The 60,948-nt window shown below is 36.1% G+C and overlaps 4 protein-coding genes and 1 pseudogene across 5 annotated transcripts; 2 read left to right on the top strand and 3 right to left on the bottom strand.

The window, feature by feature from the left end:
- Positions 1–636: 636 nt before the first annotated feature.
- Positions 637–14,978, bottom strand: LOC105042051 (uncharacterized). Of its 2 annotated transcripts, XM_010919157.3 has the most exons (8): positions 14,758–14,978; positions 13,956–14,285; positions 10,317–10,514; positions 9,810–10,082; positions 9,318–9,420; positions 5,515–5,633; positions 1,952–2,128; positions 637–1,583 (listed from the first exon to the last, which is right to left on the bottom strand). In XM_010919157.3, the coding sequence occupies exons 2-8, from the start codon at positions 14,256–14,258 to the stop codon at positions 774–776; spliced, it is 1,983 nt and encodes a 660-aa protein (XP_010917459.1). In that variant the 5' UTR covers positions 14,259–14,285; positions 14,758–14,978; the 3' UTR covers positions 637–773. The 2 variants fall into 2 exon arrangements, with proteins under 2 accessions (XP_010917459.1, XP_073110059.1); XM_073253958.1 differs by lacking the exon at positions 14,758–14,978 and having other exon boundaries at positions 13,960–14,219.
- Positions 14,979–17,774: 2,796 nt separating this feature from the next.
- Positions 17,775–33,581, bottom strand: LOC105042052 (polyadenylate-binding protein-interacting protein 7). Its single transcript, XM_010919158.4, has 6 exons — positions 33,275–33,581; positions 26,788–27,645; positions 23,591–23,987; positions 23,392–23,462; positions 21,930–22,054; positions 17,775–18,258 (listed from the first exon to the last, which is right to left on the bottom strand). Exons 2-6 carry the CDS (start codon positions 27,565–27,567, stop codon positions 17,964–17,966), a joined length of 1,668 nt encoding a protein of 555 aa, XP_010917460.1. The 5' UTR covers positions 27,568–27,645; positions 33,275–33,581; the 3' UTR covers positions 17,775–17,963.
- An 8,558-nt stretch (positions 33,582–42,139) lies between these two features.
- Positions 42,140–45,305, top strand: LOC105037079 (cytokinin riboside 5'-monophosphate phosphoribohydrolase LOG7-like). Its single transcript, XM_019847753.2, has 3 exons — positions 42,140–42,318; positions 43,523–43,526; positions 44,622–45,305. The coding sequence occupies exons 1-3, from the start codon at positions 42,140–42,142 to the stop codon at positions 45,303–45,305; spliced, it is 867 nt and encodes a 288-aa protein (XP_019703312.2).
- A 1,106-nt stretch (positions 45,306–46,411) lies between these two features.
- Positions 46,412–48,398, top strand: LOC105042077 (cytokinin riboside 5'-monophosphate phosphoribohydrolase LOG-like; annotated as a pseudogene).
- A 4,996-nt stretch (positions 48,399–53,394) lies between these two features.
- Positions 53,395–54,658, bottom strand: LOC105042053 (uncharacterized). Its single transcript, XM_010919159.4, has one exon. The coding sequence runs from the start codon at positions 54,189–54,191 to the stop codon at positions 53,703–53,705; it is 489 nt and encodes a 162-aa protein (XP_010917461.1). The 5' UTR covers positions 54,192–54,658; the 3' UTR covers positions 53,395–53,702.
- Positions 54,659–60,948: the final 6,290 nt, after the last annotated feature.

Genomic DNA, 60,948 nt, shown 5'->3' with positions numbered 1-60,948 from the left:
TTTCATGCAAGCTATCAAATTGAGCCTGTAATGACGTTCAAGCTATGCCTTGGCATAACACCATGAGCGAACACCGTGCATCCCTACACTAACGGTCAAAAGAACAGTAAAATTCGTTATTGCAATTTCAGAGCCCTCCCATTATGCTCAAATATATCTGAGATTTAATGACCAATACCTATTATCTTCTTACCTTAACTTTTGGAAATGCCTGGCTCTTTGATGAATCGTACACATTTCCAGTCCATCAACATAACATGCAGTGTAATTGGTTAACATGATTCCATCAGAGTCATCATTCCTCATGACTCTAACAGCAGTGGCTGATTCGTTATTTAATTGAATTGTCATTCAAATCAAAACCTCATGCCAGAACGAGCTTGAACCTTTTGACATGCTCTTAACCTCCTGTGCAGCAACGAAACAGCATATCACAGTACTTGTCAGTGCTCGTAGAAGGAAAAGATGGACCTAGCCACTAGTTCTTGCCTTGTATTAAATGAGTATTTCATTTCCCTCAATTTCAGTTGTCTATTCTCTGTATAATTGGATACAGATTACAGAAAATGGAAGCAAAATGGAAAGACAAGAAAGAAAGAAAAGGTGGAAAAAGAGAGGTTACAAGGCGCAATCAAATTCATCAACACTAGGGAAAAATTAAATCAGCACTATACAAAGGTTCAATAAAAGAAACCTACAGCCCGTATGATTCACCACAGCAACAGGTTGCATTCGCCAAGAGCCAGTTCAAGTCACTTGAATGAATTCATTGACTACAAAGCAACTTCATCATGAAGGGATCCATCTGTAGAGATTTCTTTCTCAAGTTCGCTGATCACAAGCTCAATATTCCTTTTGTAACTTGGCATGTAATGGTCGTTGATCATTGTCTGCGAGAGCCTCAATTTACCATATAATGTCCTTGGTGTCAAGAAAATCCCAATCTTAGGCTCTGGTTCTGTGCTTTCATCGTCATCATCGGCATTTACATCTTGGTCTGTTGTCTCATCAGGAAGGATGGTCACTATGTGCATGATTTTTCCTGGGGGGTAGAACCTATGAACCTCCTTCGTTTCGGTGAGCACACCCTCTGATGTGCTCTCGGCTACCTCAGCAGCAGCAGCATTCTCCTCCTGTATTTCTTTGTCCATTTCAGCTTCTCCATTCTCCCTCGGCCTGTACAACTCATTCTCAAGTTGCTGCCACAGCTCAACCTCAGTCATGCTGTCCTCCTTCCTACCATGACTCATGAGATCTTCACCATCACTATCATTGTTATCATCCTCCACATCAGCAGCATGGGATGTTTCACAGGTATGAGAGCACCCTATTTCTGAAGTCCATCCTACACCCTCCGAGGTGATGACCTCTGTGGTTTCCACAGTGGTGGTCCCAGTTAATGTCACCAGAGGTTCAATAGTTTCAGTTGAAGTGGAGGATTCTCTACCGCTTTCTTCTAATCTTAAACCTGAGACAGAGGGTTTGTTGCGACGACGGGGCCCAATACATGACCATGATGATAGGCGGAGTGGTTGTCGAGTCCATGCAGCCTGAGCCACGTTCCGAGCTCTCCTCATCACAACCTGGACAAAACATAAAAAAGCTGGATCATGATTCATAAAGGGGCAACAATCCACTGGCAGGAAGCTAACATGGCCAAAATGGTACTATTCTTGAACATGGACACTAACTTCCCATAAGCTACGTTTGTTCTTTTGTTTGATCATGCAATACCAACTGGAATCATCCACATTAGACGAGGTAATCTGAATTTGGATCAACTACTGTTGAACATTTTCAAACCAACAATTCCATTCTTTGTCGCAAGCATAAATGTCAAAAACATGAAAAAAATTGCATAATACTTTAAAAAGGTAAAAGATAGATGGTCCATCGGTCTCACAGACTAAAGAACAAGGCAATAACAGATTAAGAAGCTGATGAAGCAAACCTGTGTGCCACTAGAAACGGGGCGTAGGATAGCACCAGCCCCAGCTACTCTTGCTTTAGCACTGGCAATTGATGGAAGTCTAGACCCAAGGGCAGTAGCAGAACGATAAACTGTACTCAGTATTCTTGTCTGCTCAATTTGACTTCGAAGGTCGTTCAGCCAAGCTGATGCTGTCACCTGTCCAACATAAATATCTTGAATGAACAAAATTAATGACCAAAAGAATTTCCAGATAACACCACTGATTGTTAAAACATAGTTGATAAAATATAGAGATCTGATTGACAGGACAAGAATGGAAAAGGGATCAAACTTGATCTTGGATTATCATATTTTATTACCCCTGCTACTCTTTAGGTTCTAAAACCCCATGATATCACTGCAGTAGCCACACATTCTGATATTTGGACTGATATATGATAACAAGTTTTCTTGTTTGAATTAGTGTAGTTAATCAAAACAAAACAAAAACATGTCACTTAGATTTTCTACATCCACAAATGAGCATTTCAGAAAATTTTTAGTCAAACCAAAATGAATAATCAAAGTTGTGCGTATCAGGATTTAGTCTGCCAGATCCTGCTAATGAATCCAAAAGCATGCAAATTATTATTATAGACATTGTAGAACATATGATAACAGAAAGAAATCTTGTGTAGTAGCAGATTTGAGCAAAAGGGAATGGATGAGATGGGTATGCAGAAGCATGGACCAATGGTTAAGGGACGGTGGCACAGGTGTGCTGGCCGGTGCATAGCACATGCCGTGCCAGTGCAAATACCATTTTTGTGCCAAGATGAAAACATAAAAATAAAATAAAAAATAAAAACAAAAAAGCACTTTTCAATGAAGAGATATTCAAAAAAGATTTATACATGCTGTACCAGCTGCTGATACTAGCCTGGTGTTATATGTGCCAGTCAGCACAGCAAAAACGTGGACCCATCGCAAGGATGGTTGTCACACTAGCAATGGTAGACTCAGGACACACTATGAAAGCCAGCTCTAGGACCCTATGTTTTCACTAGGAATTCTCTAAATGCTCAGAACTACAATGAGATTCATTGGGCATGTTTTGCACAAAAGATGCAAGCACTAGTTGACGAATATAATATCACAACAAACACAATTTCAATTATGAAAAGGATGCCAAAAGTATTTAGATTCAAAAATTAGTCAGACAAAGAAAAAAACACAAACTGCAATCTTTATAGGAATATGGGTCAAATCAAGTAGTTAGCATTTCAAATTTTAGGGCATGATATTCTCCCAAGGAAAGCATATTTCACTAGTTGTATGTAGCCTATAGGGAAATAAGAGACACATTAGAATCTCTTCGAATGCTTAATGTAAAGCTAAGCAAATCACACGCACCACACCCAACCGACAAGCCCGATTTTGGGCAGGTGCAGGCACTTCTGGCTTGGCAGGCCAGGCTTGGGCTCAAACATTGAGGCCTGACCAGAATTTGGGCCTGGCCTGAGCAATATCAAAATCAAATACACTCAGCTTAACCCAGCCAGATCTTTTAATTGATATATTTTTATTTCCTCTGTTCTAATCTCATTGGGGAGATGTACAAGGTTCGCAACCATTACTCTCCCTTCTCTTGATTTCTCCCTCCTCCCCTTTCTCTCTCAGCACTGCAAGCGGACAGAGCAGGCCCTCCAGGTACATCCACTCCAACCCCACCTCTCTATTCCCGCCCCTCTGACAGAACCATCATGAGGTGTGACCCTATCTTTTCTACCAATGCCACTAGTGCAGCAAACCTAGGGAATGGACATTAAGCTGAACTAGGTCGTGCTCAGGCTAGAGATATAATGTTGCTGCCCGAATTGTAGGGGGCTAGGTTAAATCCAGATGGATGGAATGGAGGTCACTGCATGACCCATTTTTTTGTACGGACAAACCTACTTCCTTAGTTGACTCAGTTTGTTTAAATGCATCTTTAGCACTTGCACATAATTGTGGTCTTTACTTTAAACTCACTAAAATTACCAGCCAAAAATGTACCATCATTCTTATTCAAGCATATAACAAATATGATTTCACCTCAAACCTATTTTAAGTCACATCAAGATACCTATCAGAGGATGATGTCATACAAACCCATGAAAAGTTTGACCGTGAACAACAACCAATCCTCAGAACTATACTCAGGACCTAGCACTGGACCATCTCACTAACGGCCCCTTGCAACAATTAGTAATTGGTAGAGTTTGGTTGTAAGCAAGGACTAGACAAAGTAATGGATTCTCTAGCTAGTCACCTACAGAACATCACCCAATCTGTAAATGAGATCATAGAGAAACTTTAATATGATGAACCTCTGGCCTTTTTTCAATGCAAAGCTTCATAAACGTTAATATGCACTTCAGATTGTATACTTGGTCAATGTTTGATCAAATCTTCCATTATTTTGAGGTACCTAATACGCTACCTCCTCACTCTCAAGGTTAAACCCATGAAATTGAAGGACATCATCCTGGATTACACAGCTATGTTGGCATACATGTCCATGGGTGGACTACGCGCAGATGTGCAATCATAAATTATAATACACACAAGATGTAAAAAGAGGACTTTATGCCCATTGCAAAATCAATGATCCAAGTTGGAAGGAAAAAAAATCAAAACCATCAAATATGATCTATAAGGTACACAATACCTGTTTGTAAAATATCAAATGTTTTTATAATACACACGAAATGTACAGAGAGGATTTCGCAGATATTGCAAAATCAATGATCCAAGTTGGAAAAAAAATCTAAACTATTAAATGTAATCTATAAAGTCTAAAATGCCTGTGTACAAAATATCATATGTTTTAAAGACCCCTAGCCCATAGATCAAGTCATCCCACATATAATTCTAATGGCCCAACACATAGTGTTAATTTTGGTGCACCATGCACAGCTCTAGGGATCTCCAAAACATATGATATTTTAGGCATTTTAGACCTTGGAGATCACATTCATTGTTTAGACTTTTGTACATTGTGTTGGTTTTGGTGCACCTTAACCAAAAACATATTATTTTTTGTACAATTCATCTAACTGATTTTTTTTACTAGGTGTAAATTCTTGACTTTACCCAGAAATATGCATGTATGTAAGCATTATAAAATATTCTTCCAAGTCCTAATGCAACCCTTAATGATTCTGCCCAAAAGTAATTAACATGCAATTACACAAAATCCTCTTTCTCACTTGTAACTAATGTGTGCAGCAGAACCCTCCATGTCCAATAGACTCTTTGTTAAATAAATATGTTTAAACAGGTTAAAATAAATGCATTGTTTTAAATTCTTTCAAAACATATCAAATTGCAAAACAACAAATTGACCTACCACTCCTCATTTTAAAAAGCTTATTTGTTTTATTTCATTCTGTTTATGTTTTAAATTTTGGTGCTGGATTATGGGCCATGTCCTGAAAGTCGCAAATGTCCTTGTTGACTAGATAGGCCAGCTGCCACATAGTGAAAGAAAATCTATTCTTTTCTTATTAAAAAAAATCATAGATTAATTAGACTAAAAAACATTTATATTCAATTATTACCTCAGTTCGCAGATCGTCTACTGAAGCAGCTGAAAATGTTGGCACCAAATCAGCAGCATTAATAACTGAAGTAATAAAATGTGTGCCGGACTCTGCCAACTCCCATGTCATACAAGCAGCTGCATGTGCAATAAAAGTAATTAGTTGTTAAGATCATAGTCACAAATTCAGAGTTCTTGAAAATTTGGCTAGAGGAGAAAATTTGGATGTCAAAAAAACCCAGCAAATTTGTCAAAAATTCGGGAGAGTAGAGCTAACCAAAACTAGGGAACAGAACAGAAAAAAAAAAAAAAAACCACCAGTGGTAGTATATGGCATGAATAATATGTAACACAAAGATTTCTCAAATTAGCCTTGAATAACTTGCGAATAAATCATAGAACTTGTGCATAATTTGTGGATGATTGAATGGTTCTGGTTTCATTTGTTTGCGGAATATAACATGGAGAATCATTTGGCCAAGGGGAAAACCAAGAATTAGTCTAGAATGTTTCAAACTTGGATAATATTGTCACCATGATTAAGATGATATTAAAAAAAAGTATTTTTCAAAATTATGCTACTGTTCTGGGATTAGCATGATATGGTGCATATACTTCACCAAAATGCTAGTGATCTCTTTGTTATAGTAGGCCACTATAAGCAAGCAGTCAAACTGCCCCTACATGGTCTGAAAGTCGCATCTTGAAGAGCTCAAACTATATCAAATGATCAATCGCACAAGGCAGTTTCTTGGTAATATGAAAGTAAATACAGACACAAACTTTGCATTCTGATAGACTGAATTATTATGATACTTAGATATGCATATCCGAATGCCAATCCTATGACCACAAATGTAAGTTACAAGTTCTACAAATAGCAAAGAACTAGTGCCACACAAAGAAATTACATCGTCATCTATGAAAGATGTAGTAACTGGAGACAGTTTCTTAAGAGGAAAACTAAGATTTGGACCCTCCTAGTTTCATGCACAATCTGTCCTACTTTTCTTCCAAGCACACTGGTACTGGTGATGACAATAACCATCATTTAAGTGTGAAACTGAGCCTCAGAGAGGAGGATCAGAAACATCAAACATTAACAGTCAGCATATGGAATCTAGCCAGCCTTGTCCAACAGTTGTACCATAGTGATTGACAACAATATCAGAGATAATATCAAAAAGAATAAATGACATCCCCAAATTTTATATTCTGCAAGCTTACAGGAATATTATTAATGATGGTGACAAGAGGGCAGAAAGTTGATAATGCCAATACAAGTTTGGTCCCGAACAACATGTGATTAAATTTGTCAAGACCAAATAGGAAGGTTGACTTTATATGGAACAACACACACCCTCGATGTGATAGATGTCATTATCAGTTACCCCTTGACTTGATAGGAGGACTTCTTAAGGGACAAGGAGAGAAATACAGAGAGATGCAAAATTACATTTAAATACAGTTAAAACAATTCTTCTCAAAAAGATGACTATGTTCTCTAAAGTTACTTAAATTGATGAAGTCCCTGAACTCACCTTAAAGTTGCTTTCTTTTATTCTCCTTGTGTTTCTCATACGACTTCATGTGTCTAGGGCCTGTAGCCCTCAACGTTTATTAACTACAGGGAGCTAATATGAGAGAAGGATACGCATTCTCCCTACTTTGGAGGATGATGAGGAATTTCTCCCCTAGAAGACTGAGAACCAACAGATTCACCATGTGCAAAGGGCACAACTAGGTGGAAGGATAAGGGCTTGAGTTGTCTTGAGCCGAATAGAGGCATACAATCTAAAGGATGAAAGAATGTGGATTGCATATAACTCATTTGATAAATGGCAAACCTTCATGAGAGACGGAAAAACATGTGACATCCACAAGAGAGCAGTTGTCTTATATTCTATGCAAAAAAGTAAACAGAAAGCACATAAAACAAAAATGATAATGCACAAAACATGAGATAGAGAGGGACAGAAGAAAAAAGAGAAACAAGAGTAGTTAGTTTTCTCCTTTTCTCTTACAAGATATGCTTCAAGCTAGCTATTGTACTTGCTGAGAAAGGGCTCTTTGCCTGCCATCTAGATAGGATTTACATTAACAAGTTTGCTCTTCTTAGGCGTCTCTTTAGCCCTTTAAATTCTCCAGTTTAATATGTAGAGGTCTTGACCTTGTTATACTAAAATGAAAGTTTTCTTCTTAACCTTGGCCTGAGATAAAACTAGAGGCACCACCTTTACAAGGGAATCTCTTGCCTCCTACTTCTCGATAGAAAACAAAAACCAAAACAGGCTTAGATATTTAGTAGCACCAATTCTCAAGGCAAAGGTTTCATCCACCTTGGACTTGTAACTACAGGCCCAATACTGCACCCTCTAATTTAAAGCAGGGCATAGAATATGGTTTTGTCAGCCAACTTAATGGACCAAATTCAGTCTTACCCAGATATTTGTTACTAGCACCAAGAGTCCAGGTGTTCCAATGTGTTTGATACCGACTTCCAAAAGATCTAACATGGTGACAATTCCATCCAATACAAATACATGAAACCATTAAGAAGTAAAAACATCAAATCAAATTGACAACTAGTTAGTTGGCTTGCCCCTATGCAAATTACAGTTATCAAAGAGAGATGTGTCACTTTGGTGCTTAAATAATTTTAGTACTAGAAAAATAAGTGCAAACTTATGCATCATCATATGCATAAAAAACTCTTTACAGGACATTCTGTGACAACTATTGAAATAGGGATGGTCCATTGTGTGGGTACCAAGTACCATCATGATATGCTCAGGCATCCAGTGTTGTAAATCCACAGATCTTAAAAATGAAGTGGCTAGGTAACAAATTCGTGACATAACCATGGTTTCAGATGCCAACACTATCAAACCATCAAACAGAAACTACTGTCATCTCAATGTAACCAGATACAAAACTTTAAACAGGCATAGCATCTCCATGAGCATAAGAAAATGTAGTGCTGATCTGACACTGAATTTGATTTGTTGGTTCGACCGTATGTAAGTGGTCAACTAATCCCAGCCCATATGATGTACTCATATTGATGCCTATTTGAATGCACCTTCGCACATATACTCCATCAAATTATCACATATGACTCATTTATCATTCAACAGGTTTTTAAAGCACATAAAATGTAAAGAGCTAATTTTATGGTGATTGTCACTGAAACACCTGTTATGGCAAATATATAAATTCTGGAAAGAAATGTAAGTTTCTTCCTAGTGACTGTTTTATGTAATTCTCTACAACCATATTGTCCATCAAAATAGAAAAAAATGATGTAATAAAAAGAATTGACTCATTGAATCAGTTGTTATCATGCTTATGGTGGGCAAAAGGGAAATGAATATATGTCATAGTAGCAATAGGTTTCTTTTTGTCATTTTTTTAGTTAAATTATAATTGTAAGATGCTTCAACTACTTACATCCGTTAATTATAATTCTTTGAAGTCAAATAATGCAACTAAAGAGATGGAACAAGGACACCATGGTTAATTCAGGTTCAAAGAATTATCAAGGAAGAAAGCTGAGAGGCAAATACATAAATAATTTAAAAAAAATGCCCAATGATCTCCATAAGGACTGTACTTAAAAATTAGAAAAACAAAATAAAATACAAATCCCCTGCAAATTAGTCATGTTCAGATTACAGCCATAGCCATCCATCATGTAATAATAAAAATACTGAAGGTTTCATAATGTTAACCCTCATAGCTGAAATAAAGCTTTTAAGTTATAGAATTAACGATTCGGGAAATGTAAACTGAACAAAATGTTGAAAGAGCCTCAGGACAAACCTGGAGCAAATGTAACACAAGTAGTGGTGGCAAACTCCTGCTGCTCCCGCAAAACATATGTTAAAATGGCTGCTGTGCCTCCACCAAGTGAGTGCCCAATTATCTAAGCAGATTTTGATAAAAACATATCAGTGAAAAAACAATAAGGTACAACAGTATCCCCAGTAACAGATCTATTAATCAAAATATTATAGAATGATATTACTTCAGATTTGTGGAACAATTCAAAAATGAGAGCATTTGCTGACTCATAAAAATAGTAAGGTAGGTAAGAATTGCTACGGATAATGGGAAAGAAAAATATAGTAAATAAAAAAAATGAAATGGCATATATGATTGCATGCTTAACAAGTTTTCTGTGCCAGACTCTGAACCACTACTTCAGATATTTAACATCAAATTAAATTAACGATCTCCTCAAAGATGTCATGCTACAGAGGAAAATACAAATTAGAGAAGCAGGGACAGCAGAAACTCTAGATCATAGCTTACTTTTAGTTTGTAATCTGGATATTCATGTAGTGCTTGCACAAGGCAAGGAGTTGCAAGTTTCGCAATCCACCGGGCAGCTGCAACCATTCCACAGTGTGCATAGCCTAAAACTACATCACTGACACCACCTTGATGTACAACAGTATGATGGAATGGTACCACCGCACCAGTTGCAGCTGTCAAAGTATCTCTGATGCTATGGGTTCCCCTAATCAACAGCAGAATACATTTTGTACTTTTGTCAACTAAAATTGTAAATGCAGGCTTCAATATCTGCAAAAATATAAAACAAAACTAACTATAAATATAAAGTCAGGAGTAGTTACTTCTTAAACATATATAGATACATATGTACATACATATGTACATACATGCAAACAAACATACATACAGACATACAAATATACATATATATTTCATTCTTAAAAAATGACAATTCATTGCATTGACTAGCAGGGAAAAAAATAACTTTCCAAACTCTAAAAGTAAGAGATGGTCATCACTCACTCCTGCTTTAGGTTCCTGGAATAGAACATCTTCTTGAGAGTAACCAGTGGCCTCCAAGAATATTGGGAATGGCTTTTTTGAAAAATGCCAGCAAAGAGTCAACAAATTTAAAAGATATTTTAGTTCAGCAATAATTGATGTTCCTTGAAGCTGTATACTCTCCTTTCCAGCGTATATACTAGCTACATGTAAGCTTCCCTGCAAGATATATATACATAAGAAAAAGGTTGAGATGTAAAAATGTTCACAAAGCCTGGTTATAAAATACAGCATAAGCTGCATATTGTTTTACAAACAATGAAGAATATTTTGCTTGCAAAAAGAACATGAGAAACACTCCAAAACCATAAATTCAGTTTTCTGTTTAGCATGGGGATAAGCATGGTTGCGGCCACATAAGTGCACCTGGATACTTTAATCTAGAGAATGGCATTTACAAAGAACCTATCAATGACCTACTTCGGACTTTCTTTAGTGCATCGTCTTGAGCTTCTTGAGAACAAAAGCCAAATATTGTAAGGATTTGCAAATATATCAGGTCAGAAGCAAAAGCACCACCCAGATAGTGCACTTCTTATGCTCATAAAGTCTATATTATCCAACCTCAAACTTGTAAAATGTCCTTACCAAATGTGCACCACAATAAAGAATTTGAAATGCAACTTCATTTCATAACTATATGGCTAGTGCTACAAAGCACTATCTGGTGCAAATTATATTCCCACTGTTAATAGGAGTCATGGGCATGGCATATCAAAATTTTTTTAAAAAAAATGCATATCTTTTTGCCAACTGGCCATAAAAACATTGCGGAATATATTTGGTCAAAATTTAGCACAAGTAGCATCTGGTGCAAGCCACATTTGCTAGTTACAAACAATGGGCTTATATATAGGAAAACTTGATGAAGGAACAAGTATTTTTCTTGTCAAATGGCTGCAAAATTTGGCATGTATTCTGTGCAAGTTATTTCAGAGGATAACAAGGAGTAACGAGGAGCAGAGAGCAACTAATCTTTGCAAATATAAGTTCAATATGTGTCACTTCTACTTTGTGAAAAGAATCTAAAAAATTAGAAGAAAGGTTATGTTCAATATTATAAACAGAATAGACATGTTATGGAGTGCCTAATCACTGTTGTATCTCTTCAAGGTCTTCCCCGTCTATGAAGTTTCAAGTTAATCTGTTTGAGAACAGGTGCTTCTTGCAGGCATATACTCAACCAAAGGATGGTACAGCGAACCCTTTTTCGAATTAACATCGTGCAAAAGAATAGCTCCCCAATTTGCTTTTCCTCTTTCGATGTCTTATCCTCCTACCGAACATAACAGATGAACTTTTCACAGATATCTAAGAAATCATAGAACTCTACAATGGTATCCCCATTAATGACAACATGCAGTCCCGGGTACAAAAGGACTTGTGAGGTGAGACTCCGACAATGGATGCATGTGACTAGAAAGATTGTTGACATATATCCTTGTGGAATGTGTTTATGCCAAACAATTATTAGCACAAATATTAGCCTTATGGTTAAAAACATTGATAAGACTGCCAAACAATCCCTCAGCCAATGTAATGTGACCTATGATGTTGGCTGTCATTTCAGCGACAGAATCAGAACTTGATAGATCTTGATAACTTTACAGATCTGTTTGCTCTTGGATAGGATAGATGTGGAGATTCAAAGGCTAATTTTGGAACTGAAGAAGGTTATAGAGGGATTACATTTCATCTCATAAAGTACTTTCTGCTTTTTCAAAACCCAATTTATCAGTAAAAGTCAGTGCACTAATTGGTGTCATGTCAGGCCTTCGATTCTTGACTTCCTTTCGTAGAACCACCTGGAGGCAACAGTTGAAAAGAGACTAGACAATTCATTTTTATGGGAACTACAAAGACTGCATAGGTCCTTCCAATATTTAGGATCTCATATGAATATTTTCTTATCCTTTAAAATATTTGGTTTCAAGAAATTAGTGAATTAAGATAACTTAAGGTAAAGGTGATTCAAGTGAAATCATCACTTGAACAGATAAGGAAATAGAACTATCAGAACTTTTTTCCTTTTAAGAAACACTGAACATTCTCCATGGCAGGGGAATTTCTCCTTCTTCATGCATGGAGGATGCTTAAGTTCTTGCGAACTGATTATACCTTCAATAGGTACCCTCTTTTCCCACCGATCAGGAAGAAGCCTCCTGCTTCCTTTTCTCTTTCAAGTTTCAAGATAACATTATCACTTCCCTTTTCTCATAAGTCAAAACAGAATGTATAGAAAACAGGACTCGGACCTCCTGAGCCTTAGCCTGATAAATAAGCTACAAAACAAGCCTAAAGTAACCTTCCTTTCTTTAATTAACAAAAAAAAAAAAAGAAAAGAAAACAGGAAAAAAAGCATGACAAACATGGAAAAAGAAAAATATATAAGCTATGATGTTATTCAGAATATATATAAAGTTAATTTTCATAATAACTTTCTAATAGTTTGCTGCTACCACAGATACCTAGCATACTCTCAATTTGTGCATTGATCTTTCATTCGAAACAACACATAATTATTCATAAATATATTATATGCTATCAGATAAAAGTCCAATAGGAGTGTTTTATAGAGCTGAGATAAGTTCTGAATACAACAAGCCAAACCTGTGCAAACCAAAGCTAAACTTCACTCAGCTTGCTTACAACCCTAAATAAAAGGAGTGCTCCATAAATTCCTTTTTTTTTCCTCAAAAAAAGGAATTTAATCAAGTAAATAATCATTTTGGCATTCTTTCGTATTGGTAAGCCAGAATCCAAGTATAACAGTTCATATTTCAAACTATAAAAAGAAAGAAAGAAAATAACACAAAAATCAGAGGAACATTTGGTTAAAGATATTGAATGGCCACCAAGAATACCTTGGTATATCAAAATGCATCTAAGTGAAAGTGAATGTTCAATGTAACCTATAAACACCTCGCACAGAGACAGAATATAGATCAAGTCCTCTTCTCTAACAATTTCACGTTCCATGAGATTTTAAAAAAAAAAATTGTGAACTTTTGGTCCAGAATCTTTTATAGCTATTTTATTCTCTTAACTTAATGCTAACTGAGCAATAACCACCAAAATGCTTTATCTCAACTGACTGGTTTGAACTTTTCTATCCTCCTTTTCTATGCACTCCTCATGGGAATAGTTATTCTATCAATGAAAGCCTCAATAATTTTTTTCCTCAAAATTCAATTAATAAATTACTAGGATGTCAAGAACCACCTATATCCATTTCCATAGCAGCATGTCCTGTCTTTGTCTCATAAGTAATATCCTTTAAGTCAGTTCTATATCAGACTATCCTATTTAAGAAGTCATAAACATCACATAACATGCTTCAGTCACTTTCATGCCCCATGTAATGTACATGGCTTATTTGTTATCTTAAATTTGTAATCAATCAGCAGAGTACACAAACAAAATTTTCCTATACAGCTTCTAATTTAATTTCTTCAAATAAAATAAGGGCAACAACTGTGAAGCAAAATGCTGAAGTAGCATCATCTGTCTCAGATTAAATTCCATTTAATCGCATAGAACAGTTCATGAGTTCTCGATGAACTTTCTTTGAACAACACAAACAGATGCATTAATGATTACCTGCCTCTTTAAGAGAAAACTGATGCCAAAAGCCAGATCTCCTATGGGCCATTTACCCAAAGTCTCAGAGTAAGTGAACCTAAGTGTCTCTGACAAGGTTGATATAGTCTCCAACCACGTTGCAGGGGCCCGTGTCGGCCTCTGAGACAAACGATTCCTTTTGAGGAGAGTAGATTTGGACCCATCACCATCATTTTCACATTCACCATCATCTTGAGACCGTTCAGCCTGTAATCTCCGACTCAATGTATAGTAAAGAAGAGCAGCAGCACCGGCTGCAGTTGCCATGGTCGCCGTCGCCATCTTGTTCAGGAATCAGTACAAGGTGATCTACAAGCCATCATTTCAGCATAACAATTAGTGGAAAAAAGAAGCAAAATAGATCTTTATCCACCAAATCTAACAAATTCTCTTATGAAGGACAATATTTGATGACAAATTGATTTCTCGGGGCAAGGACGATGGAACTCTATATTTTCACATAATTTGGAAAACTAATAGTAAAGGAATGGAGAAACCACTTTCATCCAAAGAACAAACAAAAAAATCCAGATTACGACTCATTTATCAAAAACAAAAATCTGTCTTGATCACCAGACACAATTCTCAACCGTATCAAACGAAGATCTCCATAATCACACAATTCCACCGAAAAATACTCCGACACGAAAAATTATCAACAAAAACCCTGACCTTGAAAACTCTCAAGGATCGAACCCGGCCAAACCCTAAAAAAGAGTCTGACATTCACACGTCGACAGAAACCCTAAAAAAAAAAGTAGGGACGAGGTTCTACACGTACCTGAGATCAACTTTGGCGGCACTCAAAGGATTGCGAGATCGACGGGAAGAAGAAAGAAAGAAAGAATCGGTGAGAGGATTTATATAGTTATATATATGTTTTTTTTCTTCCTTCTAAAATCGCTAGAGAGGTTCTTTTCGTAATCCTTGCTTTCCTTTTTCCGGGCAGCGGCTCCGGGTTCCTTCCACGAGAACGCTCGCGTCGTTCAACGCGGGTCGCGGAGCCTACTAGACCGGGCGAGAACGAGAACCGGCGGTCAACGGGAAACGGAAGCCGCTCTGGCGGTGGGTTTAAATTTGCTGGAGCCTGGACGGTTCGGAAGCCGGTTCGGGCAGATGTCACATACATCTACACTCTATCTCAACAGAACCGACGGTTCAATTACATTAAAAATATGATTTTTTTTAAGAAAATATTATTAAAATAATATTAATTAATAAATAATTCCAGTAACAATGCGTGAGACAGTTGGAACGAATAACTCAACCAAATAAAGAAATTAGCTCGATTAACAAAGACGAGTTCAACAATAATTATCCAAAAGACCAATAATTATTTACACTAGTATTGCGCACGTTTTATGCACATATATCCTTTTTCTCCAAAAGAAGGGGAAAGAGAACTATAAAAGAGAAAGGGAGAGTATCATGTGCAAAGCTCTTTTCTCGGGATGCTGTGATGACACGGACTCACGGACATTTATTTTTGAACACAAAACTTTCACCTATGGTAATTATCTAGATGATGGAATTCAGCTTCATACTCTCAAGATTTTTCATTGTATATAGTTGCTATCCACTAAGGATAAAGATTCGATTCATCCGTGGTATTGTCCATTCTAATTATAGATCTCACGATTTTGCTTTAATCCATAGACTCACTATTTTTCCTTTAAAAAAATCTCATATGAAAAAAAATTTTCTCCTTATAAGGCGAATCTTCTTGACTTACAATCGATGTGGGACTATTGGTGTCCAGCCCCACAGTCCGCATCGAATCAAGACGACTCGATCCTATTAAGTGCATTGTCGACAAAGACTCGACCCGTCACGTGAGGTATTGTCCGCTCTGACTCATAGGCCTCATGTTTTATCCTTTAAAAGATGTCTCACGTGCAAAAGATTTTTTCTTCTTATAAGCACGAATTTTTCTAGACTCACAATCGATGCGGGACTGTTGGTGCCCTCCATATTATTAGAACCACAACAATAATGAATATAGTTAATCAAAAATTATCTTATTAGCTAGGACAAATAAATTTACGAAATACTATAATCTTATTAATATTTTTTTAGAAATAATACGCTCATATTTATGTGCTTTAGGAGAAAGTAAATTGCACAAGTTAATAGTTTTATGAGGTTTCTTAGGCCTTCAGCTAGCCTTTGAAAACAATGATATCGATTTTGTCACTAAAGGCATACCAATTGGGAGTATAACTTGCTTGATTCAAAGGAATATATACTTTGTACCATATTTACTGAGAGCCGCATGGACAATAATGGATGCAAATATTGGCATTAGCTGCACAACTATAGTCATTGTCCAACAAAGTTAAACTTATAAAACGTCAGACTCCATTTTATAGGGAGTATGGAAAAAAGGACACAGAAAGAAAACAATCTTAACATTATGTTTTCATGATACCATCACAACCCTTTTTCATACGTAAAAGAGTTTTTGTCATCAATAAAAATCGGTAGGATACAAGGATGGTCATTGTAAAGCTGGGTCCGATGAACTTTTGGTTGCAAGAAGTGAAACCCGCAGTTCAGAATGGGGAGTAAAGATATGTTCATGACCGAAATTTAAATTGAAATCAAAATAATTGAAATGAAAATTGAAATGATAATTTTATTCAATACATTTGATTCATGAGTAAAATTAAAATTAGAATAAAATTTGAACATTTAGATGGAAGTTCAAATTGGATTTTTGAGATTATGATCTTCTTTTTTTTAAATTAGAATAAAAATAAAATTTTCTCCAACCAAATAAGATTCTCTTGTGGCCATAGCGCAACTTCCTCCAGCTAAATATACCATAAATGATATATATTTATGATTTATAATTACAAGTTTGACCACCAAGCGCAAGTGTTTCCACCCAACTGAGACCAGCGAGGGATACCGCTGATGAGGTTGGTGATCCAAACATACTGCCGTTTCTTACCCAAAAGAAAAAAAATTCCTCACGTGCATATCCACTTTGGCTGTTCTGCCATCAACGTCATACCAAGCGCGTGATGGGGAGACAGCACCTCACCCAGCTTAATTTCGATGAGGTCCAAGCACCCTACGTTTCGCGATTCCAGCAGAAAATCCAAACCATTTTGCCGTGTCCCAACTACCATTTAGCTTAGAAAAAGAAAAAGAAAAAAAAAAAAAAAAAAGGAAGAGAGAGAGAGATTGAGATTGCAAATCATAATTCCACACAAGCCTTACACTTGTGATGACAAACCCATGCGGTTAGTTAAACCATATAATTTGGTAGTAATATGTCCATTAGTGTGATTTGATAGTATATTAGACAATGCAATTCTTCACCAGCCATTTGAAGTCACTATGATGCCAGAAATATTTGGATCTTAAACGAAGTCAGAGAGTTTTACAGCTTACTGCTGACTTACAATGAAATGCCTCATCACTGAAGCAAAAATTCACCAATAATGATCAGCACTCTCAATATTGGTCACATCCTGACGCGATGCTCCTAAGAAGCTACTCGATATCATTTATTTCAGATTAATATCCATTGGCATCAAATAGTCAAAATCCATTACCAATTTGATTGTCCTATACTCCGAACCAATCGAAAAGAAAAGCGGACACTCAAATTGCAAAAAGTGATGACAAAAAATGCAGAGATTCTGATTCACAGAAATTTCCTACTTATTAATGTTTGATTTCACCAAAGTCAGGTGGTAACATGCTTCTGATCAGGAATATCATCTGGGTCCAATGCATGACATGTCTTTCAGGAAAGCATTGAGGTAAAAAGAATGACACCACAAAGGATTGCTGGAAAAGAGAATTTCACTGAAATCAGCCAAAAAATTTACAAAATGTGAATTGAATGCTACTCCTGACAATATTACACTGCTCTTTTCTTGCCAGACTTTGATGCTCTTCCTCCTCCCATATACATAGATACAAAAATGGTGTGTCTGGTTATTACCCCATTTTTCTTTTGTATACGGTACAGTGTCAATATATCACAACCCGGAGAAGGCCCGGTTGCGGCTGGGTATAGTGAAGGCCTTCTTCTATAAGGTACTGTTCAACAGCAACCGGCAACCTTGCCGGAGTTCGTGATCCCTTGGTATGGTGGCCTGTCCCGACACATATCATGACCTGAAGCTGTTGCCCAGCAGACCTTGCAGTACTCCTCAGGATGTTCAGTTCTTCCTTTAAAATATGAATGGCCTCACTCACATGAAGGCCATGCAAGTCGATCATACAATCTTGAGCTTGGCCCTGGAGCTGAGGAGCAACTGGATTTCTGCAATAACAAAGTGAAACAAGGAACAGAAGTCATCAGAATACACAAAAATGTTCTACCTTGAGAAAAATGATGTTTCAACCAACAACAGCATATAAACCTCATATTGATATGTAAGAATACATAAATCTTAATGGGATTCTCATTTAATGTGGTTGAATATGATATATCGTAACTATAAGCCAACAATAATCAACAGAAATACCTCATGTCTGCTGCAACTACAGTGAAACATATCTTTTAGGAGCACCCAGATCTTTCTCAAGCACAGTATATAAACCTTATGCAGATAGATGAACTTGGAATAATGCATTAGAATTGATCCAAAACACAGCCAACCAATCAAATACCAAATGAATATTAATCATCACTTTCAGCTTTGCTTAGTTGATGCATAAATCTGTATGTTCTCGTATATAAATCATGGCAGGCTTCTGTGACAGATTTGAGGCAAGAATTACCAAATGATATGTCAAAAACCTAATCCTCACATTAGAACTTTAACAATCTTTAGCTCGGTAATGTCATCATGAAAATCACTGCCTGCCAAGGGAGATAGTAGCTTAAACGCTGGCCTATGTTTCTCCCTCCAATGCACCTCAGTTTTGAATTACTGAGACCGAATATCCTGCCTCTGCTGCAACACTATAATAGACCGTCTCTTCCCAACGGGGGACTCCAATATTTCCTACAAAGGGCCCACAATATTTGTTGCATACTGTGATACACCGGCCCAAGAGCTAGGATTGAGCCCAAACCCAAAAAGAAAAGAAGTGCACGCATTGTGCACATGCAAGGAAGGAAGCAGACTCTCGATGAGAGTCATCTTCCTCCTTGATTTAGAGTGGGAGTCCGACACTCCAGAAATCTCAACGCCAACTGCCCCATATAAAATCGATTTCTTGGCTTCCCTTCAACACCCCACAAGTTTTGATATCAAGATTAAAGGATTGCTCTTCCTTGTTTAGATCTCAAGTGCCGACCATGTTTTGTCATTGTGCCCATCGGAGTCATAGCCATGACTCGCCGGAAATGAGGTATTGAGCCCGCCCACCCTTTTCTTTCCCTTGCCTATCCTTCTCCTTTCACTATTGAACCGCCATCGGTCAGATCACGTTGAGAAGCACTGGATATTTGTTGAAAATCTCAATTCCCTATTTTTTTCACTATTTTTGAGTGATTTTTTGACCATGATACCTCTTTCCGATTGTCCTCGTCATCGCCACATGTTGCTGGACCCTTGCTTCCGACCATCAGCCACTAACCACCGCCTCTTGCCATCCTTTTCTTCATTTTCTTCCTTTGATTTGGGGAAGATGTAGCCCCTTGTTTTCTCCAAAACCGCCAAGAGAGAAAGAAAAGAATGGCAAAGAAAGAAAGAAGAAAAAAAAGAAAGAAAAAAGAAAAAAATAGTTTCTCTCTTCCCTCTCTCCTCTCTCTACTTTCTCTCTCTATGACTTTCTTTAGAAAGTTTCACTTTCTCTCTCTAGATTGTTTCTCTCTTCATGAATTCTTCTCTCTAGGATTGATCTAATAAAGAGTTTACTTTCAATGATTTTGATTCGACCCTAATGAAGGGGTTCTGATCCATGATCGCCAGACAACATGTCGGAACCCACCTTGACCAAATGGGGTACCCCTAGATTTAATCACCCATGATTTATATTAAACCATCTGCACTTAATTCATTTATAATTTGACTTAAAAACCTTGATCAGACTGATCGGGATGCCGGATAGTATCGTTTGGTCAGTTTTGTTCCACCATCTTAATTTCTCTCTCCTCTGACACTCTCTTTACTTGATCTATGAACCCAATGAAGGATCCCAAGTCCCGTTGCTTTGAATCCGAGTTGATTCTAGTAGGGGATTGATCCTTGTTCTATGAACCCAATGAAGGATCCTAAGTTCTGTCGCTCTATTAGTCAAACAACATGCCCACATCATCCAAGCCTTTGTCAGCATCACAAGATTTGATCCTCGTTAATCTCTATTAAATCCTTATATTTTAAATGAGCTCGATTAAATGAAACTATTTGATCAAATTGATCTCTGGCTGCCAATCGGAGTATCAACCTCCACTTTGAATTTTATCGAACATTAATAGATTTGATCACCATTGATCTTTATTGAACCATCTGTTTCCTATTCGAATCATGATCAGATAAAATTACCTTAATTGGACTGACTGAGATGTTAGACGTTACTATTTTGCCAGCCTTATGAAATTTTTGGAACTTAAGATTTTTATTCTTAAATATTTATGGTTAAATTTTGATAAAAGAATATATTTTGAATAATAGGTTATGATACCATTTGTTATTTTTGCAAAGTAATAGACAATCTTTTCGAGATATTTCATAATTTATTTTGAAAAAAATAATTAGTCTTTGATATATGTGTGATTTATGAAATTGTATTTTGAATGGAAAGTGATTTGAAAATTTGAGAGTTCTGAAATATAATGATTTATTGATTTATTATCGAATATACATATGTTGAATGAAATTATGATATATGTAATCTTGCAAAAGTGCTTTAATACGCATCGAATTTGAGCTCTCAACCTATGTTCTCTGAATCTTGCCAATGGGGGTTATGCATTGACTCTCTGCCAATAGAGGTTATGCATTGATTCTCTGGATCCTACCAATAAGGTTATGCATTGGCACTTTGATTGAACTCACTATCTGTTCTGACCCCGCCATAGGATATAAGTGTGGACATAGTTAAGGCTATTGGTTTATATGTTGTTTGATTCGAGTTGGATTTATGATTATATATACATATGTACATTTGAAAGTATTTGATTTACAAAATTTAGTATGGAATATATTCTTATATTTATTTATAACAATTATTTTTGAATAGTAAATCTTATGACAATATCTGAAATGTCTAATTGAGATATTCATTATTTACTGAACTATCAAGCTCATTATCTCTCCTTTATTTTCATATTGTAATACTTAGTTATAATCATGAGTGTTACTTTTGGCACCATCAACATCATTGAACTTAGATTTGTTATTGTTACTTTAAATTTCTAGTAGAGATTTATTTAATGCAAGACTTAAATTTGGATATCTTTTGGATTGGTTAATAAATTAAATTTTAATTTTTAATAATTTAAATTAATTTCATTGTGATGCATTGATATTTGTTTGGAATGTCTTGCATACTTGTGGAAGAGTTTTTCCATGAATATGCGACGGTTGCCATAATCCTTGGCTCGTGATCTCAGATTGGGGGTGTGACACATACAAACTCAACCTCATCCAATAAAGACATGAGCCCCAACTAGTTCGCTCACCAAGAAAATCCTCATAAGTCAGCAATTACAATTAACCATGAGCCTTAAAAGGTCTAATTCAAAATTTCAAAAACCAACAAAATGAATTTATTATCATGCATGTGTAAATTATCCCCGGAAGCCTAGTCCAAAAACTTGTCTCAGCTCTATAAACCAATGCTTCATACTCTCACAAACCAAACATGAAGAAAAGAAGACATACTACGAGATTAGAAGGCCTAAAATGTTAGATTCTTACTGCTATCACTTTTAAATGAAAAAAAATATGCAGATTCGAGTGCTCATGTAATTTGAAAGAATAAGAATCCATGACACATTGCTGCCATACAAGACCAATTAAAAGCCAAGAAACAATGAACCTCTGACGAAAGATTGCTTCCCTAGCTTTGGCATGAGCTGCTTTCATCTGCATGTTGTATAACTGCCCCTTTACACTTAGTTCCTTTGCCAGAGCCTTGTTACCAATCAGAAAAGCCTGCCTTGCCTGTTAGGAATCAATTGCAACAGGTAATGCTTTTGAAACAGAATAAAGTAGATATGTATAATCAAATAAACTAGGATCTAAAAGCTTCAAAAATTAGAAAAAGGAGCCAGCCTAACAAAAATACAACAATCTTTATAACCAGTCGACAAATTTAAAACAAATGTTGGCTGCGATGTGGTCCAGACATGTAATTCCATCATAATCAATGATGAAGGAGACAATACAGGCCACTGCCATTATTTAAAAACTGTAACCACTGTCAATATTTTGAAACAGTGATACGAGCAGACTCCAAATCTGATGACAATGATCTACATAAGGTCTGGTACGCTTCAGAAATAAAGCACATTGTTTTTTGACCCAACAAAGATGACAAATCACCAAAAACATTATGAAGGGCAGGTTATTAAACATGTGGATTTCCTCCATCATCAAACCTTGTTACTTGTCCTTGTACCATTCACTATAACATTTCTGATGCACTTGATGGTCAGAATAATTTATAAGTGTGTACAACGCCACTGAAACCACAATTAAATAATTTTTTTTTACAGAAATAGAGTTATTCATCTTTAAAATCAGATAAGAGGTGATTTGACAGTTTATTTTGTAATAAAAGAAACTCTACCACCATCCATGAACTATCATAAATAGAAGAATAGCTATGCACAAGCAAATATTTACATTTTGATCCATGAGTATTTGTTACCGGCCCCTAAGGATCCTTCTTACCCACTCATTCATAAATAATGTGATGTGCTCAGTCACTGAAGCATCTTTGAACTATTTTCGCATGCCTATCCAGTTCTTTCAAGGCTTCCCAGGTCCATTTTAACCATTAAGTTCAAAACCTTTACCATTTCCCTTAGTTTAAAAACAATGATGGATATGGCAATATGCTGAATTCTCATTCTTTTGGGTGAACATAACAAGAAAGAAAAATGCTGTCATGTATTAATAATGAGTATTGCCACTGACTATAGGAAATGTTACATTTATCCCCGTTACGATTTAGATGCTTTCAGAGCATTCGGTTATAGATATGCTGGAAATCCAAAAAGAAGTCAACATCATATTTTTACAATAAAAAAGGCTGAACCATTTCCAAGTAGCATAAGCATGAAAATTGTAATTTTACCACCATAACTACAGAAGATATGAAAAGGAAACCACAGAGAACAAATTTGCACAAAAGGAAGTGGACATTATGTTGATGCAACACTACCAATACACTCAAGTTTATTGCTGAAGATATACATTTGACCATGCCAACTGATATATATGCATGAGCTGAACCTGGATGGTCATGCAAACGAACTACACCCATAAGAATTTACCTGTTCAAAGCATGCATTTCGAAGGCGTGCAAAATCACGAGCTTCTTCCCTTAATTCTGAATACATATTTGCTACCAGAGACAGATACATGTTATATAATAAGACAGATATTTGTTATATGATAAGAAATATATAGCTCAATTCAGAGAAAAAGAAAACAAATATTAATGAATAAAAGATAAAACCACAAGTGTATTACCCACTGCTTCCCCAGTCTCAAGCCAAACTGGAGCTGCCCGAGCTGCACCAGCATTATGCAACTTATCTCCAAAAGCTGATTTTCTATTACCATTGTATTGGCTTGTTGGAAGTTGCGGACCTCTACTTGAGCCAACGCTGCCATCTGCAGAACCACTTCTTTCATACTTCCAACGACCAGAATCCTGGGAAATGAATTTTCGAACAGCTGAAGCAAAATCTATGGTGCTGCTAGATATACTGGAAGGAGATCTATATGAGTTTGGAGTTTGTTGAAGCCCCTCTTCTTTGTACTTTGACTCTGCCATGGGAAGTGCAGGAAAATCCTGCATGCTAAGGCTCGGAGCTGATGAAGACTTTGAATTCAGCTTCTGACCAAAATTACAATCAACTTGCATCTACAAGCACAAGTAGAATAATGTTACAAGAAACCCTTGTATAAAGATAGATCTGAATCATCACATAACTATGATTGAGAAAGTGCAAACTTACACCTATCTGCACGGACAAAATTCCAAGTTTGAATAGAAATAATAATTCCCATGCAGATTTACTAGAACATGCAGTCTCCTAATATTGACACCTACAATGTGCTTTAAGAAAACGATAATCACATTAATTATCTCACTCCACTTGAATAGTCAAAATAACTAAGAAAGAGCACCATTCATTTTTAATACATCTTCAGCAAACTATGTATATACGCATACATACAAATAAATGTATGTCTACATGTATGCATGCGTATATGTGTATATATGCATATATGCATATATAAGTATTGAATTTTCAAAATATTCAAGAAATATACTATATACCAGTTTTTTTACTCTCAAAATGCCACTTATTTCTTCAGGTTTCCCGGACTTAATTTCCATTCCATGTCAATCAGCCATCTTCTCACTCTTAAAAAAATAACGAAAGACAATATCTAGCAAATTTGAAAATATAATTTAATCTCATCATTATCTTTTCCCATCAGTCTCTCCTCCAAGAACAATAATCCTGCATCTCCTCCCTCCACTTCTTCCCATATCACAATCCCCACTCGTCCTCTTTCAGAAGCCTTTTCCTAAAACTAATTTTTCTATTGTATTAACTTTAAATGCCAAATATGAATCTAACAGTTGAAATATATATAGAAATTCCAGCCATTAGTTTGAGGTTGAGATGCTCATTAATAACTAAAAGTATTTTAGTGTCTTTCCAGCAAATAAATATTGAAATATCTATTTTAATATCCGAAAATAAATAGTGAAACTTATTTCAGTTGAACAAACAATGATTAATTTATGGATTTTTATGTGACTGACTATATTTCTGCATGTACTTCAGATAAGACAGCATGAGGTAGGTGGTAAGACAACATTGAATAAATGGTTTGGATAAGAAAGGAAATGAAAAGTAAAAAAAAAAATGAAAAAAGAACCCCATGATGAATCTCTCTCTCTCTCTCTCTCTCATCCCAAGTAAAAAAGAACCGATTATGCGCCCCGCCCCCACCCCCACGGAAAAAAACAAAAAAAAGGATGCTTCATCAACCCAGTCCCCAACTTTCATACAGGCATCATGATAAATATGTATCTTAGCTAAATGAGACCATCTTAGGCTCTCTTTCCTCTATAATGTGTGGTAGAGAATCTTGGGAGAGCATTCATCGTCCAAAGTTAGTATAAAGAATAAAAATCCCCATCTTAAAACACAGACATCAATCATGTTCCTAAAATGCATCAAATATCATTCATGCTTGTCAAGTTTATATCCAACAAATTATGAGCCCAATCCCATTAGAATTTGATATAATATACAAACCATTAAACTCCTAAACAATACTCTCAACATATGACTCCTAATGTGTCAATAAATCAAAGCAAAATGATGCACGCCCCAGTCTAACACACATAAAGGCAGGCTGGAGTCTCCTTCTTAATTAATCATATCTTCAACATCTAAATGGTCTGATAAGTGCTTTAGATTTAACCCCATCTTCTGATGGCTAGTTTACCCAGAACCTGCTAGAAAACATAAGTAAAAGTTATGAAACCCATGGGACAGAGACTACAAACCCAAAGTTTTCCCTCTCCACCAACCCATTCAACTCAAATAAAAGGAGAAGATTCCACAGAAATGTTATAGTCACCATTTTCAAATAAATTTGATCACTCCCACTATAATTCCTTTCTTTTTTACTTTCCATGACAACCTACCTTATCAATTAATCCACTAAATATAATCTGCCCGCAATCTACCGACTCAATTATTTTCTGCAAATTGCTTCTCAATCCAAGAAAAGAAAGGAATACACGAATGTCCAGAAGTCCTAAACTATGCATAATTATCAACTGAATATATTGTACTCAGAAAGAAGTTTTTTTGCTCAGGAAAAAGGTGCACAAACATGACCTGCATCCCATATAGATGGCCTTATCTTAGCATTAAAAGATACCATTTACATTTCCTTGAAAAAGTGTTCCACGATGAAATTGTTGCAAGTGCCATCTATTTGTTTCTAAGATTTCATATTTTCTAATTCTATGATAGTATGATCAGTGAAAAATTAGTACTTGCAATATAATAACACAATTTGATATTTATTCATGAGTCAATGGCTGGAACTTATCTCCTTTGCTACATTTATAATTCCAAGTACATATACTAGTTTAAGTAGTGAAGCTAGATACAAGGAATCCTGCACTCATTATTGTCAGCAAACAATATTGGATGTACTAAGCATATTTGTATCCACTGTTATCTTTTAGGATGGACATCAATACTCCTATTCAGGTCGAGCTATAATGTTTATGAGTAGTGCATTAGTGCTTATAACTCAGAACATGTAGCTAATTCAACCATCCAAGACACCCTTTCAGGACCTTGAATAATTAAAGTTCACATCTTAGTTGCATTATCAGTTATGATTATTTTCTACATGTGGTTAAACTTACTTTTTAATAGTATACCCTTTCTTCAGAATCTCAAATCAAGCAGACTCAACATTCAACATACCTGCCAAAAATTGTCAATCAGCTTTTCAGAATATGTAATTTTAGTAAGCTAACCAGCAGAATCTATTAATCCATGCCTAAGGTTTTTAACAACAGCAATGGCTTTCTTTCGATACAATAGTAATCACGTATTGTACATCATTAAGAGCCTTCCGCTGACCAGTAATATAGCAATGCAAACATATAAACATACCTCAAGTTGAGTAAGTATCTCAATGGTCAGGTTCAGATCACAGCCATTTGCACAGTACACATCTGCAAGGCTCTCAGCAGCAAAACCTGGAAATTGCGAAGCCAAAAAATCCAAAGGGTTCATAATACCATCCTCTAGAACTGCATCCTCAGATGAGTTTTTCAGAAAGCCAGTATTGTAGTTGCCATTGTAGTGATGCCCATGCCTTCCATTGGTAAAATGTTGATCACCATTTATAAATGATTGGTTCCAGTTCTTGGTAGCTAATGCCATGAAAGAAGCTAACGTTTGAGTTTCAGCATAGCTAGAGCCAGAAGATCCTGTCTTTTCACTCAAGTTGAGATTGTCAATAGCAAAGGAAGATATGTCATGTTGTGTACCCAATAACCAGCTAGATCTTGATTCAGAGAATTGTGACAGTTCAGTACCATCATGTATGGACAAACCAGCAAGTGACAGCTGTCCATGTGTCTGCAACTCATCTTCTCCCATGACCTTAAAGTCTGGAGTAATATCATCAGGAAGCTGGTGACACCAAAACTGATGTGCCTCATCATCTGAATTATTAGAAACATTGGAGTCCGAATGATTTATGATTTCTTTTCCAGAAGGCCCAGGAACATCAACCTTGGTTACATCTGCTCTTTTGCTGATCCCAAATTTAGATCTAAGTGCTGAAGGAACAAATTCTGCTGCATTGGGATTTAGTGTTGTCATCTTGTCTGGACTATTCAATCTTGCATCCTTGTTATTTGAAAAACCTTTTATGGGCAAACTCATCTTTATTTTAAAGTATAAATATATGATTTTACACACAAAACGTTCAAAGAAAATTTCCACCTGGGATTTATCCTAAACCTGCAAATTAAATTTGACAGTCAGGATGATTCTCATATAAGAATCAACTATTGCATCATTTGTTATTCCATCAAGGTATAAGATTCATAACAAACCCGATAGCTCAAAAAGAGTATAAAGTATTGTCCCTTGGAGATAAACTACTGCATCTTTAGATTTACCATGCAGATCCATATATATTTAAGTATTACATTTTTATTGGTGAGATTAAATATCATGGGGTCCAGTACATATTAACAGAACAAAGTGCAGAAGGAAAGGTTGTCCAAGGAATGAACAGAGATGGCAAACATAAGATGCAAGTTGTTAGCATGGGTTATAACTTCTCATGATCACTGGTAAATACAAATTCAAGCTTGAAGCAAACGAAAAATGAATAATTGCAATGCAAACAGCAGGTTTTTCTTTCTCCCTTCAATAAAGCTCCGAAGATCCAACAATAAACATCAACTAATGAGGACTGGACATCACCAAACCAACTGGATAAGGTATCCTGGACGGTGCCACCAATGCCAGGTCATTCACAGGATAAACATGAACTCCCAAAATGTTACTCTTTTCCTCCAGGTGGATGGTCATCTTGCTCACAATGAAGAAGAATATATCTATTTGAAGGTGAGCGTTCCACCATTAAAGTGTTGCTCCTATCAGAGAGTAGTTGATGGATGAAAGAAAAGAATGCCTTTCTTCCCTTTCACTAACATTAGCAGCCCAACCTGCTCCATCAGTTGGATGTAAGGAGAACAGGAGGGCAGTTGATGGATGAAAGAATGCCTTTCTGGGATTTCACTAACATAACCTACTCCATCAGTTGGATGTAAGGAGAAAGGAAGGCTAAGAAAATCCCTTACCTAGTTAGAGAGACCAAAGTGATTGATGCCAGGTACCTTCAACATCTCCTGCAAGAAACAAAAAATTGAAAAAAAAAATGAAAAAGAAAAAGAAAGCATGGAGTAGCCCATTTGCAACATGGATCATGTGGTCCGATGGAGAAACCAACTGCGATATGGGACCAGCACAAGACAGCGTCATGGTAACATCCTCCACAGGTTTTACCTTTCAAGGGGAAACCTAGCAGGAGCTCAAAGTTGCCTAGGGGAGAGCACGAAACATCATAAAAAAGAATGCACTCAGAAAGAAAAAGCATCTCAAAAGGATGTGATCTCATGTAGTGATGATTGAAGACATCAACCTAAGCCATATTTATAAGTCTACGGGTGATGAGTCCCATCTAAAATAAGAAAGGATGAGGTCAATTCCAACTCAATTCGAACACCTGAGCATCTGGATGGCAATTTTGTGTCGTCAAAAACTTTGAACAACAACCTTTTATCATCAGATAACTGAAAATACAACTACCTCTAGGATATTTCGACTGAAATATTCTGCCCTTCAAGGTCAATGATAGCAAAATTTCACTGTCCAAAGTAGACAAAAAAAGGGAAAGAGGGGGAGGGGGGACTTTCAACAAACCTATCTGGAAGTGGTACGGGAACAAGAGTTTCCTCTAAACCAAAAAAAAAAGAAAAAGAAAAGGAGGATAGGGCTCGCTTAGTTTCCAAAGTTAATGGCCATCTTCAAAACAAAAATTTTAGATTCATAATTTTCATGAACTTTAAAGTTCCTTTCTCTTTTAGGCCCATGCATCATTCCTTTTGATTTTCAACATAGCTAAATAGGAAAAATGACTAAGGTACATACAGTCACTACCATTGGGAATCCTCTTCAAAAGACCCTCTTAGCTATCTTTTGCAAGGTAACTATATTCCACTTCCCTTCCTTTGGATTAGGTCTTTAACTAGTTGCAGGTGAATCTCATTAATAGCCAATGTACCACACAGCTATGATCCCTATTGCAGCAGCAGATCGTGCTTGATAGACAAAGTTCCTAGAACCCAGTCCCATTCGGCTTTCAACTAATTTTTGACAGGTTGACCTCTCCAATAGTTGATCTACCGCACGGCCAAGGCCCTGTGAAAAGGGTAGACAACGCCTAGCTCATGAAATGCCCCAAAAATTCTTTACCTCCTAATACATTAGCCTCACATAATCCCTACAAACAAAGTTTTGAACTTAATTTTGAGTTGGCTCCTATGTGCCTAATAGACAAAGTTCCCCGAACCCAATCCTATTCAACTTTGAACTAATTTTTGATAGGTTGACCTCTCCAATAGTTGATGTATCATACGGCCAAGGCCCTATTAAACAAGTAGACAACACCTAGCTCATGACATGCCCCAAATATTCTTTACCTCCAAATGAGTTAACCATGCATAACCCCTACAAACAAGGTTTTGAATTTAATTCTGAACTGGCTCTTGTATACAATGCATAGGTTGCCACTTCACAAGCCCCAAAGAAGGGGTCAGCAAAGCCAAATAAAAGTGTTTTTAAAGGTCTTGGCTAGCACTTTGTCCCATAATACTAGTCAAGGAGGGGCAGCTTTAGACACCCCACTTTGGCACCTTACGCATTCTAGGAAGATGTTAAACTATGTGATGCCCCTAACCCTAAGATCACCACCCCTATACTACCAAACTTGTGATAATCATGAATAAAACATTATTCATTCAACAATAATAAAGCAGAGGAAATAGCTTATTGAGATAGCAACCAAATAATAAACAGAATCTAGTATAGTATATCAAGATGTTTATATTCCTTTTTTTCATTTGTGATCCAGAAGTATATTGCTGCAGCAGAAATAAAGAGACTATGCAGAGCGATTCCGTGTATCTGCATCCAGTACAATGAAACAACAATAATGCCTAATAAGGAGACCTTTTCTCTTTAGAATATAGTCGCCTATTGATTAGCAAATCAAAAGCATTGTAATTAGCAAAAGACAGATAGAAAAAAGCATAAAAGGCCAATTTTGCAGAATAGGGATTTCCAGCAGCAACAAGAGTATAATATGCACCGCCTTAAGCCCTTCTATTGCTTTATAACTATCACAGATTAATTAAATCTAATTTCTAGTAAAAAGGTTCCTTACTTTGTGTAGATGTAGTAAAAAAGATGTAGCGAGCATAGCAAGAGTGACTGCCAAAAATATTTTTATGGAAAATTAACCCTCATTGAGTAGAGAGATCAAATAAGCAACTGTTACATTCAAGTTATGAAAAACATGCTATAAATGAAAATATTGAACTAAAAGAAGTAAGCAAAATGCAGTCCAATATGAAATTATGTGGAGATGAGTTTATCAAAATCCTAGCCAAAAGATTCCCAACTATTTCATCATCAAGCACTCTACTACAAAGATAAATGGAGATATCTCTAACAAAGTAGAAGGCAATCCTAACCATAATATGATCCCACTTGCAAGTGGGAACTTAAAAAAAAAAAAAAAAAAAAAAAAAAAAAAGAAAGTGGCCATGCATGATGTTCAAGGAGAAAAGATAAGGCACAACAACAAAGAGAGAGTTTTTACATGCCAAAGAAGAAGGGAAAGAGAATGTTGGCAGGAGATATGGTAGAACTTAGATGATATATTGCAGGAAGAAAGTTCTAGATAACCACTTAAGAAGAAGCTTAATTGCAATAAAGAGAATGAACTTAGAGGGGAAGAAAGGACTGAAATTTGAGTCTTTTTTTTTTTTTTTGTCAAGAATGATTGAGCTATGAAGGCTATGCCCTTTGGGAGGATGTCTAGAAATAAAAGAGTAATTAAGTTTTGCCCACAGTTTAATGGTATTGGATTATGGTCATCTGTTACTCTTTTTTGTACAGGTAAAAGCACATGAATAGCAAAATAATTCCCAGCACCCCCTTCTCCATTTTATCTATAAGAATTGAAACATGATAGATAAATATTAGTATCTCAGGTTTCTTAACTTACATATTATCTTCAAGCAGGAAAGCAATAACTACTATAGATGGATCCAAAATGATTAAGCTAAGACTATTAACTAATCAATTAAAAATGGGCAATCTCTTTTAGGAGCAATTAGGTGGCCTTTTAATTGTAAAGATTATTTAGCATTTTATGAAGTCACGTGCTCTCAAAATTGACCTGTGCCCATACACTGGTTAGAATTTGGAATATCCAGTAAGCTAAGACCATCAGCCAATGAATCAAAAATAGAATCTCATTTAGCACTAATAAGGCAGTCTATTAATCATGAAGGGTATTTAGCATTTTACTTCTAATAGTGAAGAAAGGTTATTTAGCATTTCGTGAAGTCACATATCTCATGAAGCCACACTGTCTAAATTTGAATAAACATGAACCTATTGACTGGTCAGAATTTGTCTTCTCCCCATCAAATGGTTAAGTTTTTCTAAGATAAGGACTCTATCTATCTCAAACACTGGAAATCTGGCATAGATTAAGTTGCAGATTTGGATACAGATATTTCTACATTAAAGATGCACATTTGGTCAACTGATCTCTGACATTTTCATGTGAAGACCAACTTTTATATGTGTGTGTGTGTGTGTGACCCGGAAGTTGTCTAAAATTTTCAAACCTCTGTGTGTGTGTGTGTGTGTGTGTGTTGGGGGGGGGGGACCCGGAAGTTGTCCAAACTTTTCAAACCTTTATGGAAGCCAGAAATCTTCATACTAAAGATGAACGTGCAGTCATCTTATCACTGATATTCACATATCAGACAATAAGATACATGTTATTCACAAAGAAAGACTATATATCAGTAGGAAACAACCAAACACATCACATGCCTCCATTGATTCAAGCTTCTAAACTATGACTAAACAGCACCATATGTCACCAATATGCATACCTCAACGAAGTAGCATCCAGTGAGCAACTTTTATGATACTTGACTATCATCCAATAGTAAAAGCAACCAGTCACAAATGTCATTTCACAGGCCAAAAGTAGATGTACATGCCTTGATAACAACTCGCTACTCCATATGGTTTCTGGGCTGGAGACAGCTGGTCTTTCTCTTAATGATCTAAACTCAAAACTGTTCACCCTTACACATAACACAGCTAATTACAGCTACTTCATCATATTCACTTTGGCTGGGTCCTTTCTTCGCTGCTTCCCTTGACCAACAAATATAACACTCGCCCATCAGCACTTCCGCCTTACAGATTTTCCAGCACTCCAAAACAGTCTCACATCACTATCATCCACACCAATTTTTCTATAACAGTCCAAGCAGTAGTTCTCTATAAACTTGTATCAAAAAAATATATTTTTCAACTTATTTGTTCCGATTTCCTTTCTATAGTTGGATCCTATAGTGCAGTTTAACTCATCATTCTAAAAGAACTCCCAGGTAAGCTTGAAGAAACGTGGTCATAAACGAGTTATAAAAACAACCTGGAGATCCAAAACAAAGCAGAAACAACTAAGAAAAAGCACAAACCTGCAGAACCTCTAAAGACACAAAGCATAAAAGCCTAAAATCAACCACTATATATCCCATAATAACCATCCAAGCTCCACAAATTTGACCTCCTGGAGATCCTCGCAATAAATTACAAGAAAACACTTAAAATCCAGTACCACGAGACCAATATTACAGCCTCAGCTACAGAAGCACGCACTATAACCCGCAAGAATCGAAAAGAAAAGAAAAGAACCGCATCAAGAACAAAAGAAGAGAGATCTGAAACCAAAGGGAAAGAAAAATCGGGGGGAATTCCTCGTTACCTTTCCGTAGATCGATATGAGGGTAGAGGGAAGGAGATCGACTCATAGGTAAAACGAACGAGACGAAAAAACTAGGGGAAAGGCCGCCGCCGCCGCCGCCGCCGCCGCTTCTCTCCTGCTACTGCTACAGCTTCAGACTCGAATATTCCGTACAGTGATTTCGGCGAGGGCTTTATAGGGAGCTCTGAAACCCTCGTTTTTCCTTTTCTTATTTTTCTTTTTTTCCTTTTTCTTTTTAACCTACGCTCCAGTCGCGGCGACCACGAACCGCTGCAGGGGAACCCCCACCCTCCCTCGCTTCCTCTCAATGGGAATCGCCCAAGGGCGATGTTTTTTATTTCTCCGGTGGGAGATTTGTGTGACGGAAACGTTCTCATCCTTACAGAAAATGACGGTTAGGTCCCCGACCCGAGCCGCCCCAGTTCTGTCGCCGTTTACCCGACATCGGTAATTTTTCGCACGTGACTGAGAGAAGAAAGCTATGGATTGTTGTGTGCGTGCGATACACTAATCCAGATCAATGATGGATATGATCTTCTCTCTTCAAAATACTACTAGAAGTCTCTGGTGAACTGAAGAAAGGCCAAACTCATAAATTTATTATCCTGGAACAAAATAAGTTAGTCGGTAGCATCGCTTTTCTTGCATCCCCATACTATTGCAAGGGAGATATGGAGGCGCAAAACACACAAAAAAAAAAAAAAAAAAACCTTTGGAGAGTAGAAAAGTATAAAAGAAAAATTAAAAGATTGTAGAGAAAATTTATTTATAAAAAAATTTAGATTTTTGATGAAATTGGGTAGTTGTATTGCCCGGTGGAGAGACTTTAACTATCGAGGATATCTAGAACTTCTGCTATGCTCGTCTAGTATCTCGATAGGTTTTATCACCTAGAAGTCTCTATCCTCTAATTATCTCAAGGTTAACTTCGATGCTGGTATGATTGAGGTGATGGTAAAGATGTAGCTAGATTAACCATTCGAGGCCTGGGCTCTAGATTTATCGCAGTCAAAAAGAATCATTTTTTGATGTTATTGTTCTAGGAGCCAAATTGAGAATGGTCTGGATGGCTTTTACTTATGCTTTGCAAGCCTTGAATGCAGATTATCTGGTCATCAAAGATGATTTTGCCACTATAGTGGAATAGATTCAAGGACAAGTGGGGGCGGCCTCACCTCATCCTCTATTATATAACATGTGGATAAGATCGGTAAAATATAATCCAACCCATCAATCCAATCCGTACTCGATCCATTGTAAGTAAGTTTAGATTTAAATTAAACGGATTCAAGTCCAAAACAGATCGATCCTTTTGATATTTGGGTCGGATTTAGATTTTAGATATCTGATTTGTTTAATATTCAGGTTGGGCTGAGTCAGATGATCTATTTAACTTGTATAAGACTTGATTAACTTGTTTAAAATCTGCTTAACTTATTTTTGATCCATTTAACCCAAGATGTTTAACCCGTTTAATCCATTAAAAATCTGTTTAATCTATTTAACCTAACTTAATTAATTTAACAAACGGGATAAGCTGATCGAATCAAATTATATGTTTAATAAATAGATCGGATTTAGATCTAAATTTTTTATCTATTTAATAAATAAATTAAATTCAGATTGATGATTTTTTGATCCGATCCGCATCGATCTAATTGTCACCCTTACATCTAGAGGATTAGTAAAGAGAGCACTTCTTTCGACGTCTCGGATATTTATTGGAAGACGAACAGGGTGACCGACTGGATTACTTCCTTTGTAGTGGAGCATTTGGAGGGAGTTTTGTAGATGGAGGTGGTTACTGTTTTTACTACTTTATGATATTTTGCTTGCTAATTTTATTGGATGCATTCATACTATATATATATATATATATATATATATATATATATATATATATGTATGTATGTATATATATATATATATATATATATATATATATATATATATATACATACATACATATATATATATATATATATATATATATATATATATATGTGTGTGTGTGTGTGAGAGAGAGAGAGAGAGAGAGAGAGAGCATTTTGTCTTATCAAAAAAAAATAATAATGAAAAATCATGAAATATGATGAAGACACACAATAAGGACAATTACATACATACATCCGTACATACGCTAATCCATCCATCCATACATTCATACATAATTGGGCTTTAAAACTTTTCATTATATAAAACAAGATTTTGTTGTTTTTATGAATAAATTAATAATTATATTTTAGTTTCGAATGTTACAACATATTTGTCTTTCATATAACGTTTGTATGTCACCATAGCAGTTTCTGTGTACATATACTATGAGCCAATGCAATGCAATTGATAAAATGCATGGATTACAATCTTCTATTATTTAACTCGATGAAAACATCCTTACTTTGATATCATGCCTTTTTTTTTATTTTAAGTAAAGATATTGACTATAGCCTGGGAGTATTTATGAAATTATAGAAGATCAATAAACCCAGATTCGAATGATGGATTCTCTGAAAACAAGATCATTTAAGGCCGAAGAGGATTTCATGCAAACAGAGTCCGATATAAAAAGGTAATGGAAGTTCATCATGCAAGCTTTTTTTGCTTGTGGAAGTGCAAAAGCAATATCAATCCTATTTTGCTAATTATAATTTTATAGAAAATGGAGGCTAACGTTATATGACCAGCCTCTGAAAACTAAAACCTCAGGTTACCTCACCATCCCCTGAGAACTTCATATTAAAAGAAGAAAAACCAACGACGACCGAGTGAGGACCAAAGCTATAAGATTTGAAATATATAATTATTTATTTTTTATTATTTTTAGTACGGGTAACAAATACAGACCAGAAGCCCTCATAATCTGAAGAACAAAAAAGACAGATGCAATCAAAACCATTCCTTGAATATCCTCTTTTAATAGATTAATCATGTACCACCCATGTCGAGATTTTATTGTTATAATTTAGTTGTTTGGGAGTTTGTATTTTGTAATGCAACATGACCATCAAGTGCTTATAAAAATCTGCCAAAATTTTTTAAAGATAAATAGAAACGCCGTGTTAACCATGGAGTGCTTATAAAAAGCTATCAAAATTTTTAAAAGATAAATAGAAACCCCATATTATATTTTATGCTTGTGCAATAAATTACAAAGTAATTTTTTTGGAAGTCCCATCTAAGACTGCAAATGAGTCGGATTGACTCATGACCCAACCCGACTTGACCTACTTAGACCCGATTCAATCCACATTAAAAGACTTGTTGGGCTACGTTAAGTTCTAAAATTGGACCCATTTCAAGTTTTAGGTCGGATTTGGGTTTAGTGAGTTTGGATATAACTCAATCCATTTAGTTTTATGAGTTAATTTGAATCTTATATTCAATAATCTGAAACCCTCCTCTCTTTCGGTAATTTGATGTATAAGTTATTGCACAGGTAGAACAATGCAACTTCCAACGTCGGCAAGAGATATAGATTTTTGACTTTGTAAGGATCTTTTCTTTCAAAATTTAGAAAATATGCAATAACTAGTCAAATACTTATTACAATATATAGCCAATGAGTGTACTACGGGTATGCTACACATGGTGTAGGACCTGCTTACTGTAAGATTTGCCATAAAGCTATGTTGCGCTAATTCAGCCTTAGGCACAACAAATTAAAATTGGACTTAAGAAGTGAGAGATAAGGCATTTGGGAAGGAATCTTCTCCCAATTAAACAAAAAAACTTTGAGAAAGGAAAAAAAATGAAGTTTAGTGGAAAGAAATAGATGTGTTTATAGTTATTAACATGGTTAAGAAATAGGCATAGCAATATTTTTGGATTATAGATCCGGATCTGAATCGGATCCAAATTTTTCAAATTGAGGTCAGGTTTTATATGGATCTGATCCGGTCCGAATGATCCATTAGAATAAAATTTTTGTCCATAGATCCGATCCGATCTGACTCAATCTTCTATTATATTATATTTGGATCTAATAATAGGAATCGATCAAGAAATCGGATTAAATCGGGATCACTTATGATCTGATCTAATTTGATCCATTTGCACTTCCAGTTTCATCATAAAAACTTCTCCTAATATACATAATCATCATCACGCACATGCTTATTCAAGGGGGATTTAGAGGGAGATAAATGAGAATAAGGAGCTGAAGGCATTTCCTTTCTCTTTTTCCTTAAAAGGAAAAAGAAAGATTGGGCGGTGTACGAGACGTTGAGTTGTTTTTATGGTGGCTTTTTAAGGGATAATTTGAAAATTTTAGAAAAAAAAAATTTTTTTTTGGGTACAGAAAAGAGAGTTAGAGGGAGATGACCCAGTATAACTATCTCTTCTGGACATGACCATAGGCTCCAATTTTTGCTGAAGAATATTCAATTCGAGCTCGAGTTTGGATAAATAAATGGTCTTTTCTCCATCATATGGACGAACTCAACGGATGAGTATGTCACTCCAGCACCATCGAGGGCCAGAAGACCCGTTGCCATTTTTAGACTCTATATTCAGACTATTAGGATATGCTCTTTCTAGATCATTCACGTCATGACATTTAATCGAATCCGGCTTCCAACAGAAAAAAAAAGCTCTTCGAGAGTCGAGACTTAAAAGCCTAGTCACAAAGGGGGCAACTCAACTAAAAAAATAACGCCCTTCCCAAAGGCTTTAATTGAATCTAAAAATAATAAAAGAAGTAAAATAGCACACTTAGGAGGAAAGGTACGATTACCGTATTCCAGTTTTACCTTTTTATTTGATATAGTTTGATAAAGATGCTTTCGCTCTTGAGAAGTGTACTTTGTTGGATTTTAATCCTTAAGGTCGTCCAACCCAATCATAGCCATCTACTTTATTTGTCTAGATGATAAAGTTTGTGAGATATTACATGTTGACAATTTTAAATTTTCTATTTTAAAAAGATTCAAATTTTTAAATGAAATTTTAATCTTTTCTTTTTAGATAGATTCAAAGTTTTTAAAATTTGGTCCTTGATAGACCCATATTGGATGATTAAATGTAAGCAATCATGTATTCACAAATATCATTTTCACTGAAGCGTTTTAAGGATGTTGGGCTAGCGTACGCACTTGGCATGGCCCGATAACGCTGTGCGCATTGTGAGGTGAGGCATGCATATATTATCACAATTTAATTTGACCTTAAAATATGTTATGGATATTATCATAATAAAAGCCCATTTTTATTATGAGAGCTATTGATCCTCTATTTAATGCGAAAGATGGATTAAAAAAAATATATATAGAAGAGGAAGGATGAATGAGGAAGAGGATAGATGGATCTTTCATTTATCCTTTCATATATTTGGTGAATATAGAAGGAAGGATAAAAATAATTTCCTTCTTTGTTTGGTATAGAAAGAATTAGAGATGGCAATCGGATCGAATCGGATATAAATGGATCGGATCGAATACAGTTATTTATTTAAATAAGTCAAATTTTAAAATCCGAACCCAACCCACTTAATAAACAAGTTATCCGATCCAACTTATTTACAATCCGTTTATAACCCCTTAAAATAATAAAACTCAACCCATTTATAAAAAAAATAAAAAAAATAAAAAAAAATCTGTTCCATCTCTATGGCCGATCATCTCCGCCTTCGTCTTTGTCGCATCTCCATCCAACCGTCTCTCTGGCCTCCATCCTCGTGCTCTCGATTGCCTCCAGTAATGTTGGAGGCTTCGATGGCGGAGCCATCTAGGACGACATCCCTGTCCACCACGCCCACGGTGGTAGCATGCCCAACTCCCTCGAGGGCTACGGCTTTCACAAAGATTCGCAACAGGCCTATGCCGCAGTGCCCTCTTCCTTTGGGATGCCTGACTCCAACAAGAAGGCATATGGTGAGGAGGAGGAGAATGGTGAGATCTTTATCTCCGATGGCCCATCCTTCTGGAGCTAGAGCACATGCGGGAGGAGAGGTTTGCTCTACAGGAATGGCATTGGTGAACGGATCTAGGTGAGGCGGAGGGAGTGGGTGAGATGACAGAGGGAGTGGATGAGGTAGTGACGGATCATGGAAGGGGTGAAGGGCTCTAGGGCTCTTTAAGGGAAGGAGAAGAGGAAAAGATGAAGTGCGGGGGCATGGTCCACGTAGATCAAATCAGTGGTGGGGGATCCTCGGCGGTGGGGTATCCTTGGTTGAGAGAGGTCTCGAGAATGAAATAGGATGAGATGGGATGGAAAATCCTAGAGCGTCGAGAGGAGGATGGGATGGCGAACAGTGGAACCAACCAAATGAGGAATGACCGAACCCCTAATTCCTAAACCCTTAAAGCTCTCCAATGTCACGGGCTAAATGGGCTTGTTACAACCCGACTTGACCTAATCCATTTATTAAACGGGTTAAACGGATCAGCTGTCTGACATCTGAATCCGATCTGATCATTAAACAGATTAAATAGGTCAATCTGTTTACGATCCCAACCGATTTAATCCAAAAACCTATTTAAGATGGGTCGAATGTGGGTCGGATTGATAGATCGAGTCGATTTTTACCATCCCTAGAAGGAATAAAAAAAAGATGAATGATATTTATATAATATTTTACTAGACTATTTTTTGACAAAAATATTATTATTATCAATTTATGGTACTTATTTATATTAAAGAAGTAAATAATATGTAAACTTATAATCATTATAATATATAATTATATAAAAAATTATATAAATATTTAATTTAATTTAATAAATAATTTAATAAATTAATTATTAATGAGTTAATTATATATTAATTATATAAATAACTAATTAACTTAAATTTAATTTAAATAGTTAATTAATATTATACAAATAGTTAATTAAAAATAAAAAATAAAAATAGAGAAATAGAAGATAATTTTAATTATTTAATTATAATTATCAAAATTATATACTAAAATTAAAATAATTAGTAACAAAAATTAATAGTATATGATTAATAGTATATATAAAAATATATATAAATAGTATAAATAAAAACTAAAGAAATATTATAGTTTTATCAAAAAATTAATGATAGATAATTTTGTCAATGCAAAATTCCATCTATCTTTCTTTTGGGAGGATGTAAATTGATAGACCAGAATGGATGGATAATCCGTCTTTTTTCATTCATCATTCCTATAACTTTTTGAACCAAATAGTGGATGGAAGCAATCCGTTATTTTAACCTCATCCATTCATCTTCTCGTTACCCCAACCAAACATGGAGTGAGCTCTTGGTGGACCTCTCTAATAATTAGCTGGACCAAGCCTATAAAAAGACTCTAGATCCTAGTCTTGGTACATCATATATAAATCTACATTAAAGAGGTATTTGGTTTGGAGGAGTGGGGGTCTGAAATTGGAATCGAAATGGGTGACTCCCATTCTAACCATTTGGTTGGAAGGTGTCCCATTCGGATTTCAATTCCGGAGTAGAGTGGGAATGGTTCAATCTATGTAGAACTCAATCCCTACTTTCCTCTATGGATTCACATTTTCATTTCAATTTCGATTCCAATTCCGATTCCGATCGAACCAAACACTTCGGAGGATTTGGCCATTCCGATTTCGATTCCAAGCCATTCCGATTTTCATTCTCATTCTGATTCTGATTGCGAACCAAATACCCCCTAAGTATTGTGCTGGTCCTTCGAGAGAGCTCCCTTAGCATGCTTTTCCCTTGAATTTTCCTTCAATTTTCCACCAAATTCTCATTCCTTCCCTAACTTCATGAGCTCTTTTTTTATAATCCTTTTGGGCAGTTGAAGAAGAGTTGATCGAGTCCTGCCTCCCAAGTGATCATGCTCAACTAGTTAAACTCTTTGGTCATAAGAAATTATATTGCAAATAAAGTCATGCAACGCATCTTCATTAGATATTGACTTAAATCTCAAAAGAGAAATGACTCAATGCCCATATGCTATACCAAAATGTGGAACTAAGTGGGTAGAAGTCCAGTTCCACGAAGTAGAGATTTTCTCCAAAATACAAACCCAAATTCTCTGTGAACTAAATGATGCTAGGATGATTTCGATTGGCGATGCGACGAAGGCTATGTACCACCTCATCTCCAAATACAAGATTGGTACAATGAACTAATTATGTTTTCTTAAGAAAGTAATAAATTCTATATATTTTGTCTCAAAAGTACTAAATTTTGAAAGAAAGAAATATGCCGCATGCCATCAATCCCTTCTTAAATTGCGCAATGCTCGCGTCCTTTCAACCTTTTGGCTTCCTTAGAATTTTCAGGAGGTTTTTAGTTGACGATGAAGATCGGAATAAAAATTAAAATAATTTAAAATTAAAATTAAAATAATTAAATTTTTTAAAATATTTAATTTATAATTAAAATTAAAATCAGAATAGATGATTCTCATTGTTGTTGTTTGATTTATTTAAAAATAAAAATCAAAATTAAAAATATTATTTTTTAAAAATAATATTTTTTTTTTCTTCATTCTTCTTCTCTCTTCTCATGGCTTCACCGCACCCAATCCCCTACCTCCACCGACGCCAACCGTAGCTCCTCTGTGCGACCTCCGACCCCCCTTGTGCCACCACCCGACCCCCCTTGTGCCTCCTCCGTGCCACCACCTGGCCCCCCTTGTGCCTCCTTCGCTTCTCTGTGCGCCCCCCACAACCCCCACCTGCGGGCCGCCCTCCTCCGAGCCACCCCCCACGGTCCCCCATGCAATGCCTCCTTCGCTTCTTTGCGCCACTCCCATCCCCACCCCTACTCCCACGAGACTAGCACCTTCTCCGACCCACCCTCCAAACCCTTGGTGGTCCATGGCTCCCCCACACACCCCCCCCCCCCAGCGGCCTGCGCCTCCTTCGAGCCACAACCAACCCCCCAACCCCCCCCCTCCCGATGGTTCGCAGCTCCTCTGCTCTCTTCCCTCACATCCGGCGCCGGTGCCTCCTCTCCGCTCTCGATCTCACCTCTTCACCCATTGACTCTGGCCTGTTGCTTCACCGTGCTGTCGCCGCCGCACCCCAACCATCAGCGGCCCATGACTTCTCCGTGCTGCCACCACCGGCCCCCCAATCGTCGGTGCCTTGACGCTGCTACCAGCTTTCATAGCCGTGGAGGTGAGGTCGAGGAATCGGATTGGTTCAAGTGGTCGAGGAATTGAGATGGAGTGTGAGGCATAGCGGAATGGATTTTGAATCCGTGGGATAGAGTCGGGATTGAATTTTGAGGAGATTGAGCTATTCTGGTTCTCCCATAAAATCGAAATCAGACTCTCTCTGACCAAACAGTTGGAAAAAAAATGATCTATTCTCATTTCCATTCTCATTTTCATTCCCATTCCAGCTCTAACTCCCTCCAACCCAGCACATCCCTAAAGTTTACGTGGAGGGATAATTTCCATGACACTCTCAACTCATCTCCTTCCATATGTTGTGAGGTGGAGAGTGGTCGTGGAGGCTAAGAACTCTGCTTTTTTGTCGCTAGTGTTGCTCATCTTAGCATATGGTTGGTCTCTCTCTTTCTCTCAAGCACATGCATATTTCTTTATTCGCGGCATATAAAACTCAGATGGCACTCTATGACATGTGGTTTCAAATAACTGGTCCTGTAATGGTTATTGATAATGGTTGTCATGTATTCATCATTATATATGCAAGAATTTCCTTTAATTCTTGTTACAGAATGAAAATGTTTTTTTTTTTCTTTGCTAAGCAGCTCCAATGTCATTCTCTTGCTATCATAGTTACTAGATGATACTATTTGTTGCAACAAAACCACAATAAAGTGTCAGAAAATTAATTTTAAATTTTTCTGACCATGCAGCATATTATATAATGTTTGATGGTTTGGAATGATTTTAAGGGAGAAGTGCTACATTGATATACTAATTTGGATTTCTGTGTGTTCATAGCTTCTGTAGATTTTCAAATTTTGGTTGGTATGGTATTTATGTGATTAATTGAAGGTTCCACTTAACTGTACTGTTGACTCTTTGGGCTAACGATCATATAAGACATACACAGTCACTCCATTAAATTGGCCATACATATGGATGGAACATCGCCTTTTTTAGGGCTTTCTTGAGGTAGCATTTGGTGTGGAAATAATGCGGTCATACTATTTGAAATATGTCCTATATATGCTAACCAAAACAAAATATTTGTTCGGAAAACATAATATTCTTCAAAAATCAGATTTTCTCCTTATTTTTTTTGTAGATAGAATTTACTGTAAAGACCTGTTTCTAGATTTCTGGAAATCCTTTTTGTTTGTTTGTAGGAAGGTTTTATTTTTCTCTCTTTTTATGTTCTGCAAAATTTTTCTTTAATAAAATATACAAAAGAACAAAGTCATCCTTGTCAAACTTTCTTATACCAGGTATTCCAGGGGAAGGATGGCATAGCTTACTTTTAACATTTGGTCTTGGTTCTTCAGCTACCTTTTTTTTTTTTTTTTTGGGAAATGGAGGCTGAAAGATGAGCCCCCAGCTTTTACAAAACAGGGGAAAGAATTTACAGAGATGCAGGACACAACAATATTAAATGAGTGCTAGAACGAGGGTCCCAAACCAGCCAAATTCAGCCACCCTTAACTTGAAAATTATTCCAACAATTGTAAACAAACAACAATAGAAATAACTCATCAAATAACCATGTTACAAGGAACAATTTTCAATTTTGCATTCCACATTTCTTGTTTTCAAACCACAGCAATCATGATTAGTTGTAACGTCTGTCTTCAATGATTATTCTGTTAAAACGCCAATTACCCCCCTTACAAATGAATCCATGAAGTTACCTAACTAGGTCTCCTGCATGGCTTAGGTCCAGCTGTCTAGGTACCTAGAGAACTCCAGTATCTACAACTAAGTCCCATGCTCTAAAACTTTGTTCTCCTTCTCTCGAGCTTCCATTTTTAATTTTTCTTTTTATTTTTCGTGCTTCAATATTTTTTTTACAAAGTTTTTCTGGATATTTTCTTCCCCTTCATGATCATGTCATCTCGAGATGGTCATAATCCCAAGGAGGGCAATAGTTTGGGAGTGCCTTTTTGGATAATGAATGCAAAACTCGGTCTCATCCTATAGTTTTCTTTTTCATTTTGCCATTTTCTTCCAAAATATAGCTATCATGATGCTAAATAATAAAGAACAGTTTACCTACCAAAAAAAAAAAAAACCGACATTTTACGACAAGTTAAATTTTGAGTATTGGTATTTCATATATAAGCAAAATGGCTATCAATATGTTCATCATTTTCTGACATTCTAATAATCTTAGATTTTTATTCCATGATATGAAAAGGAATAATTGAGAAATATTATTTTCATTATTGCCTTGTAACAAAAAGCTAATCCTATATTTGCTTTCTTGTATAGTTAAGCCCCTGGGTGGATAAAGGAACTGACAGAGAGAAGGGGATTGAGTTACCCTTGAAGCAGACACAGAACAAGAAGTCCAGATTTGGGAGGATCTATGTTTATGGAGCAAGTCAAATGGGGAAGAATGCCAACTACCATAAGGCTGCCATAGAATTAGGAAAAGAATTGGCAGCCAAGGGCATAAACTTGGTGTATGGAGGAGGGTGTAATGGATTGATGGGCGCGGTCGCACGTACAGTCCATGACAAAGGGCATCGTGTCATGGGATTTATTCCAAAGTCCTTGATACCTAGAGAATTAACTGATGATAGTATAGGAGAGATTGAAGTGGTGACACACATGCATGAAAGGAAACGTAAGATGGCTCAGATGGCGGATGCTTTTATCGCTTCGCCTAGTGGATATGGAACGTTTGAAGAGTTGCTAGAGATTCTTACGAGGGCTCAACTTGGGATCCATAAGAAACCAGTTGGCCTTTTAAACGTTGATGGCTTTTATGATTCATTGCTGTCACTTTTCGACAAAGCTACTGATCAAGGATTTGTAACCCAAGCTGCTCGCAACCTCATCATCTCAGCCCCATCAGCTAAGGAACTTGTTGGAAAGTTGGAGGCATATGTGTGGAATTATGAATCTGGCTTTGTCTGGGATGTCAAGGATCAAACCCCAAGAAATGAGTAGAAAATATTTCTTCTCAACTTTTTCAGCTTGATCATCCTTCCCTATTTGGTCGTAATTATGAGAGAAGAAAGCGTTATTTATCGAATATCTGTCTTATTTATTTTCAGATTAGTTTCGTTTTGACGCACGCTGCATGAGAGGAGTAAGATCCATTGATGATAAGGGCTTTGTCTTTGTTTTAGATGGGTTTCATTTTGACATGGGAAATTGCATGCAAAGATGATTTGTTAGAAAATATTACCGTTGTTTTGGAAATATAGAAAATCTTTTCAAAGCTGCAAAACGTTAGCTGCAGTGGCACCCTAGAATGCAAATAAAACTTCTTTTTTCTACTAGGGTTAAGCTGGGGGCATTTGCTCCTCCAGATGACTAACACGTATGCTTGAGTATCAGCAAATCTCTTGGCTCAAGGCATTTTCTCTTACCAAAAAAAGAAAAAAAAAAGAGTTAAAAAGTTTGATGGATGATAAGATGTGCCGCAATCAAGATGAGTAAAATATATATGCACCGCTGGTTCATACAAGACTCATAATTTTTCTATTTCATTTTACCTAACTCACCCTTATCTTCATTGCAATCCAATAGAATGGTCATGGCTGTGACAACAGCAAAAAAAAGAACAAGCTACTTTGCAATTTCAATTATTCGCGTGCATTACTAACACATCTCCAAATACTCCATTCATTTCAACTCCCAAAACGTTGTCTTAATGAGATGATGCTACCTTCACCTCAAATTACTCAACATAATATCCCATCTAAAGATCTATCTTCAACAATGCCTTGCCCTTTAATGTCAAATAAAACGTAACCATAATAATAACGATATGGAGAGTGTGAAGGGCCATTCTTCAAACTTATATCCAAACCTCTACATATCATTAGCAAATTAAGTATTACATAAAGATAACTTTAAGCACTATATAGTATATAAACACTATTGAAATCATTTGCATCCGTCATTGAATCCCCAAAATTGAAGGACACATGTAGAGTTAGAATGTCGGAATCCCAGATAAATAAGACTTAGGGGATAGCATCTTTGTCTTGTTCACCCAAACCCTAACCCAGAAATTAAAGATTGCCACAAGGGATCGATAACCGGCCATGATGAAAGGCTTCCAGGATGAATTGGCCTATTTCCAGGCTATCACTGGCCTCAATGACCTCAATTTCTGAATAAGATTCTCTCCACCCACAATTGAGATTTGAGCTTGCCATCTTTGCTTGCACCTCTTCCTCCACCAATTCCTCTACCACTGGTGGCTATGGTCCTAACCCAATCAAGTCCTCCCCCATTCATCATGATTCCAACAACTCCTATTCGCATGGCTTCCGCTCAAAGTTATCCTCCCGTATATGTCATCTTCGCTGTCGTAGATAGAAGATAAAAATTTGTAATTGTGCAACATTGAGCGTATTGGTTTATTAATCAAATATTTAATCCAAAATTTTAAAATTTTGAAATTTCATAAGTATAAACTTATTTAAATATAAAATCTTATCTTGGAGTCCCTAATAACTTGGTTTTCTTAAAAAGATGAGATTCAGTATTTTATCTTTATTTTTCTCATCTTTTAGAATTCTACAGGATTATACGGACATATCTCTTAATTATTTCTCACGAGATATTTTAGAAAAGTCGCTTTCTCTCCTCATATGACATTTCGAGCGGATGTATCGCAAACGATCTCTTCAAGAGACTTTCATAAATGAAAATATGCATTCTAATAAAAAAATATATCCAATTTGATGATAATTTCAAAGATATAATCCTTAACGAATGGATGGATTATGTGAAGGGATGCATCCAACAAAAAAATGTCTAAGGATCTAACCACACTCACCCTTTCATATCTATAAATAGAAAAATAATCATACCTCCCATCCATCAAAATAGCATCCCTTTCTATCCATATAACACCATATTAGAGGAGAGAATTAAGAGCACTAATTGAGTGAATTTAAGTACACTCATTAAGTACTTGAGAAGAGGATTATATCCATATAAAAGATGATTGAGAAAAATTATTTCAATCAAATTAACTGATTTTCAACTTATTTGGATTTGACTAGTTCGGGTTCGATCCTGATTCTCCTTCATTAAAGTATGCACTTCAAGAAGAATATGAAATGGTTCGTTGTATCTTAGGAATAGACCGCCACCAATTGTTTTAACATAAGAACTACTTAAAACTTTGAATACTTATATTTCATATATAAGCATAATAGTTATCAATATATCCATTGTTTTAACATTCTAATAATTTCATATTTTTGTTCCATTACATGAAAAACAATAATTTTGAGACATTATTTTTATTATTGCCTTGTGTCAGAAACCAAATCTTATAGAGCTAAAACTATTTTTCCTTTCTTGTAAAGTGTGGCCCCTGGGTGGACAAAAGAATTGACAGAGTGGAGGGAATGGAGTTACCCTTGAAGCAGGCAAAGAACAAGAAGTCCAGATTAATTTGGGAGGATCTGCGTTTATGGTGCAAGTCGAATGGAGAAGAACGCCAACCACCAGGAGGCTGCCATGGAATTAGGAAAAGAACTGGCAGCGAGGGGCATAAACTTGGTGTATGGTGGAGGGACTAATGGATTGATGGGCGTTGTTGCACATACAGTCCATGACAAAGGACGCCATGTCGTGGGATTTATTCCAAAATACTTGATACCTAGAGAATTAACTGATGATAGTATAGGAGAGATTGAAGTGGTGTGACACCTGCATGAAAGGAAAAATAAGATTGCTCAGAGGGCAGATGCTTTATTGCTTTGCCAGGTGGATATGGAACGTTTGAAGAGTTACTAGAGATTCTTACGTGAGATCAACTTGGGATCCATAAGAAAACAGTTGGCCTTTCAGATGTTGCTGGCTTTTATGATTCATTCTTGTCACTCTTTGACAAGGCTAGTAACCAAGGATCTGTAACTCAAGCTGCTCGCAACCTCAGCCCCATCAGCTAAGGAACTTGTTCGAAAGTCGGAGGCACATGTGTGGAATTATGAATCTGGCTTTGTTTGGGATATCAAGGATCAGACCCCTAGAAATGAGTTGGAAATTTTCTTCCAGACTTTTTCTGCTTGATCATACTTCCCTATTTGGTTGTAATGAGGGGGAAAAAGTATTATTTGTCCAACATCTGTGCCCTTTTTTATATAAACTCTCAAAATAATACATGTATTCAAAAATCAAAAACAAATACATGGAAATTTTAGGTTAGCATAAAACTTTCTCATATGAACATCATGTAAAATATTTTGAAGCTCAAAATCAACAGAGAGGTCAAAAATATAAGGAAGAACAAACACAAAGAACCTTGTTAGATGGGGTTATACTTTATTAGGAGTTTAAATAAACTGCCACCACCGGAGAGGTCCAGTTGGCAATTACTCACTAGCTATTTATTGCAGGTCCTGGGGTGATTGGATAGGCCAGGACATTCATGTTCCTACCTGGTTCGATCACCGTCATTATATGATTAAATTACCGAGGCTAACACAACCAGTTAGCCTGATCCTGTATTGAAATAGCCTTGCATTGGGATCCTTTAGATTTTTGATACTGGTCACTATGAAATTCCAGATTCATGAACTTTTCTTGGGATTTCTACTGAGACGCGCACACACATAATGGTGTTGTGATACTTTTGATTTTTGATAGACAAGGCTCCACATTTTGAAGTGGAGGTATCTCATACTAATAGTATTTTAGTGTTGGAAGATGGAACATGGTCAAGGGATACGAAGTGATCACTTCTAGATGGGAGGGGTTCAGAAAATGGCCATCCTCTCATCCATTAGAGTTGATTTAGTAATAGGAATAAGGGGAGGTTTAGAGTTTATTTGGATAATTAGATCCAAAATCTTATGGGATCCGTGGGTTGGTTTAGTACAACCAGCAAATTATCGGATTATAGATTGGACCTATATTTATAAATACCCATGAGTTCCTATAGAGTGGGCAGGCCCGAATCTTATAGGTTGTAGAAAATATACAATATTGGGGCGACATGTTGGTAAAGACGTGCGCAAAAAGGAGCTGTTGCCAAATCCTTATTCATTTCTAAGTCTCCTCTTGAAACATCTGGTGGTGTTTGAGGAAGAAATCAATCTTAATTTATAATTTTTTTAATATTTTTAAAGTATTTATTCTCTTTCCTTTTGCTAATATAGGATCTTTCTCTTCAACATTATGATTGTGGAGACTAACGGTTTGTCTCTCCCTGCATTGCCCATCCAAAAGTACCAATATCACGGCTTAAATCAGATATATTTGGTAGGCCTTTTCTTAGTGCCCCCTTCTTGGAAAATATTTAATCGGGACAGAATAACCTTATGAGCCTTCAGGTAGCAAAAAGGCAAACAATCCCTTTTCCTTTTTTATTCCTCTAAACAAGACAATACCAAGGTTGTATTTGGTTAGTTATTAAAAAAATATATTTTTTTACTTTTTAATTTTTAAAAAACAAAAATCAAAAAGCAATATTTGGTAACATCATGAAAAGTAAAAAATAAAAATAAAAAAAATTAAAATAATTACTTTATATGCAAAGTAAAAATTTTTTACTTTTTAAAACTTGCTTTTCTATTTTTTTTGCTTTTCCACATCTAAAACGAAGCTGAATCCTTCTCCCTTGTCGAGCTCTTCACCTCCCCACCTCCTTCTCCCTCACTTTCCGAATCCTTCTCCCTTTTTGCTTAATAGCAACGTAATTACTAAATATACTTTTTACTTTTTTGCTTTTACTCAATAGAAAAAATCAAAAAAAAAATATTTTTTAAAAATTAAAAATCAAAAATCAAAAAGTGTAACCAAACGCACCCTAAATAACCAACTCATGTTAGATAGGGGTGCAAATGGATTGATTGGACCTGATCTCAAGTGACCCCAACCCAACCAGTTCTTTGATTGGGTCCTAAAGTTAGACCTGGATGTAATCCAATAGAAGATCAGGTTAGGTCAGATGAGATCGGATCGGGTCGATCATAAAAAATTTTGCCCCAACGGATCATTTGGGTCGAATCAGATTGGTTCCATGTATAATCTAAGCTAACCCAAAAAATTTATTTGGTTTGTGTTCGGGTCGGGTCCGATTTGGGTCCTCATATTCAAGTACTCGAGTGATCTTGAAGAAAAATAGAATAGCTCCTGCTAGTATGATAAATAAGTAGATAAACTATAATAGGGAGTGGCCTCATATTCAGGCACTTGAGTGACCTTACTAGAACTTATAAGAGTGTCCCGCAAAATGATATAGTCTATTCTTTTATCATAAGTGGCACGATCTTGAAGAAAATGGGACCTTTAAAGCATCACACCATCATCCAAGCAATCGATTATGGGACAAAGAAATTGGCTTTGATAGAGACTATCAGAGTCTATATTCTGATGGAACTACTTGATATCAAAATATGCTATAAAGTGCTTTGTTGCTTGATAAGAATGATGTTGAAATCTTGTTTGCACACATAGTCATTGACTCCTAAAATAGAATGGGTTAGAATGTCATAAATTGCAAGAACAAGTATTCTATTAGATCTTTCACTTTCAACTATCTAAAATCAAAATTAACCCAAATTAACTGATTTGGGTCAGGTCGAGTTAGCTCAAATCACAAAGTATTAGATCTAAATTAATCCAAACAAATAAACAGATTAGGTCAAAATTTAATAAATCCAGATCCGACCCAAAAAATGAAACAGACCCAATTTTAGGACCCGATCTAGCCCTATAGATCTATTAAAGTGGGTTGGATCAGACTTAAGAGGATTAAGTTGGGTTGGATCATGGGTCAATCTAATCCATCTATAGTTTTATTGTTAGATGGTACCAAGACACACATCCAAGAAATGGAGAATCCCATAAGTGCACAATAAAAGTACATCAAGATCATAGGATGCTAACTTGGCAACTCACCACTTAACAATACTCTTTGTATCACACAGATTTCTTTAAATTGTACAGAAAATTTTTTCATGTAGTACTCCCAAAAACTTAAGTTGGGAGAGTCGTCTCACCTAAAACAACTTATCTGCATATGTAGATGTAGGTTTGAAACCAATTTGGATATTGATTGGATACCAGCATATCCATATTCATATTTATTTTATTTGACGAATACAAATACGAAAACGATTATTATTCAGATATGAAAATTTTCATTCATTTTTGTTTTAAATGGATATAGATATAATTTGAATACTGAAAGTATAGATATAATTATGGATATAAGTTAAATAGTTAAATTTTATAACTATAGAATCAAAGATATTACAAAATATTTAATAAATCAAGTTAATAATATATTTATATGATCATATAATAAGTGCTATATAAAATTATATATGATTATAAATAGATTTAAATATTCGGATGCAAATTGAATAGTTGACTATTCATATCCATATCCATTTTTTTTTTAATTTTTATCTATATCCGAATTAATTTAGATATGAAAATAGGTCCGAACAGAAATTATTCACCACTTTCACTCCTATTTAGATGGTTCAGTGTAGCATCAATATATAAATAGTTCTGCTGCGACATGATGAACAACTTTACAGGTAACTTCCTAGTAGCTCTCTCAAATCTCTATAACATATTTGTTATGGGCTCCAACTAATCTATATCTATCAACAAATAACTCTAGATAGGTCGGGAGTGAAAAAATCAATAGAGGAAAGTTAATAAATCAAAACTGAAAGGACCCAACCAACTTGGTTTCATGGAACCTTTCGTCTCCTATGCAAATAAAGTAAACTGGGAGAAGAGGTAAAAAGCAAAAGAAAAACAGAAGGTGCATGAATCTGTCTTCACCATGTTCACGAAGAATAAGGTTTGTATCTTTCACACGAAATTCCCTTTCCTCTATGCGACTCCTCTGTTGTATCATACAATGATTGTTTTGAGACATACGATGATTGAGAGATTTGGAGTGCTTTGAAATATATGGAGAGCATGATTCAATGGACGACATCACGAAAGAAGGCCATCATTTTTTTTGCATGAAAAATACAATCCGAATCCGTCCAAAAAAAGGGTACAAAAGTTGGTCAAAACATCAATTATTGTAAACAATTTTTAAGATTTAATGGAGCTTTGTTTTCTTTTTTTTTTTTAAAAAAAACAACAGCCTAAATTGTACCAGATAAATGTATTAGTACCATCAGTCTGACAGAGAATATGTGCAGCTTTTGCACCCGTCATGGCTCAACAAGTTAGCGCAAGCAAATACTGGTTAGTACGATTTTTGCAGCGGCACGGTCCACCTCACCAAGACCTATCTTTTTCTACTCGCCAGATATGGTGACAGCGCGCGCCATTCGGTAGATCCACTTGGCAATCTCAGTAAAACTTGATCGCAGTTCAATCTGACGCTTTACCGAGTCTAATATAACAATCATTTCCTGTGTCCCTAGGTGATCTATTTATTCATGGCATGCAGCAAATGATTCAATTTGTGCCAAATTGCACCAATCCCCTCCCGTAGTAAGAATCGGCGGTTTGGATCTTTTCAAGTGTTCCAGGACCAGACTTGATGATCTGGTTTTGCAATCGTGATTGCCCATGAATTGAGCAACGGTCATGATAGAGAAAGACTCGCATATCACATGGCACAGCAGTTCCTGTAATATAGTTCATTACGTTATATTTACCTTATAACATATGAATGGCTGCGATTTCCCAATTAGTGTATGGATGATAAAAACCCTTCTAGTTTCTACCAAAATAAAAATAAAAAAAAAATCTAGAAGCTTATACCTTTCTCCCCTCTTGATAGAAATAATATACTCTAGTGATGACACGTAAGACACGCTTACCTACATTCTCACCCGCGGGACACACTAAAAAAATGGCATTACGTTGTTGCTACTCATCGACCCCATCATCAGGCTACTAACGGAACCAAGTATTTCTAATATATTCCACCTGGTTCTGGGTTTAACCCGAAACGGAACGGTTCACTCGCGCGTCAGCTTACGGTGGCGCAGCCAATCAGAATATTAAAAAAAAAAAAACATAGAGCAGGTAAAATGAATCATAACATGACTTTTTTTTTTTTCGAAATGCTTGGAAGGCATTTAGTAATGGAAACATGGAAGGAATTTATTAACGGAAAATGATAATAAGGTTCTGGAAAATGGAAGATTTCACTCCATTTTCTTTCTTGCTACATGCATTGATTCGATCGAAATCTTTCCAACGGGCGGGACGGAAAAAAAAAAGCCGAATAAAAAGAAAGATTGATAATTTAGCCGAATTATTCTAATTTTCCGGATAATTACCCTAACTATTTTAATAAACAGTGAGATTCTTTTCCTACATGGGCATTTGGATCGCTTGGAGTTTGAACTCTACCTCTTGGCGGTGCGGGCTTTGCCGACGTCTTCAACGAGGCAACGAGGAAAAGCAGCTCTCGGTGCGGATGAGCGAGCGGCGGCGGCGGCGGCCGCCATCGTCACCGTCGTCATCCTTTCCGCGGGGACTGACGGGGGTGGACCGAAGAGCCCTCGGTGAGTCGAGGCTCCGTCGGAGGAGGTGGCGCATGGCGGCGATTAGATCTTCCGCCGGGTTGGCTGGCGGCGACGCCGAACGGAAGTCCCGTGAGAAGCTCATGTGGCGGTGGAGCGCCTCCTCCGTGGAAATCCGCCGCCCGGCGCGGCAGATCTCTTCCTTGACGGCCTCGCCGCAGAGGCCGCAGACCCACCGCCCGCTGTACCGCTCCCGCACCCGCGCGATGTACGCCGGCGTGCACTCCTCCGTCAGGCCGCAGCACTCGCACTTTGCGAACTCCACCTCGATCTGCCCCCCGCCCTTCCCGTCCGCCGCTGCCGTCATCGCCGCCGTGTCGCCGCCGCTCCGCACCTTCGCCGACATATCCTCGGATGCCAAAAAAAACCTAACAAAGCCCCAAATCAGAACCAACCCCTATTTAATAGCCTATCTCTCCTTCCCGATTCTTCCGGGAAACGGACACCAACAACCGACGAGCGGCTATTCGGTGTCCAAATCGCTGACGATTCGAGTAAAGGAGGAGTCTTTATCGCGATTGGGCTACCGCTCCTTCTCCCCGACGATGAAGCTATCCTTCTTTTCTCCGATCAGCACCACCGTCGCCGCCGCACGATCCTTCTCGAGACCAACGTCTCCGGCGAGAGACATCTCAGGATCCAAACCCCCTCTCTCTATATATCGATCTCTCTCACAGACTCAGAATAGAAACCATCGGGGAGTCTCGGAATCTTCTCTTTCTTTCTTTGGGGTGTCTCAGAATCTGCTCCCTCTCCCTCTCCCTCCCTCCCTCGCTCTCTCCGTGTCTCGCCCAGGGGAAGGATGTCCGAGCGGTTTTTATTGGTCGGAGTGAGAGGAAGGACGGGAGGGGCGTTTATTTCCTCTTTGTAACGTAGGGAGGGTGGGGCCCGCACTAATGATTGGCCACCCGGGGTGGGGAGAGAGGCCGGGACGCTGCCAGCTGTCATCCAGCAGTGCGACCTTGCCCCTGTCCCATGTTTTCAGACTCGCCCAGTTGGGCTGGCCTGGTGCGGCAGAACAGTCGGCCATGGAAAGAAGCGAGTGGCCCGCCGACACGTCCGCATCTGCGGTGGCAGGGCTGATTTCAGTTTTTCTTGGGTATTTCATGTGGAACAAAATATCATGAGGAGCGCCCATCACGCATGTTCGTTCAATCAGAAAGTTCTCGTGAACTTCATTTTTCTGAAAAGCTGTGATTTTTATTTTTATTTTTTTTTTTGTTTGTTGTTTTGTGGTGAGATATATGGTTGTAATTGAAGAGGCAAGGTTTCTTGCCCCCAAAAAAAAAAACAGAAGAGGCAAGGTTAGTCCAATTATGAAGTGGACTCCAAAACATTTAAATTATATTGAGCATCAGATATCTATTCATCCAATGATTACATATATTGGAAACCTTAAAGCAAATATTACTTCATATGCAGTTAAGCATACCTTAAAGCAAATATTAGAGTTATCTTTTTCTAAAAATAATATCTTTTAATTCTTATATATTAGAAATAATTTCGTTTTAAAATTTTGATTGATTATTTTTTTTATAAAAAAGATACTTCGTTTTCTTTTCTTATCTGTAAAAAAAAGTTTAAAATTTTGATTGGCTACAATTTTTTGACGAAGAGTAGTTTCTTTTTCTTTTTTCTTTTTGGTTATTTCTGCACCATGGCATTATCGATTATTCTCCTCTTCATTGTTACAAACTACTTCTTCTTTTTTGTAATTATCTTCATTGTTCGTCACGAATATTGATGCGTTATACTTGAAGTACAACCTAAAATATAGGAAGTATAGGCTTTGTATCCCAAGGACAACGTTTCCACAAAATTATCTGCATAGCAAGGAAATAATTATCTTTAAGAAAGTATTTTAACTAGTACACCTAGCCCAAATTAATTTCTAATTTTGCATTTTTTATAAGCTTAATATATAAAGCTCCCTAGCATGTAAATAGGATGGCAAACTAGATGGCTTCTTATACGATTGATCACGGTGGCTCAGTGCTTTAGGAATCCTTCTCAATTTTATCCACTATTTTTAGGATATATAATAATCAAAGTGAGTGGTTATATTTACTCTAAGGCTTCATAAAGTTTGCCTTTTTAGATTCCGACAACTGTCAAGGGTAGTAGCATGAAACTTGTGTCTTGCTTCGTAGGGATTTAAATCAAGACAAATAGTATTCAAAAACCACTCTCTAAGTTTTAATTAGAGAGAATGCACAATAACTAATTGACATCATTTAGTTCTCTTATAATTTGCAGAAGAGTACTTGAATCATTTACAAGAATCCTAGACTTCAGACGAGTGTAGACTGGTCTTTGAACTAACATAAATCAGATTTAGTACATACCAGCTAGTCAATGTAACACTAACGACACCAATTTATGGTTGGAAAATAACCTAGCTTGTTATCTTTATATCATCATAAAATACACATCTTACATGCATAGTTATTATTGTGAGTTTGTGACCACAGTAACATAATTTCATAAAAATTAAACATCCACCTTTATAAATCATAGCCACTTTAATTGTCTTTGCATAAGCTTCAATGAGTTCAGAAGAATTAGAAAAAGAGCTTGGCAGCTGTTTTTTCTGAATTTTCAGAAGTTATCAGTGATCGAAGCTAACACGAAGACACCAAAATCAAGATTAGCGACAAGCTAATATGAATCTCCCAACGTTTCTTCATTTGCATGCAAAAAGCAAGCACGTCCCAAATTCTCTTCCATGTGGGGATGCCATCTTTTCCTGCCCTTAAAAACTAGTTGTGGGTATCTCTGACTTGACGACAGTACCCCACATGATACCTTGGCGGAAAGCAACAAACCTTGGCCTGTCCAAGTCCCTGTCAGAATGAAGCAGGGATTGGCAGCAAAAACACAAGCAAACGCGAAGCCTTGTCGAGTAGTAATTAATCCCTTGCCAGGAACCGATGCACGGATTAGTCCCCCGTGATCTTCCGATGGGAGGTGCATGTGCGCGTGCGCTGCGAGCCATAGACATGTTGTTTGGACGACAGACGGCGGAAGGACGGCCGAGCGTAACGTCGCCATCAAACCGTGTGAGGATAGAGGGTTGCTGCTGTATCTTTAGCGCGAAATATTGATGATTTTTTTTTAAAAAATTCTCAACCATTGAATTATGCTTTATACACCATTCGAAGCATATCATAAGTTTCCGCATCCATGATGCGCATGAAAAGAAAATGGTCATTATATTTTAAAATATATATAAAATATAATCTAATAATTATGAGCATAAAAAAAAATTAATTTTTTTTGCATGAAAGATACAACATGAATCCGAAGATAGATGCCATGAATCAAAAGTATTATGAATTAGAAAGATAGCAACTTATCAAATTATTTGCAGTTATCAGTGGTGGCTAAATCTTCCAATAGGAGTATCTAAGGAAGGATCATCTTCAAAATAAAAAATCATAATTTAAATAATAAAAACTATAAAATTAAAATTTTATCTTTCAAATTTAGTTTTTTATATTTATTTATTTATTTATTTATTTATATTATTATTATTATTATTAGTCGAAGTTGATGTATAAATACAGCTAAAAGCATTCAACAACATTAGAGCATGGAACAGATGTGAAATCACATTTGAACAGGTCCAAATGAGAGTATTAACATGCTCAATGATAGAGGATGCTATCCGATCAGCCGTACTATTTTCTTTCTTAAATATGTATTTAACTAGATAATAAGAATAATTTGCAATAAGCCTTTGAGTATGAGCCAGCAAGGGATGGGGGTCATCAGGGAGCTTGGACTCTAAGGGCAACCAAGAGATCACAGTCCTAGAATCTCCTTCGAAACTCTTTTTAAAGGAATTGCGAATACTGGATATTACATGATCAAAAGCATGTTTGTCTGCCATATCCTATTACAGAAGCTAGCAAGTAACAATCGTGATAATATATAACAAAAAATACTGTATCCCTATCTAGCCAAATGGTTGATTGAACAAGCAATTACAAAGGGAATATCAAAGCCATCGAAAAAGTTCCCTTGAATTTCTTCACCATCTTTTTAGTATAATATGGGTTACAGTAAAAAAAAAAAAAAGAGAAAATTACAGCGACACCCCTTAAGCTTTTATTTATTTACACTTAAATTTCAAAAGAAAAAGTTTTAAACGAATCCCAAAATTTTAAAAATGTTGCAAAGAAGATTAGTCATCTATCTCCATTTTAATAGTATTAATGATCAAAATGTCCTCAGTACTTTTTAACTATCGGTTGAATTGCTTTTTTGGGGAAAAAAACTATCGGAGCCTTTTCTAATTCCATATTTTTTTCCTATCCTAATTGATGATGGTCATCTGATGACAACTTCGAAATCGTCGAGATATTTGAAGAAGCTAGAATCTTCACTAATCATCAGTTCATTGGTATGATTTTCTTAATGGATTTGTTGGAAGGAAAAAGTCAAGAGGTAGATTTTGAAATTTCTTACATTTGTATTTGAAAGGGATTTCATTGCTATTTAAACTTGTTTATACTTAATGACTATCGATTTCTTGTGTTTTCATACTTTTAATTTCTTTGTATTTGATAATGTGGTGGATTTCTTGGATTTTATAGTCGATTTTGATTTGAGGACTGTATGAAATTAATTTTTTTAAAATTTTTTAGAATTCTACTCCATCGAAGTTGGAAACCTTTTTGGAGGGGCAACATCTATATGCATTGAAAGTTGCAGTTTTAGTGTAAGGGGACAATAGATCCAAAGAATTTAGAAGTGGTGAAGGCAGGGGACCACTGTACTATTTCAAATCCTAAAACTTTGGTATGATAAGAAGGTAGCAACCTAAGTCCCTATGGATTGTTGGAGTAGTTAAATTGTGGTGGTCCACTGTAGAACCCATGTAGATTATTCATCTTGTGTTTAATATAGTTCACATGTATTTAATATATTTTTATTTTCAATATTTTATGTACTATAATTTTTATTTATTAGTTTTATATTAATCTTATATTATCTTTTAACCTAAATGATAACTATGAGCAAAAATTCAAAATTTATTATTTATATTTTTTGTCGCTATGAATATTGCATAACTCATATTATTTGAGGCAATCATTAAGCGGTGAAACTATTATTATTATCTAAGTATTATTGTAGTTATAGTAAAAAAAATTCAAGATATTATGACTTTAAATATTGAATAATATATTACATGTTGAACACAAAAATATGGTATTTATTTGCCATACTTAACCAATTTTGATTCCTACGGGGGCAATCTTGTCTAGTTTATACTTTAACCTCTTTATTCTATTTTTTTCAACCAAAATCGATCTTAGATATGAAAGGTTGAACTAATTTAAAATAATCATTTAATATGTGAAATAATTTAATTATAGGAAAAATATTCTATTAGTATTACTCTATAACCAAATATAGAATTAAAGAATAAGTTAACTTAAAAGACTCAAAATATACTAGATTTTTATAGAATAAATGATTTTGGCATTATTGGATATATTTTTATTTTTATATTTTTTAGATATTAGTTTTTCTATCCTATCCTGGCTTCATTCTTAGAGAGCTAACTCCAAAGAATTGGACCCCACTATCTTGTCACGTAGATGATAGTATTTGAGCAAATGTTGATAATAGAATTATTGGACTATAATATTTAAAAAGGAAAGAGTAGAAAAAATACAGAAATAGACACACTCATACTGCTAAACTAACATGTGCATGAGAATTCAGTTAATAAAAAAATAATTCAAACATCTAAAAAAATATATCTTGATATATTTAGACTTGAGAGGTTTTAAAGGAGTAGAGATATTTTTGAATCAATAGGTAAAGATGAAACATATTATATCTTAATGAAAACCAATTAGTTACTATACTGTTGTATTGTAACAGTGTTCTATTTTGAGATAAGTTGACAATAGTATAGCATGTTGACTAAGTTAAATAGCACTATTATAATACAACAATGTTACATTAGTAATAAATTTACATATGTAAGTAGAATATATGATCTATTTACACTAGAGTTTTACTATAGGAGATATCTTCGTTTCTCCTCCAGCATGCAGTTGTTCCTCCAACATGCAGTATGTTGGTGGCTCTGTCAGTTACTTTGATAATTATAACCCAGACTTAATGAGTTATATAGAGTTGAAAAATCCCACAAAGAAGTTTAGTCATCTTCAAAACAAAAAATCATAATTTTAAAAATAAAAACTATAAAATCAAAATTTTATTCTTCAAATTTAGTTTTTTATATTTATTGATTATTATTATTATTATTATTGGTCGAAGTTGATGTATAAATATAGCCAAAAGCATCCAACAATATTAGAGCATGGAACAAATGCGAAATCATATTTGAACAGGTCTAGATGAGAGTACTAACATGTTCAATAATAGAGGATGCTATCCGATCAGCTACATTATTTTTCTTTCTAAATATATATTTGATTAGATAATAAAAATAATTTGCAATAAGCCTTTGAGTATGAACTAGTAAGGGATGGTGGTCATGAAGGAGCTCGGATCCTAAGGGCAACCAAGGGATCACAGTCTTGGAATCTCCTTCAAAACTCTTGTTAAAGAAATTGTGAATATTGGACATTGCAAGATCAAAAGTATGTTTGCCTGTCGTATCCTATTATAGAAGCTAGTAACAATCATGATAACATATAACAAAAAATACATTATCCCTGCCTAGCCAAATGGTTGATTGAACAAGCAATTACAAAAGGAATATCAAAGTCATTGAAAAAGTTCCTTTTAATTTCTTCACTATCTTTTTAGTATAACATGGGTTGCAGTAAAAAAGTAAAAAAAAAAAGAAGAAAACTACAGCAACACCCCTTATGAGCTTTTATTTATTTACACTTAGATCCTAAAAGAAAAAGTTTCAAATGGATCTCAAAATTTTAAAAATATTACAAAGAGGTCCAATCGTCTCTCTCCAATTTAACAGTATTAATGATCAAAATGCCCTTTATCATCTATCTCCAATTTAGACTCAAGAGGTTTTAAAGGAGTAGAGATACTTTTGAATCAATAGATAAAGATGAGACATATTATATTAGAAAAAAAATGATTATTTATTATATTAT

The sequence above is a fragment of the Elaeis guineensis genome, chromosome 3 (assembly GCF_000442705.2).
Source record: "Elaeis guineensis isolate ETL-2024a chromosome 3, EG11, whole genome shotgun sequence".
Classification (NCBI taxonomy): domain Eukaryota; kingdom Viridiplantae; phylum Streptophyta; class Magnoliopsida; order Arecales; family Arecaceae; genus Elaeis; species Elaeis guineensis.
This window is presented reverse-complemented; position numbering and strand designations above follow the sequence as displayed.

Excerpts from the sequence above, each read along its gene's own strand:
- LOC105042051 (XM_010919157.3), bottom strand. The coding sequence starts at position 14,258 with ATGGCGACGGCGACCATGGCAACTGCAGCCGGTGCTGCTGCTCTTCTT. Across the intron at positions 5,634-9,317 it reads TTGTGTTACATTTGCTCCAG|CTGCTTGTATGACATGGGAG; the intron begins GTTTGTCCTGAG and ends TTGCACATGCAG. Across the intron at positions 2,129-5,514 it reads TAGACGATCTGCGAACTGAG|GTGACAGCATCAGCTTGGCT; the intron begins GTAATAATTGAA and ends TATGTTGGACAG.
- LOC105042052 (XM_010919158.4), bottom strand. The coding sequence starts at position 27,567 with ATGAGTTTGCCCATAAAAGGTTTTTCAAATAACAAGGATGCAAGATTG. Across the intron at positions 22,055-23,391 it reads GAAATGCATGCTTTGAACAG|GCAAGGCAGGCTTTTCTGAT; the intron begins GTAAATTCTTAT and ends GATTCCTAACAG. Across the intron at positions 18,259-21,929 it reads GAAGCAATCTTTCGTCAGAG|AAATCCAGTTGCTCCTCAGC; the intron begins GTTCATTGTTTC and ends TTGTTATTGCAG.
- LOC105037079 (XM_019847753.2), top strand. The coding sequence starts at position 42,140 with ATGGTTCGCAGCTCCTCTGCTCTCTTCCCTCACATCCGGCGCCGGTGC.
- LOC105042053 (XM_010919159.4), bottom strand. The coding sequence starts at position 54,191 with ATGTCGGCGAAGGTGCGGAGCGGCGGCGACACGGCGGCGATGACGGCA.